Raw genomic sequence first — 69,398 nt, 5'->3', positions numbered from 1 at the left:
GCAGGGAACATTTGTGTTGGGTTGTTGATGAGAGTGGAAATGGATTAACAGAGCCGTTCTTCAAGGAGGCATCTTCAGGCCCCAGAACAGAGGTGTGCTGTGGGGAGGTGGGGCCATGGTCTGCGGCGGTGCGGGCCACAGGTGTTGGAGGTTGTTCTCGATTTGTGCGACAGCCCTCCCTCTACTGCCTGGCTCGTGGTCGAGGTTCCAACAGTGCAGCGGGCAGCAGGCGGGCACACCACAGCGGGTGGCAGGGGCCAGGGTGTGCGGGGCTCAAATGCTGGGGAGGGGCTGGGCATAGAGCCCGAGCAAGGAAGGGGTTAAGCAGGAGAGAGACCTGGGGCCCGGCCTCTAGGGCAGACATTCCCAGGGGCACTGGCAGAGGCCTGGGTCCAGGGCAACGGCTGGGCCCGTGTCACCCGCAGCGGGCATACCGCAGCTCCAGCTGGGCCCGGACGGGGCCAGGCCGGGAGCTGGACACCTGAGTTCTGGTCCTGCCTGGGCCTTCAGTCTCCCGTGTTGACCCTCCCTGGACCTGGGTATCTCATCCACTGAGCAGAGTGACATTTCCCGCCCCATTAGTAGTTCCGGGCTCCTGGGAGCTCAGGGACAGAGGACGTGGGAGCCTTGGGGGAGACTCCGGGTGCTGAGCTCCGGGCCCTTCTTAGATCCCTCATTGGCCCCAGGGGCCAACGTCCTTCCTCCCAGAGCTGAGGGAGTGAATGCAGAGGCCCTCTGTGGACCATGAAGTGTGGAACTCAGGAGGGATCATTGCTGAGCAGGGAAGTCGAGACAGTTTTCTCTGAACCCGCTCTCCAGTGGTGCTTGCATGGCAGGATTTATGGATCCTCGCTGTTCCTTGTTCAGTCACTCATACCCCCATCTACCCATCCAAAGCCACCAACCCCTGCTCCAGGGGCTGCAGCTGAAGCCTGGACAGCACGACCCAGCCTTGTGCTCCCCGCCCCAGCACAGGCCCTGTAAACAGTCATGTGCTCTTAGAGATGACCTGGGGTTCCCCCACTCCACTCTCCAAATGTGGCAGCCCAGGTCCAGAGAGAGGCGGGAGGGAACCCTACGGTGATCTGGCCACTTCCAGACCTCAGCCTCAGACTATTCCTCCCTGCTCCCCAGGCTGATCTCTGACCCTGCCCTGGGCCAGCCCGGGGGGTTCTTGGGCTTGGAGAGAGTCCAGTGGCTCAGGGGCCAGGCCACCTCCCAGGCTGGAAGCAACGCGGCCCCTGCCCCACAGGTCGAGCGCGGGCCCAGGCAGCCTAGGGGTGGGGGGCGAGGGAGGAGCTGCTCTCCAGCACGCGATATTATCTCTGGCCTTGGCTCAGCCCTCGGAGCAGGATGCAGCTTTCAACACCTCTCTCCCCTCGGATGGGCTCGGTGCTTTTCGAGTTTCTCACGGCATGGATCATGGGGCTGGGCCTGGGCAGAGGAGGCCCCCAACCAAGGCCGCCCCCACCCCAGAGGCAGGCAGTCCTCAGACAGTCACAGCCCCTGATGTAGGAGGAAGAAGGGCCGTGGCGCATGAGAGGGAGGGGCCCAGGAATGGTCCCCCTGAACGTCTCCCCCCACCACCCCCTCTGTTGTCCATAATCCAGGGGGCCTGTTGAAGGAATTTTCTGCCCGTGTGTTAGTGATTTATTTAGACTCAGCTCATCCTGCCCGCCAGGCATCCTGCCTGCCCAGCGGGTGACAGACCCCCTGCTCCTCACCTCGGTCCCTGGGGCCCTTTTCATCTCCAGCAAGGCAAGCCTGGCCCTGCTCCAGGCTGCTCCAGATTGCGGGGGCTCTGCTGGACATTGCAGGCTTTAAGGGACCCTAGAATCTCACTTCTTGGGGCCCAGCCAACCCCCTGATATTCTGCGGACCCTCCTCCTCAATCCTGCTGGGGCCCTCCTTCCCAACTGGGGAGGTGACGGGTGACCTCTAAGATCAAGAAGCAGTCTTCTGGATCCTTCAACCCAATCTCCCCACTGAAGAGACCGACAGCTAGAGACCAAGAGAGGGGACTGCTGGGAGGCAGTGGGGAGGCCCCAGCCCCGTATCTGACAAAGAGGCTTTCCAGATTATTGAGGAACCCCCCCCAACACCACACGCATGATCTCATCTAAACTTCACCTGAACTCTCCCACTATAAAAGAGTTAATGTCCCCATTTTAGACATGAAGAAGTGAGGCTGAGACTGGGAAAGTGACTCACACAAAGGCTGGAGGAGAGCATAAGCCGTGTCTGTCTCTCCCCATCTCTCTCTCTGCCTCATTCAGGCTGGGCTCCAGCTCCCAGGCCGGTTCACTGCTCCGTGTGACACGGACTCTGGCCCAGCTGCACGGCTCTCCCGCCCAGGGGAAGCTGGCTGTGCGCAGGAGATGCGCAGGCGTCTGTGTCGTGAGCGCGCACGCTGCACTTTGCGGAGTTGGGTGGGGACGCTGTCTCTGAGCCTCCTGAAAACACGAGAGCACCTGCTCATGAGCATTGTGGGTGGTGCCCGCCCTGTGCCCCTTGGCCTGTCGGCGCCTCCCCCAGTCCTGGTGAGTGGGAGAAGGGAGCCGGTCCTCCTCCCACATAGCCTGCAGCCGGAGAGCACGCCGAGATGCCGGCTCTGCGCCCTGAGACCCGGGCTCCCAAAGGGGGAGCAGGAAGAAGCCTGTGTTTCCAGCTCTTCTCAGCAACTTCCCCTCCCGTGTCTCCCCCGCAGCTGACCTCCCCAGGGCAGGCAAGGGAGAGGAACCATTGTACAGAAGAGGAAACTGAGACCCAGAGGTTGCAGGGACTCACTGGCTTGCACACGACCCTGGGCAAGTCACTTATCCTCTGTGGGCCCGGTTCTCCGTCTCGCCCTGAGGGGAGAGGAGCAGTTAGATAAGATGCCTCCGGGGCCCTCTCTTCCAGCACCCACAGCCCACCCGACCTCCTTCTCCCAGTGCCCAGTGTGAGGCCAGGTGCCTGGTGAGAGAGCCAGCCCACTGGGGTGCAGATGACACGGATGCGCAGCTGAGCTCCCACTGTGTGCCAGGTGCTGAATCAAGCCGTCTACACACCTTCTCTCCCTCCAGCCTCAAAGCTACTTGTGAGGTCTGTGTGAACACCTCCATGTGATAAAATGAGGCTCAGAGAGGTTAAGTGACTTATCTAAGGCCACACAGCTTTATGGAGACACCAGTGTCACCCTCCCTGCCTGCTTGCTTGGCAGGGCTCCCTGGCCAGGGTGGAAGGAGGGTCTGGACCAGGGCAATAGGCAGCCGCCTCTGTCCTCTGAGTGCAGAAATGGGGCTAGTGGAGGAGCTGATGGCAGCACTTAATTGGGGGCTTGGGGGTTGGGTCTGTGGCCACCTAATGCTGCCTGGTTTGGGGCTTTCCCTGACTGAGTCTACAAGCTTCTCCCCCTCTCCCACGGAAAATCTTTCCTGGTTCTGAACGAGCAGAGCCCCCTCTCAGGATGGCTGCCCTCATTTGCCCAGAGGTGACAAGGCCCCAGGCTCTCCAGCGCTGGGCGTGAGGGGAGGGCGGGTGGGCCAGGGAGAAGCCCTTCGCCACTGAACACCCTGTGCTCAGCCCTGTCCTCTGGAGAATTTTGTGCAGCCCCAGGCCCCAGGACACAGCGGCCTCCCAACCCTGGTCACCACTGTTCACTGGGAGAAGGAGCCCTGGAGACTAGTCTCTGCTCTGCAGCGCCCTCTCTGCAGCCTGGGAGTCTCCTCCCCAGCGTGAGCCTGAGGTGGCAGCCGGAGCAAACCCTCTGGGGAGCTTTGGGGCAGGCATATATGGGTCCGAATCTTGCCAGGGACAGGTGATAACAGATTAGGCTCTGGGTGTCACACAGTCTGACTCAAATCCCAGCGCTACAATTTACAAGCTGTGTGGCTGTGGGTGAATCGCTTCACCTCTCTGAGCCGTGGTTTTCTCATCTATGGAACAGGGGTAACAACAGGGCCAAAATCCTTGGAGCATTCCAAGGATTAAATGAATTAATATCACAAAGCACTTGGCCTGGCTAATGGCACATGTTATTGTTGTTGAGGTTATCACTGGCCCCTGTGGGCCGTGATTCCTCTTCATAGGCTGGGATTCCTGATTTAGGCCTCATGGTGTTGCTGGAATGAGCCTCTGTAGCAAGGTCCCTGCAGGGAACATGGTCCAATGTGTTGGCTCTCTCTTCCCCTTGATTTCCTACAGCTGGGAATTGGAGAGAGTAAGACCGCTGCTTACCCATGGTCTAAAGGGCCACAAGATGGCATGTGAAAGTGACAGGACGAAAAATGAGATCATAATAGGCCCAGAATCCAGGCATCTCTCTTCAGTTAAGGCCCAGAGAGGGACAGTGACTTACCCAAGGTCACAGCAGTTAGAGCTGCTTTAGGGTTGCAAAGTTGGTTTTTCTGACTCCAGCTCTTCCTCTGAGATATCCTCAAGGGCTGGGCAGAGAGAAGTGTTTAGAAATGTTTCTCGGATGAGGGGGGAATAGCCACCAGGTGGAGTCATGGGAGCCTTGGAATCTGGATCTGACCCAGCAGGCTGCAGCGTGCCCTGGGGGGAGTTTGAGCATTTGGGGGAAGCCCCCTGCCAAGCCTGTGAGCAGAGCCCACCCCTGGGAGATGGTGAAGGTGACAGGAAGGATCCGTCCTGTCAAGGAAGTGGCTATGCTGGCCAGAAGCCACCCCTTCCTGACCCCTTCCTGGGGAAGGAAGGGCTGGGGGTGGCTGCTGCCAGGGGCCATCAGGGTCAGGGGCCCCCCGGATCAGACATCACGAAGGCCAGGCCTAGGCCAGGTCTCCTGGCTGCGGGGCCCATGGGTGAGGTCAAACAACACTCCTCACTGAGTACCCCAGGCCAGCTCTACCCAGCCTGGCACCCAGCTTCTCTCCCCTTGGGTGGCCCAGAACTGCATACAACAGGCATTCAGGAGCCAATTATTTGCATGAAGGCAACTTCCTCTGGCCGGGCTTGGGAAGGGCAGGGAGGTGGCAGGGACTCCAGGCACCTGTCTGCCGTCCATCTGCTGGTCTGGGACGTAGATGAGGCAGAACGGGGGCCGCCTCCCTCTCCCTCCAACCATCTCTTGGTGGGGAGGGAGTTCCTCGAATATTAATCTGTCAAATGAGGGGGATAAAAGTCCCCTTCCCTTTACTGGGAGTAAAAGTCCCAGACTGGAAACACGGGCACGTGCCTGTTATTTCAGGTGTGGATAGGGAGGGGCGGCAGGCTGGCCCTTGGAAGCTGAGCTGTCCCCCGAAAATCTCAGCCACCAGCTCTCTGCCAGATGTCTGTCTCCTCTCCCCTCCAGGGCAGCTCAGGGAGCCAGTCTGAGGCCTTGGGGCAGCGAGAGATGCCAGTAGCCAGGGCAGGCAGCACAGGATTCCTGGAGGTGTGAAGGGCTCTCCCAGAGAGGAGGGAACCTTGGGGAAAGCTGGGGTCCTGCTCAAATTTTCCAGAACCTTTTCAGACCCTCCATGCCTGGGCTGGGTACTGGGATTCAGGGGAGGATCTGACCCAGCCCTCGCCCAGGAGGTGCCCCTAGTCTGGGGTCAGAGAGAGTCAGGGATGATCCCAGTGGGCCTGTCCCCTGTGGGACTCCTCTCGGGTCCCCAGAGCCAGACACAGGGCTTGTGAAGGGAACAAGTGACCAACTGAGGCAGTGCCCACTGACCCCCCTCCACACACACACATGTTTTTAAGGCCCCTCCAATTGCACCCTGAGGTGGGAGGCAGAGGCAGGAGTCCCCTCCCGCCTCGCCCACCCCAGCTATGCTCTGATTGGGGGCGAGGCAGAGGAAGAGGAAGAGGAAGGGGGAGCCTGGGAAGGGGAGACAGGGAAGGAGATGGAGCAGGGAAGGGCCGCAGTGCTGTTTTCTAGAGTGGGGCTGACCGCTCATAGGAGAAGGGCCCCTGTGAGAGGAGGAGGGGGAGCCCAAAGTGGTCCAGGCTGCGAGGGTCAGGGTTCGAAAGACAGATTCACCCAAATTTCTTTCCCAGGGTATCAAGAGAATGAGTGGTCCTGTCTCCGGGGATACCTGCCCCCAACCAGGATTCTTAGACCCAAAGAAAGGATGGATAACCAGGCCCTGGGGAAATGGAGCTGCTCACTCGGCAGAGCCAAGGCCCGGGAGTGGGGGAGATGGTCAGAGCACACCAGCCTGCTGGCCAGCCCTCCTCCCCTCCACACCCCTCCCTCCCTCCCTCTTCATTCTCCTGCTCGGTTGGTGGGTGGATTTACTCACAGAATGCTGTTAGGGGCCCAGAGGGCCACCTAGCATCTATTAAACCTTGGCCTGAATCAACTAGAACCTGAACTCAAAACTTGAACGTGGAGCCCAGATGGAGGACTTGGAGGGTGGGGTAGGCTGGCAGCCACCGACCCTCACAATGATTCTGAAACTTCTAAAATTTGTGCTCCCTTTTGGTAAACATACAATCTCATGCCATCTTTTAATATTATTTGAAATTCAAAATGAACTCAATCCTGTGACTAAACGTAGACGAGAGCAACGGTCCTGAGCTGTGTCCTCATTTTGATGGGCCTCCTGCCCTCCGGCCTGTAGAGAACCACTGCAGAAGATCAGCAGTGAAGGGGAGACCTCAGACCCGCAGAGCACAAGGGTTCCCGCGTCCCTTCTCCTCATGGGGGAGGGACTGCAGGAGGCCAGCCCCCCAGGCCACACCGGCCTTGGACAGGTCAGCCCTTTAGACTCCTTGGGCTGGGCAGTGCCTCTTCAACGCAAACTCTCCTCTGTGGAGTAAAACCCGCTCACTCACACTTCATTGTGAAATGGCAGCAAATGGAGACCCATCGTCACCCACATCTTGCTATTTTCTGTGGCTTTTTATTTTTTTGGAGCAAGAAGGGTGACTTGGAGGCTCAGAGTACTCTAGGGTTACACTCTTGGAGGCGAGGTGGACATCCTCTCAAGTCTGAGTCCCCATATATGGCGAGGAGGGACAGTCACCCGGGAGGGACCCCTGTTAAAATGCAGACTCCCAGACCCCACCCCACCCCACCGAATCAGAATCCCTGTGTTTTAACCAGGTCCTGACACAAAGTAGTGCGCATGTGTGTGCGTATGTGTGCTGTACAGGCGTCTTTCGGCCCAGCATCACCCCCACTAAGCACAACCCCTTGGGCTTTTGTGGGCACCTCGCACAGGCTGGCACACCTGCAGCCACAGTGACAACCAGAGGACCTGAGAGAAGACATTCACTGCGCAACTGCCACAATGTCACTGTTTGGAACCCGGTTTTGGCCTGTCTTCATTTCTTTTATAAACCAGGAGGAACTACAAAGGAAGAGGTAGTGACCCCTCAGGACCCCTGAGAGGCTGGGGGGGAGTTCTGAGGAGGGGCTGGGCCACTGCCTCCCAACACCGTCCTTGGAGCTCCGGGAAGGTTTGTTGACTGCGCCAGTGAAGGAAATAACGGGGCCAGCCTCCTCAGCAGCCCCTCCGGCAGCCCTTCCCTCTGACTGTGAGGGGTGGGGCCCCTGAGCCAGCTCCCATCACCTCAAGCTGGTGTGGCAGGAGCACGGCTGGGGGCCTGGCCCGGGGTCTCCTTTCCTCGGCCTCCCCTGGTCAGCTTCACTGTGGAGAGAAAAGGTGAGACCTCCGGCCCGCCCTGGCATTCCCCCGGGAGCCCAGTTATTTACTGGAAACAGTGAGGGATGAATTCTTGGCGGCTTCAGTCTGTGCAAATCAGAGACACAGCTGAGCTCAAGTCTGGTTTTGATCAATTCCAACCGAACAGACGGTTTGTTAAATCTCAGCTGAAGAGGCCTGCTTTCTGGAACCCCTCCCCAAAGCCCCCATCCCACCTCAGGGCTGGAAGGCCTCCTGGAGAGCAGAGTCCAACCCACCCATTCTACAGACAGGGAGCTGGAGGCCTGGAGAAACCTCTCCTGCCCCCTGTGCTAGCTGTGGGTCTGGGAGGGCCAAGCCAGGCGAGTGGGAGCCGTGGTTCTGGAGCTCTCGGAGCTGAACAGATCCAGTCCAGAGATGTTATCCTGGTGTTCAAGGCCCCCCCCCCCACTCCCCAGCTTTCCGGTACCTCTCCCCATTCCATCTGGATGCTTCCACTAGGTTTCACTGGATACGCCCTCTCCTTTGCGGTTGAGGATGGGGGGCAGGAGGAGACCCAGACAGAAGAGACTTCCGGGCCTCAGTGTCCTCATCTATCAAGTGGGTTAGCATGATGTGGGCACCCAATTCAGTGATGGGGCAAAGCCCTGCCCAGTCTGGTGCCCAGGAGGTGTGGTGTGCTGAACCGGAATCTGCCTCCCTGCAGCCTCGTCCTCAGGCACCTCCCAGCCTCACTTTCCTGAGGCCTGGGCTGCCAGCCCGGGGTCAGCGAAGGCAGTGGGCCTGGCCCAGCTGTCGGCCTTATCCTCTAGGCCCTTTGATCCGCCGCGTGCTCCAGTGGCCTGAGCCTGGGCTGGCAGCCCTGGGCAGTGACAGATGTGCCCACCTGGCGTCCTGCTGGGAGACACATGTCCACTCATCAGGTCCTGGAGCCTCTGCCTGGCATTCGAAGCCCCCAGCCTTGGCCCCTGTGGCTCCCTTCCTCACACCCAGCCCTTTTGTCACCTCAGCCCCTTTATCTCCCCAACCACCTACAGTCTTTGCTCCCACTGTCTCCTCCTCCTGCGGAGCCCTCCAAGCTGGAGTCAAGCTCACAGCTCCTGGTCTTATTGACAGTGGCTTTCATGTGTGGCCCCTCACCTTATCCCCCCCAAAACCATGTGTGAGGCAGACGCCATTGTGACAATCCCCACCTTACAGATGGAGCCGCTGAGGCTTGGTGAGGAAAAGTCATTGGCTGTCACTGATGAGCAGGAATTGGAGTCCCAATTTGTCTGCTCACGGGCTGAGGGGCACGGTCGAGAGGATTCTAGAGGCTCAGAAAGTCCTGGAGTAAGGGGGCTAAAAGGGGCCTGGGGAGGGGGTTGCATTTAGTCCAAACTTCAGAGGAATTCTCAACTAACACTCAGAATCTTAGAACAGGGAAATGCCCAGAAGGGACGCTTGGTGATCACTGAGCCGAACTCCCCAACAGCCTCCAGCCCCTGCTTGAACACCCCCAGGGACGGGGAGCTCCCTTTTTCCCATTTGTGGAAGCCCCACCCTTGTGGGACAGCTCTGGTTGAAAGAACATCTCTCCTCCTACAGGGCTGAGAGCCCTGCACCTCCTGGCAGCCCCTTAGAGTCTGGGGACAGCAGCCAAGGCCCCCTGGGTCATCTTCTTTCCAGGCAGGGAGCACAGGGTGGCGTGGTTGTGGGGCAGACATCTGGGGCTGGGCTGGGGAGGGGAGAGGCCCCCCTCAGGCCATGAGGGCTGGGTGGGAAGTCCAGCTCCACCCGCCACCGATGCGCAGCCCCCACTAAGTCCCCGCCCCTCTCCGAACCCTGATTCCCCATCTGGAAATGGGAGAGGGTAGCCGAGGGGCTGACAGGCTCCTGGCTCACTCCGTGCGGCCACCATGAGGGGCTGTGGGAACCGCAGGTGACCTCTGGCTGCCCTCATCTCCCTGGGGGTCGCTGTGCCAGTGGCTCCTTCCAAGCATTGATTAACAGCTGGGGCGCACCTGGCAGGCAGATGTCGGCCCCTCATCACCCCTGCTGGATCCTGCATGTGCGTGCACACGAGTGTGCATCCGTGTGCATGTGTGCAGATATATGTGCGTCTGTGCGGATGTGTGTGCCTGCACACCCACATGTGAGGGTGCCCTGGGGAGTTGGAGAAGCACCAAATGGGGGTCCGGGGATGGGGCTGGCTCTGCCGGGGCTCACGGTGGGACCCTGAGGCGTCCCTGCCCAGTCTGCGCCCGGGCCCTCACGGCCCTGAGCAGTGCACTTCAGAGCAGGGCCTCGGCAAGGCCCTGGGTCTGCAGGTGTGCCCGAATGCGCCCTGTCTCCTGGTGTGGGGTCAGCCAGCAGAGAGCCGGTCCTCCACAAAGAGGCCGACTCGTGGGGGACGGGCGTGTCTACGGAGGATGCGAGAGGGAAGGGCACTTGCTGAGAGCAAAGGGAGCCTGGCATCAGGGCTGGGCAGAGGGGTGCAGCCTGGTACTGGCCCTTGGCCCACACTCCATCTCCTAGGGTCTGGTTCGGGGTGCAGGGCGAGGGGCACCGGCTCCCCCAGGAGTCAGCACAGGTCTCAGTGACCCTGGGAGGTCGAGGTTGAAGTCTCCATTTCAGAGAGGAAGAGTCCAGGAACGAGGGAGCCCAGCCAAGGTCCCTCTAGTGGGGCTGACTCCTAAATCAACTCTTGCCCCATGTCGGAGTGGGGGGATGGCAGGGTGGGGATGGGGCGGGAGGGGCACGGGCAGGGCCCTGCTGCCCTGCAAACCACCATCCCCCCCACTCCAGGCTGGGCTTGCCCTTCCTAACAGCTCAGGCTGGGAGGAGGTCAGGCCGAGGGGATCTGGGAACGATTTGATAATTAGGCGAGAGGCCTTGACAAGCATCCTCTGTGGGGTCCATTAGGAGGCCTTGGGGAGACCTGCAGTGAGGCTGGCTACCTGCCAACCCTCACCTTCACTGGTCCCCCATTGCCCTCCTGCCCACCCTCCGCCAGCCCTCAATAGTCCCTTCTACCGGGCTCCTGCTGTCCCTTCCCTCCTATCCCCCCTGAACCCAGTGCACTAACAGCTCTGATTGAACAAGGGGGGCCTTCATTCTTCTTCAGCCTCAGTTGCCTTGGGTGGACTCCTCCACAGCCGTGTCAGCCCGGCCCTCCCACCGACCAGAGAGGGCAGCACTTTGTCCAGGGCCACACAGTGAGGCCACAAAGAGCCAGAGCTGGGCTCAGGCAGCTCCCTCCGCAGCACCACTGCAGTGGGGCTCAGGGCCCCTCCTTCTCAGCCTGGCTCCATCTCACAGCCAGTCCTTGCATCACAGAGCTGGGCCCCCGGTGAGGTGAGGGGCTCTTGGGGCGCAGACTGCTCTGCCTCTTGCTGAGAGAGGCTGGGGGCCCAGAGAAACTCAGGCTACAGAAAAAAATGCTGGGGGGCGGGGGGCCGGCCCGGTGGCGCAGCGGTTAAGTGCGTGTGTTCCACTGTGGCGGCCCCGGGTTCGCAGGCTTGGATCCCGGGCGCACATCGTCGCACCGCTTGTTAAGCCATGCTGTGGCTGAGTCCCATATAAAGTAGAGGAAGATGGGCATGGATGTTAGCCCAGGGCCAGTCTTCCTCAGCAAAAAGAGGAGGATTGGCACGGATGTTAGTTCAGGGCCAATCTTCCTCAAGAAAAAAGGAGAGGATTGGCATCGGATGTTAGCTCAGGGCTAGTCTTGCTCACAAAAAAAAAAAAAGCTGGGGACCCACAGTCAGGACAGGAGGAACCATGAGGAACAGGCAGATGTTGGGAACAGGCAGTTATTGCCCTCCACTCTGGAAGGGAAAAAGATTCAGATGGGGGCAGACATCACCTCCACCCTCCAGGAGCTCTAGAATCCCAAATTGGGCCAGGGACCTAATTGGCCTCATCTTCCTAAGGATGGAAAAGAGAAGCATGGTGTGGGCTCCGATCCTCCCCTCCCAGCCTCCAGGGAGGCCTCTCCTCGTGGCACCCTGCCCGGGGCTGGTGATGGCACAGGGCCTTCAGCAGGGGATGATCCTCAGGGCCACCAGGCGAGCTGGAGCTGTTGAATTATTGATGACCGCCAGCGGTGTGCTGAGTCCTTCACCAACCTTTCACAAGCACGTGCTTATATAACCACCCCGTGTGTCCCAGCAAGATTAATCATAAGTGTCCTGTCTGTACACTGAGGCTCAGAGAGGTCTAGAGACTTGCCTGGTAAATGATTTAGTAGGTGGCACAACCAGACGGTCAGCAGGCACCCTGACCCCTAAATCATGATTTCCCACCTCCCTTGCCCCATGCTGCCTCCCACCGTCTGGTGTGACCTGTGCCCAGTGATCACCGATCTGGAAATGAGGCATGATGTGGGCAGGCGCCTGAGGACGAGCGATGGGGTGGGGGATTGGATCCAGCCTGGGAAGGATGGGCAGACTCTGAAGATGGTCATGGAAGGAAGGGCATGCCTGGCAGAGCAGTTGGCCTGAACAAAGGTGGCTTCCGAGTCTGAGGCATGCGTGGACAGCAGTGGGGTGGTGCAGGGCAGGGGTTGTGAGGCAGGGCGGTGGGATAGGTCTGCCTGGCCCACCGCCAAGGCCTTGGACGCAGGCTGAGGAGTGGGTTTTACTCAGAGAACAGGGGCTCCTTGTGGGAAGAGTGCCTCGTTCGTGCCGCTGTCCCGGCGCGGCTCAGAGCCCCCCAGGATGGGTGCCCCCTGAATCCCCAAGGTTTGTCAGACCAGGGCCACTTCTCCTCCAGGGGGGCCTGGGAAGCCACGAGGCCTTCTCTGAAAAGCCCCCCAGGCCACTTTTGTGTGGTTCAAGCATTTGATGGTCCCTGTGCTGGCGACTCACCTGTGGGGCTGGGTGGGTGGGGGGCAGTTGGCGTCGATGGGGATCTTCCCTCTCTCTGCCTGCCTCTGCTCCTGTGCCAGCTCCAAAATAGTCCCAGATGCCTCGGGCACAACCAAGAGCTTTCAGTGGTCTGGCGGGGAGGGAGGGGACCCGGAGAGGAGGCCCCTAGCTGTGAGGTTGGGCCCTCCATGCCCTCCAGGGGCTGGGCCGGGGTCTCACCCAGATCTTTGGGCAGCAGGACTGAATGTTCCCAACCCTTCATCTGGTAGCCAGATCCTCCGGCCCCATGGAGTCCTCCCCTTTTTCCTGAACCCTCTTCCCAGCCCAGGGCAAACATGACCCCCGGGTGTTGTGGGCCCGCATTCGGAGCCCTGGGCTGAGTGGCCAGCATCCCGAGCCAAGAACCACAGGCTGGGGGGGAGGGGGAGGGCGGGGCCCTGGGAAGCGCTCACCCACGGAGGTGATGTGGAGTCGGTCCGTGCCCCCCTCGTCGGGGTGTCAGAGTGATTTATGGGCAGTTGCTGAGAGGATAGGCTGGGGAAAAATAAGCAGTCTCAGGGCCCCGTGCCTCCCCACTCCTCACCAGCCGCCCTCCTGCCGCAGACTCAGGAGAAAGGGCCTCACTGCCGTGTGACCCCGGGCAGGCCCCTTCTGTCTCTGGGCCTTTGAAATGGGTCTGAAAACCAGCCTCAAGTTGCAGGATTGCCAGAAAGGTCACGCAAGATGTGGGATGTCAAGCACTGGGCACATCACGTAGCGCCCTTGCTCCCAAGCCTGGGGTGGCTCCCATGCTCCCTGAGCCTGACCCTCTGTGTCTGACTTCATCTTTGACCTCCTCCCCCTGGCTCACTCCACCGCCTGGAACAATCCCCACCAGGACCACACGGCTCGCTCCTCACTCCTGCCCTCGCTGTAAGGTCTTCCCGGACAACTGAATAAAATAGACTCCCTCCTCCCCACCCTCCCTCTCCACTCCAGCACCCCCTGCCCCTCCAGGCCGCTGTATTAACTTTCTCCCTAACATTTGCCACCACCTGATAGAAACAAAAACCCGAGTTTCATTTGTTTGTTTGTGGTCGTTCTCCCAGCTAGAGTGTCCTCTCCACGAGGGCAGAGGTTTGGCTCCTTTACATTGGGGTCCCTAGACCAGCACCTGGGACGCAGTAGCCAGCCAGGAATGTGGGTGGGGAGGAGGGGGAGGGAGGACTTTAGAAAAGGGAAGGAAGTGGCAGCAAGCTGGCTCTGGAATGAGGGTTTGGCACTTGTCAGATGGCAGGGAAGGCACTGGAGTCTGGGGCACAACCAAATGCCTGGACACAGGTGTGAACATGAAATAAGAACATGGACGCTGGAAAGCGGGGAGGCCGGGTGGCTGGGGAAGAGGTGAGAGCAGGCTGGAGGAGGTACTGGCGGGCTGGGGAGGTGAGAGCAGGCTGGGGGGGAGGTGAGGGCAGGCTAAGGGAGGAGGTAAGGGCAGGCTGGAGGAGGTACAGGCAGGCTGGGGAGGTGAGGGTAGGCTGGGGAGGAGGTGAGGGCAGGCTGGAGGAGGTACAGGCAGGCTGAGGAGGTGAGGGCAGGCTGGGAGATGAGGGCAGGCTGGAGAAGGTACAGGCAGGCTGGGGAGGAGGTGAGGGCAGGCTGGAGGAGGTACAGGCAGGCTGAGGAGGTGAGGGTAGGCTGGGGAGGAGGTGAGGGCAGGCTGGAGGAGGTACAGGCAGGCTGAGGAGGTGAGGGCAGGCTGGAGGAGGTACAGGCAGGCTGGGAGATGAGGGCAGGCTGGAGAAGGTACAGGCAGGCTGGGGAGGAGGTGAGGGCAGGCTGGAGGAGGTACAGGCAGGCTGGGGAGGTGAGGGTAGGCTGGGGAGGAGGTGAGGGCAGGCTGGAGGAGGTACAGGCAGGCTGAGGAGGTGAGGGCAGGCTGGAGGAGGTACAGGCAGGCTGGGAGATGAGGGCAGGCTGGAGAAGGTACAGGCAGGCTGGGGAGGAGGTGCGGGCAGGCTGGAGAAGGTACAGACAGGCCAGGGAGGTGAGAGCAGGCTGAAGAGGAGGTGAGGACAGGCAGGGGAGGAGGTGAGGGCAGGCTGGAGGAGGTAGAAGCAGGCTGGGCCGGACAATGGCGAGCTGCGCATGGCAGACAGGATTGAAAAATAACAATGTATTCCCCACATAATTTTTTAAAGATTAGGGGTAGTTTAAGAGAAAGGATGCAATAGAGGTTTTGACTAAAACCCCTTAGACAGAGTAGGAAGTAAATTTGGCCACCACGTAGTAACCTGTGTAATGACTGTGACTAGGATGAAGTTTAGCTTGGAACTTCCTGCTAACCACAGCAATAAAGGAAATAATGATGAGTTAAATACTTTGCATTGTCTGACCTAAGAAACCACACCAGTTCGGGGGAGACTAAGTTCTAAGAGCAATTTATCATGTGGTTGAGCTGAGAGGGAAGAGGGGAAGGAGCCGAAGGGGCCCAGGAGACAGGTGCCCTCATTTACCCGCCACATTTTACCCTCGGCGAAGGACCCTGTGTGTCACTCACATTTCAGCAATATTTGGGAAAACCAGGGCTCAGAGATATGAAGTCACTGGCCGAGGTCACCCAGCTAGTAAAGGGGGCTGCTGGGATTCAAACTAAGGACCATTGGACTTGGAAGGCTGAGGGGAGGGGTACCGGGTGGGCACTCAGGCTGCGGGCAGGGAGGAGGAGGGCGTGGTGATGGACAGTGGTCTGGAGCAGGAGGAGGGCGTCTACACAGGAGGCTGCTGGGGGAGGCTGTCCTGCTCTGGCGCAGCGGCAGCAGGGCAGCAGCTCCCAGGGCCTCTGGAGGCACTGTACAGCGGGGGCTGGAGGACTCCGGGCTGCAGACACTCTGAAGTCTCTAAATTCGGGGAGGAGAGAAGATTGGAAAAGGGGGATCATGACAAACACTTTTCTGGAACCAGGACCTGGGGCCCCAACTTCTTCCTGGGAAAAGCCGATTGTGGCCCCCTGGAAGGTGCCTGTTCTCCCCTGGGATGGAGGGTGTGTATAACGGCCATCCACAGATTTGGACTCCCCTCCTCTCCGAAGCCCCCAGGGCTCCCCACTGCCCTCGGGATCCAGCCTGGTGTTGGACCAGCTCAACACAGAGCAGCACACTCAGACCTGAGCACAGACCTCAGCTTCTGCCTTCTTGCTGTGTTACCCTCTGCAAGTTACTATGTCTCTGTGGACGCTTTGGCTCCTCCGTCCGAATGACAGGGGTGCCAACAGTGTCTGCTGGGAGGTAAAGAAGATGGCGTGTGTGAAGGGTTGGTGCGTGCCTGGCACGGGGCAAGTGCACCAAAAGCATTAACAGGGGTCACTTTTAACTACAGTGTGTTCCTTCTCAACCCGCCATCCCCACGCCCAGCAGGAGCGGCATCATGGCGGGCGGTGGCTGACCTATCAGGGCTTCCCCGTCTGCTCCTCTCCTGTCAGACTGGACCACTTATGTGTCTGGAACTGATCCATTCATTGTCCAAAGCTCCCCTGAGGGCCTCTCTGGACAGGTCCTGGATTGAGTTTCAGGGACACAGGTGACCCAGACCCCCACCCACTCTGTGTTTGGCCTCCTGAGACAGAAAAGCCCAGGGGCTATCAGGGCCTGGGGGAGGCCCTGACCCAGTCAGGGGATCAAGGACTGTTTCCGGGGGGAGGTGAGACTCCGGTTAACTCTTAAAGAACATCCATCCAACCAACCATCCGTCCATCCATGGGTACATTTTTCCATGTATCAATTCATTCATCCACCCCCTCCCCCTCCAGCTGTTTATCCATGCGTTATGAATCTAATAGCTCAGCCACACACACCTTAAGTGAGTTGGAGAACCTCAACACAAACTCTCCAGCCCAGCAGTTTATCTTTGAGACCAGAAAAGAAGACAGAAGTCACATGGTCCAGCTCTCTGCCTCAGGAAGTGACCACTGAGATCCCAGAGGAGGGGAGCCCCTCCAGGAGTCTTCCCCGCCCTCTCCCTAGCTCGGCCCCTCCCACTGGTGGACTGTCTGGATGACCACAGACTAGGTAAGAAGTTGGAAGAGAGTTGGACCCTATGGGGAGTCATTAGGGGGTCAGGCCTGGCTGTGTATGCCAGAGTGGGGTCAGCTGGGAAGGGTAGGATGAACCTGGTTACATGGGGAGGGGGTCTGTATTTCTCCTGGGAAGGCCTGACTCCAGACAGAAGCAGCTGTGGGGGGAACCCCAGGCAGGGAAGCCGCAGCCTGAGTGGAGCAGGGGCTCCCAGCCCCTCAGATCCCTCGGGGAGGCAGAACCTCCTCGCAGACAGAGCAGGAAGGACCGACTGGAACTCCAGGAATACTGGGGAAAAGAAAGGGGCTCCATGGCGAGGAGGGCATCCCCTGTCCCCAGCACCCTGCACAGAGCAGGTAGAAGAGAAGGTGTGCTGGGGAGAGGGCTGGCACCTGCAGGGCTCCTGCAGTGTGCAGCCGCGTGAGGTATGCCTGGCCGTGGCCGTGCAAAAGAAGAGGAAGCAGAGAGGTTGAGGATGTTGGGCAACACCGAGGATTCCCGCCTGATCTGCCGGCCCCAGTGAGCTCAGGAGGCTTGTGGGGAGCTGGCTCCCCAGCTCAGGGAGGAGACAGCTCACCTGCTCCCAGCCAGCCCAGCGAGGGGTGACTAGAACCTCAGCGGATGCAGCTGGAGCTTGTTTCCCCAGCCTCCCTCTCCCAGTCTACAAACTGGCCCATGGGAGGGGCGGGTAGGTGACACCCTGGCTGTGCAGGGACCCGGGCACGTGCGGGGGTCGTCCTTCCTGGGGGTGGGGGCAGCAAGCGAGCAGAACTGGAGCCCTGGACTGAAGGCCACCGCTACCTTGACCCCGGGGCCACTGAACTCAGGGGGCTGCCTCTGCCCTACTCTCCTACCCATGGGGAGACGGTCCCAGGGGCAGGGATTGCTTGGGGCCCACGTGAGGTGGGGGTGGTGGGGCACCCAGGGCCTGATCCCCGGAGATGATCTAAGCCCGCCAGACTCAGTCTAGAAGACGCAGCTCCGGATCCCTGCAGCCAGAGCTGCGTGCTGTCCTTTTCGTCTCAGTGTTCACCCAGCCTCCCTGGGCCAGGCCGGGCAGGAGTATTGAAACGGACCAGTGGGGGAGGCAGACGTCGACACAGGCAGGACCACACAGGGTGACTAGTGCTGTCCCAGAGGGAGCCTTGGGCCTGTGGGAACCAAACTGGGGCCCTCTCTGCCTGGAGAGGCCACGAACCCCCAGAGCAGAGGGTGCTGCAGGAGCTAAGACATTTCCAGGCTACCTGGGGACCCGCAGGAGGGATGGCGTGAGCACAGGCCTGGAGATGTGCAAGGAGATGGCATGAGGAGAAGCGTGGGGCTCAGGAAGGTGGCGGGGGAGGAGTGGAGGGGATGTGTGTGTATAGGGGTGTGCGTGTGCAGGGGTGTGTGCGTGTGTAAGTGGGTGGATGGGTGTCGAGAGGAGCAGGCTGGGAGAGGGGGCTGGAGAGGGGGGTTGGAGGCCAGATCACAGGGGCCCTCCATGCCAGGCTGAGGAGCTAGGATTTATCCTGCAGGCAATGGGGAGCCATGGAGGGTGTTAAACAGGAGACTGAAGAGGTAGGGTGTGTGTGCTGGAGCAGGGGTTCTCAATCTCTAGTGCTGGAACCACCCAGAGGTTAAACACCCATTGCTGGGCCCCACCCCTGAGTGTGTGATTCTGTAGAGCGGGGCCGGGGCCTGAGAATCTGCATTCCTAACACATGGGGTGGGGAAGGATGGGGCTTCCCATTCACAGACCCAGGAACCCAGAGGGGCTCAGGACTGGGGGGTGACGAGGGGAGGGTAAGTCTGAGGCTCCCAGAGGACCCACGGGAACCCAGATCTGAGCGGCACACTGCAGCCAGGCTTGAGGCCCGGCGGTGGGCGGGGTGGGGGAGGGGGGTCGGCTGTAGAGGAAAGGGGAGGAGCCGGGGGTACAGCACGCCCTGGCCTGTGGGAATGGACGCCTCCCTCATAGGCTTTGCAGCGATGGCTCCCCAGACTTGGGACCAGGACTCTGCAGTCAGATCTGGGCCTGAGTCCAACACCCACTGCTCTCTGTGACCCTGGGCTAGTCACACCCTCCCAGCCCAGGTGGGGCATGACTGTCTAAAACGGCAATAATAGTACCCACCTTACAGAGCCGGTATGAGATACGAGGTGGTAGAGGATGTGAAAGCTCTGTGTTAACTCTATGCCCCCCGTGTGTGCATGAGTTACTATTATTACAATTATTACTGCTACTACTTCAGGGAGGGGGACCTCAGCAGGAAGACGTGACGCCTTCACCCAGAGGAACAATGAATGGTGGCATTTCAGGCACCATAACAGGTTTGTGTAAAAATGTATTTGGGATGGGGGCCCCAGGACATGGCGGGGGCGGGGCTCATGGCCCTCTGTGATGTGGCTCCTGGCACAGGGCCTGGGAAGGGCCACCGGGCCAGGATGTGAGCCTTGCTCCCTTCCACACAGACTAAATATTTGGGCTTCTCCTTCCCGGGCCTGGCGGGACCCAGGACCCCTCTGGTGTGGCCGCTCTGGCTTCTGGGGCTGTGGGAGAGGGGGAGGACCTGGCCTCGGGGGCACAGCAGGCGGGTGGCTGAGATGGATCGCAGCAGGCCCTGCTCAGCCCAGGCCCCCCACCCGCCAGCCCCTCAAAGGCCAAAGCATGGCCGGGGAATCTGTCTCTGCTACAGTGGGACCCGGCACAGCCCTGGCCCTCTGGGCCTCAGTTTCCCCATCTGTAGAGTGGGGGTGGGGGAAGGAGGCTGACTTCCAAGGCCCCTTCTGGCTCTCTAGTGACCACGGCCTCTCTGAACCTCCCCCATGGGAGGAGCCCCCTTCCCCTGAACAGCCTTCAGCGAGCAGCAGTGAAGGGAACCTGCAAATGGGACAATGCCCCCTGAGCAGGGAGGTGGGAGGACCCAGTGACAACACAGATGGAGGTCCCTTACGGAGGATGAAGACCTCGGAGGGACTCAACCAGGGTGGTGTTTTGGGGAGAGGGTCAGGCTTACAAGAAAGCATCTCCTAATGCCACTCGTATTCTCCCTCCTTCCCAGAAGAATAAAAAGCGCCTGCTCTGTGCCCAGCATTGTGGCAGGGGCTGAGCAGGAGGCCAGCCTCGCGTTCCCCAGGGAGGGTGAGCCCATGGACATGGCTGACGGGACCAGCTCCAAGGATGGAGTCGAGTCTGAAGAGCCCCGGGGTCAAGTCCCAGCAGCATGATCTTCACGGTGAATATTTACGAGGCCTCCACTCAGCCACAGGCTGTCCCGGGCCCTTGACCTCACCGACTTCTCTCAACATCCCCCAGAGAAGGAGATTGAGCCCATTTTACTGGTGAAGAAACTGAGGCACTCAAGGTGACACAGGTCCCCCAGGCATGAAATGGCAGGGCCAAGCCTTGGCCTGGCTTCAGAGTCACCTCCAGGTAAGCTGTTTCTCTGGTAATAATGAGAGAACCGACTCCCAGGGTGGTGTGGAAGATTCGGCTGTCAGGACATGTGCCCAGGCGAGAGGGGTAGGGCAAGCCCTTAGCACAGGCCAGCGAGCCACTGGGAGTGGGAGCCTTCGGCTTGGCTGTCCCATCTCAGTTTTTCATCTGTGAACTGGGTTCACCTGGAGGAGGATGGGAGTCTGGCTGCCTGTCTGGGTGCCCAGCAGTCACCAGGTGGGCAGCATCCTCCAAAATGCACACGTTTCCCCATGCTGGGCAGGCAACACCCGCCTGGAGCCTGGTCCCAAAGAGCAGCCTCGGACCTTGGGGGGCCTCCTGCGCCTCTGATGGGGCCCTCTCCCATCAGGCCTTGTGCTCCAGTTCCATCTCTGGGTTGGGTTCTGGGGAGACAGTGGGAACAAGGTGGCGTCCCCAGGAGCCCCAGGACCGCCTGAGGTATGGGTAGGGGCACCATGTGGAGCTGGGGCTGGGGGACTTGATGGTGGGAAAAGCCCTCCCAGAGGCCCGCAGCTTCCTGGGGAGAGGATGAGGGTGCCCACATGCTCAGGAGGCCACAGGGTTTCAGGGCTTCATCAAGGAGCTGGGAAACCCTCCCTCTCCCCGGACTCTGTGCCAGCTGTCCAAGAAGCAGTGAGTGAGGGCAGAGCTGGGCTTCCTCCTGTGTGGCTCTCCCCGCGCCTCCTGTGGGACCCCCCAGAGCTGGGCGTTTCTTTAAACCCCAAGGCCCCTGATAGTGTGTCTCCTGAAGGAGGAGACCCTGCCCTCGCCATCTCTGGGCTATGCTGTCCCCTCTGCCTGGATGTCCTCCAGTCCACTGGGCACTGCTCCTCATCCCTCCAGATCCAGCTGCAGGGCCAAGGGGCCTCCTCTGGGTGGGCCACTCTGACTCCCTCCCCAGCCCCTGGCCCCAGGCTCTCAGCCCACTTTGATCCCCCAACGTCTGGGGACTCAGAGGGCTGGAACAATGTTGGTCTCAGCTCTGATTCCCCAGGACCAGCACGGCCTGGCTCAGTACAGTGCTCAGTGGAGGTTTGTTGACTGACTATGTGGCTGAATTCTGATTTAATAACATTGGCTACCCATGAACTCTTGCTATCTGCCGAGTACTTGATGTCCATTATCTGGTTTGAGCCTCACAACAATCCAAAGAGGTGTGTTGTTGTTCGTGCTGCTTTACAGATGAACAAACTGAGAGTCAGAAAGTTTAAGTAGCTTATCCTAGGTCACACAGCCAGCAAGGGCAGAGCCAGGAGTCAGAGTCAGGCCTGGCTGACAGCAAAGCCGTGCTCCTAACCACAGCAGTGCTCCAGCCCCTTCTGTGGTAGAGTCCTCCCTCCATGCTGCTCCCTCACCCCTGGCAGGTGTGTCATCCCAGAGCTGGGGCTGGCTTTCCTGTGTCCCCAGGGCGGTCATGGAGCCCAAGCTCAGGGAAGCTTTGGGGAAGGAAGGACAGAGTGCATAGAAGGCCACTGGCTAAGCTCTGGCTGGAGCAGCCGGCCTGGCGTGGCGCTCAATGCTTCACCCTGAAAGCTCAGGACAAACCTGTGTTCGCCCCCATTTTACAGCTGAGCACACGGGGTCTTGGGAGCGGAAACTTGTCCAGGATCTCTCAGGTTGTAAGGGGGGGCAGCAGACACAAAACCTTGGCTGTTTGATTCTGATAGGCCAGGCCCCTCCCTGCCAAGAGACGCAGCCCCCTACATAGTCTGTGCATTTCAGGTGTGTTCTGGGGAGAGACAGGGAGGGGGTGGGTGTCTCTGGGGTGTGGGAGTGGATGTGTGTCGGGCTGGGAGGTAAGCTGTGTGTGTGCAAGAGGTGGCGGTGTCTGTTTCCTTTGCTCCAGAAAAGGACTTTAGACCCAGACAAGGAGTGTCAAGAGCGGTCTTCCTTGCCCCATTCCTGAGGATCCAGATCCCCATCACTGCGGGTGACAACGGGGTCTCTTTTGCAGGGAGAGGAGCCCTCAGGGGCAGCAAGAGGGAAGGACAGTAACTGCCGGGAGGGGAACAGCCCCCTAAACTGACGCCCGAGGGGCAGGGGCTGCTAGTGGATGTCACTTGGGGAACCGTGGATAAGACCATCACAGACCCACAGGGGAACCATCCGGATGAGCAGCCTGTCCCCAGGAGGTGGCCTCGGATCAGAGGGTGCCCAGGCTGCCTGTCCTTTCACCCAGAGACGTCCAGGGAAATGTGAAGTAGCCCAGGGTCTGTAGCAGGATGGCTTTCTGCCTGCCAGCTCCACCCTCCCTGGGGTCAGATGTGGCTGGAAGTGAGGGCAGCTCTTGGGGGAGGAGAAGTAGGGGGCAGGAAGGACGATAAACACTGGAAACCCACACTCCCGCTTGAGGTGGAGGAAAGCAATGGCATACAGCTTTGGATTCTTCCGATTCTAGACATGCTAGACTCTTAGCATCCTCCAGTCCTGGAGTCCTGAACTCTGGAGGTCCAGAATCTAAAAAAAGCTGAATCAGAATCTTAAGTTAGGGCCGGCCCCGTGGCTTAGCGGTTAAGTGCGAACGCTCCGCTACTGGCGGCCGGGGTTCAGATCCCAGGCGCGCACTGATGCACTGCTTGTCCCGCCATGCTGAGGCCGCATCCCACATACAGCAACTAGAAGGATGTGCAACTATGACATACAACTATCTACTGGGGCTTTGGGGGAAAAAAAGGAGGAGGATTGGCAATAGATGTTAGCTCAGAGCCGGTCTTCCTCAGCAAAAAAAAAAAAAAAAAAAGAGGAGGATTAGCATGGATGTTAGCTCAAGGCTGATCTTCCTCACACACACACAAAAAAAGAATCTTGAGTTAGAAGGCGCCTTCAAGGGCATGACACCTAACGGGCTGCCGTCCCAGCACCTCCCAGACAGCCTCCCGCCCCACAGCCCCCTGAGGAGTTTTATGAATGCGAAGATGGTGGAGACAAAAAATAAACACTTAGGTTTTAACCACAGCCGTGCCCCAGTCTGGGAGCTCTGGGCCGGACCTCTCATAAGCCCTGCCCTCACCTGCCAGCCCCGAGGCCAGGGCTCGCCCTCCTGCCGCCTGGATGGGGGTGTCTGGGATGGTTGTGTGATCGGCCACCTTCTCCCCCCTCGCCCTGTCCCAGCCCTTCAGCCCCTGCTGGAGCCCAGCAGGTGAGGCCGTGGGGACCACGGGGCCCATGAGGAGAATGTCTTTAGCAGCCGTAGGCTGGGGAGCCAAGCGGATATTGATTTGTTCTACGGGAGCAAAGGGACCCGTTAAACGTGGGCTGTTAAATTGCTCTGCCTGAAGCCAGCCATCTCTGCAGGCGGGCTGGTGGCCTGGCGGACAGGAGGTGGTTGGACTAGCCAGTGGCTAGCGCCCTGGTGGGGGTGGCCTTAGACACCCTGGCTCTGGTGTACCAGCCCAGGGCCCGAGGCAGCCTGGCTTGCACCTGTGCTGCTCTGGTGCCCACAGGCCCCTGAGCTCCAGCCACACTCATCTTCTTGGCATCCTCTGAGCAAACCCTGCCTGCACGCCTTTGCTCATGCAGACTCCTCCCCTTCACCTCTTTCTCCATCTCTTGAAATCCTCCTCAGCTTTCCAGATCGTGTGTAAATGGCACCTCCTCCACGAAGTCTTCCAGATTTCCTCTCCCTATCCCTAACCCCCTGAGAGAAATGGGCTTTCCTCCCTAAAGCCCCAAAGCCCCCAGGCTCTGCCTGTCTTCTCACTCCAGTCATCTCTGCTACACTAACCAGGAGTTGTGGGCCCACTGAAGGGGGGCACGTGTGCTTCACCCCCTCACCCCCACACACAGGTGGTGCCTGGGAGTCCAGGCCCCCAGGTGACGGGAACTCCTCAGCTGGGGAGGACAGGGCAGGAGAGTATTGGCTGAGCTACGGCCTGATGGCCATGGGGTTGGGGCCACCTGACACCTGGCCTGGACTGCAGTCCCCGGTCCCTGTGACAGATGTCAAGAACTGATCAGTCTTGAAATGTCCCCTCTCCCTGCTGTGTGATGCCCTGTTCGGCCACTCCAATGGCTCAGAGTCAACTATGCACTCAGCCAGAGGCCACCTCCACCCCTGGGATGCCCGTCATGGACTTGGAGCCAGGCAGTGTGCGGCTTGAATCCCCTCTCTGCCACTCGTGGCTCTGTAACCTTGGGCCAGTCGCTTCTCTCTCTGGGCTTCAGTCTCCTCATCAATAAAACAGAAATGCTGGGCCCTATCCCTCAGAATGGTTGTGAGAATTAACTGCTGCAGAGGCCCAGCGAGGGCCAGTGGCTACCTGGAGTCACACAACAAGAGGGTAGAAAAGATGCCGGGGTTCCTGCCTCCCAGCCCCGAAATCCCCCTACCCCACCCAGCCTCTGTTAGGTCTGGGGTCCCAGGCTGGGGCCTGCATCCTGCTGGAGGCCTGGTCTGTATAACCTGGCAGCTGGTCTCCGTGGCCTGAGGAACAACAGACCATCGGCCTGCTTCGTCCGGGCTGGGCCCCCCTTGGTTGTTCCTCTGGCCTGACCCGGCCTCCCCGGGGGGCCTTATCTGTCCCTCCCCTCCTTTCCCACCAAACTAATCTCTCCCTCTTTTCAAGAGTTCCTGTTTCCTCTCTGCCGCCTTCTTGTCTCTCTCCCCAGGCCTGTCTCTCCCGTGTCTCCGGCCCGCCTCCCACACTTTGTTCGGAAGCCTCCTCAAAGTGGCTGGCACTCTCATCCCTGGGGAGTTGCCATCTCTCAGGGCTTTCTGAGGATCACAGAGCCCGGTCTGGGACGGCTGCCCCCTTAGGAAAGGGGGAGATGGAACCCAGCTGGGTCAGGATCCTGCTGGTGACAAGCACGCCGACACCCACACATCAGTACCTGGGTGTTTGAACATCTTGGCATTGGCTGGTGGCCCAGGGGCCTCTAATGGCTTCCGAGGCAATGGGTTGAGGATTTTTACTCCAAAAGTCCAAGGTACCAGGATTTTTTTTTCTTTGGTGAGATAGATCAGCCCTGAGCTAACATCCATGCCAAATCCTCCTCCTTTTGCTGAGGAAGACTGGCCCTGGGCTAACATCCGTGCCGATCTTGCTCCAATTTATGTGGGACACGGCCTCAGCACGGCCAGAGAAGGGGTGCGTCAGTGCGCGCCCAGATCCAAACCCAGGCCGCCAGCAGCAGAGTGCACGCACTTAACCGCCACGCCATGGGACCGGCCGCGGGTACCAGGATTTTATGGTTCTAAATCTCTGAACACACTGAGGTCCTGAGACTCTAGAGTGTGGGGTTCCAGGATTCACACTGGGGGAGCCCCCCACCCCCCTCACCTGAGCAGGGGCTCAGCCTGTCTGCCTGCTGGGAACCCCCACCCAGCCGGGAGAGGCAGTCCGGGGACCAGTTCTCCAGGCCCCTTGGTTGCCCAGCCCCCAACCAGCCAGAAAGGTGCGGGGCTTCGCTGCAGACCTGGGCTCTGGCCCACAGCAGGTATGTAAGGCCCACCGCGTCAGGGCCCACCGAGGTCTCCTGTCTTCTGCCTTCCATGCTGCTCTCCCCGGGCCTAGCTGCAGTGAGGCCGCGTGAGAAGGGAGCAGGGTTTGGTGTTAGACACCTGGGCTCCTGGCCCCACTCTGCTGTGGACTTACCGTGAGATCTGGGACAGGTCGCCCCTCTCGGAGCCTCACTCTCCTCTCCCGTCAGAGGGAGGTGACAATATCCCCCTGGGGCCTGCTGGGGTCACGCGGGACAGTGTGTGGAAGTGCACACAGTAGGTGCACAGTAAAGGGTAGCACTTATATTATTAGGACCACCCTTTCTGAGAGCCATTCTGGGTCTTTGGTCTAGTGTCCCCATCTGCTTGTCCTGGCTGCTTTAAAGGTTCCACGGGCTGTAGGGAGCCCGAGGAGGGAGAGCTCCCTTCCACCCAGGGCACTAGGGAAGGCTCTGTGGAGACGGCTGTGAAGGCTGAGGGGGAACAACGGGGAAAATGAGATTCCAGGCCTGCGGAAGAACAGCAGATGCCCAGAGGCAGGCCTAGCAGTCAGGCTTCAGTATCCACGAGTGGAGGAGTGGTCTGCTTGTGACGGGAGAGGAGGGAAGCCCAGGGAGTTGCAGGAGATGTGTCTGGAAGAGCCACCGGGGACCTGGGTGAGGGGCCTTGTATGCCAGGCCAGGAAGCTGGCGGTGGGTTGTGTGGGCCATGGGAGCCAATGAAGGCTGTGCAGCAGCGACAGCCCTGGGCCTGGGAGAGAGCACACTCCAGGGGCTTGTTCAATGGAGGCTGAGTTTTCTGCAGAGATGCTAGCAGGAGCGACGCCCTGGGAACCCCTCAACCCCACCACCAGCCTTCAGCCCCTTATCGACTCTGTGACCACAGGAAAGGCCCTTCCCATCTTGGAATTTCCTCATCTGCTAAACAGATTGAGAGACCAGAAGACTTATCTTGAGGTTCCTTCCAGCCTGTGATTCTGTGACTCTGGCCACTGTGCTGGTAAGCTTTCAGGCAGGGACTTGGAGGATAGCCACACAGCCCTCCCTCTTCCCACCCGGTGATGGGTCCAGCCTCTAGAGGTACGTCCACGCCATCCCACCCCCAGGTGCCTGCTTCACGTCACCAAATCCCACCAAATCGAGGCTCTGCCCCAGTGTCCCCAGCTGGCTCTGGGCAAGGGAGTGCCCTCCCTCAGCGTTTGCGTCTCCTCTCACATACACAGAAATTCAGGTTACAACGTTCTCTTGCATCCTGGGTCTGGTGTGGTCACCCCACAACCAGAGCAAGATACAGGTGATTAATATTAATAACTGCTTCCACTTTGGGGGACTAAAAGGGGGCCAGAGGCCGAGGATACCCCTTCACTTCTTCCTGAGTGCCGCCCACACGCCAGGAAAGGATGCTGAGGCTCAGAGAGGGACAGTGCTGTGCACACTGAGAGCCTGCCCCCTCGAGACCCTGTCTACACGTGGCAATAGCTGGGACTCCCGGCTTTCTCCCATCCCCTGGCTGTTCCTTCTCAGCCTCTGCCTCTCTTCCTCTTCGTCTCCCTGTGGAGGTCAGGCCTTGGTCCCCTTTGCTTTTCTGTCCCACTCCTTAGTGACAATGCCTAAACGTGCATCGCAGCCCCGGCCTCTCCCCTGAACTCCAGACTCGACTCTCTGCCCATCTGCTCAGTATTTCCACTTGGGGCGAACTGAGATCACAATCCCCATGTGTCCCATCTGAACCCCAGCCCTCTCCCCGCCCCATCTCAGGGCTTCCAGGCGCTCGGCCAAGTCCCTTGCAGTCTTTTCTGCTCCTCCTTGCCCTCACCCCCACCTCCATAAAGAGGACAAACCCTGATGGCTCCACCTTCAAACCCAACAGGAACCCAACCCCTTCTCACCACGCCCACTGCAGCCTGCCTGCTCCGGGCACAAGGCTGGCGGCCTTTCCCAACCACCAACCTTATTCTCCACTGTGCCCATTTTACAAATGGGGAAACTGAGGCTTAGGGAGGGGAAATGCCTGCCCCATAGTCACACAGAAAACCCACCAGGGCTGGTGGAGCCTGGGTCTACTACCTCCTCCCTGAGGTCTGCGTACCCAGCTCAGGGGCAGGTTTTCTCTGGAAGCCAGCTTAGCGGGTCTGACGACACCACTGTGCTATGCACGCCTGCCTGTGTGTCCCTGAGGAACGAAGAATCTGCCAGCTGGGTTTATGTTTCAAGACGTCTGTCCTCGCCCTTGACCAAGAGATCATACAGGGAGATGGGGCCAGAGCCGGGTGGGGGTTGGGGGGAGACATCAATCGGAAGCCGCCATCCTGGAAACCCGAGAGTTGGCCCGCCTCCCCCCCCCCTCCGGGATCTCCCAGAAACTGCAGGGCGGGCCAGGGTTCGCTCAGCATTTATTTCACACAGCTGGTTTTAAAAAGCTTGTTTAAAATATAGATCATTATATATATATATATTTATATATATAAAATACATAAAGAGGACTTGAGGCAAGCCACCCCAAACACAAAGCTGTTTTATAAATATTTCTGTAGCTCCCACATCCCAGAGGAAGAAAAAAACAAAACAAAAAAACATTTACAACCCAAGCTAGTGGTTCCATGTGGCGGGCCCAGCAGGCCCGGACCCTGGGGTGGGCCGGGGGTCTTGAGGGCTGGGCCTGCAGAACATTCTGAGGAGGGCAGGCGGACCGCCCTTCCCGGGAGGCCGGCGTCTCTGGCTGTGAAAGGTCAAGTCCACACCAGTCTTGCCAAACCCATGTCCCCGGCTCCTTAGACCAGGCTGGAAGCAGCAAATGGGCACTCCAGGGGCTCAGGCTGCCAGGTTATTTTTAATCTTGTCGGTGTTCTTTGATGTCCCGGCCCTCACTCCAGGGCGGCCAGGCCTCTGTTCCTGGTGGCTTCCAAGCGGAGGCAAAGCACAGGCCACCTCCCATGCCTGGCATCTGGAATTCACAAGCAAAAACCCATGGGCGTCTCCAAGCCCCGGGCCGGCCTCCGAGGGTCCCCAGGAGCCCATCTGAGCCCCCGGGCAGGCCTCACTTGCACACGTAGCGCTCCACAGTGCGCTCACACCGGCGACAGGTGACGTAGCAGCACCAGTGGTACTTGCAGTGGCACCGCTCGACCACGCGGTCCGTGTAGGGGTTGTAGCCGCGTCCACAGCACATGAGGTCGCAGCTGTCACTGCCGTGGGACGTCTTATTGCACTGCCTGCAGGGGAGGGGAGGTCAGTGAGCGCTGGGTCACCCCAGCCCCACACCCAGCCAGACAGCCCCCCACCCCCACGGCTGCACTCAGCCCCTTGGGAGGTGTTGGGGTCTTTGCAGAATTCTAAATACCCCTCTCCCCCGAGGGCACTTCACTCAGCCCCGTATTTCTAACACGCATTTGTCAAAATGATGGGGTGTTTTGTTTTCTTGAAGATGTCTTTTTTCTGTTTCTTCTACTTCTAAATACTCAAAAGAGCCTCAAACCACTCTAAAAGTCCTATCTTCATATTCACTCTCACCCACAAATGTGAGATCGTTTTTACTTTTAGAATCCAAGGATGAATCCTGGAACAGACAAACGGCATTGCCTGTGAGACAGAGTGGGTGTCTGGCACTCTGTGTGATGAGAGGGAGGGTCTGTCACCCATCTGTCCCCACGGGCCAGGCACCTCCCTCCAGTATTTTATCTTATTGGAGGCAGTGTCCTCGGGGCAGTGAAATTATTACACCCATTTTATAGGTGGTAACAGGCTCAGAGAAGGGCAGAGGTCTCCTCGAGATCTCAGGGGAGTCTTTGGATGAGCAGGGCTTAAGCTCGGAGTCCTGAAACCAAGTCCAGTGCGAGCTCTCCCTCCCTAAAGGGCAGAGAACCCAGGGGCTGCCCGGGGCTGCATTGCTTCCTGAATCCCGCCCCGTGGGGAAGAAGACATGGCAGGTCCCTCTAAGACCCACATATCCTTCTTTCGCCATCGGTTCCTCTGTCCGGAGGAGAAACATCTGTGAGGCCGGCAGTCCCTCCACCCAGGCTCAGGCTGGACAGGGATGTTATGAGGGGACGCAGCTCGGTCCCCACAGCCACATGGGCCAAGGAATCCCAGAATGTCCGAGATGGGCAAGCCCTAGAGATGACCAAATTCAACTCTCATATTTCCTGATGGGGACACTAAGGCACAGAATGGGGAGGGGACTTGCACAAGGTCACATGGGGTAAGAACTCCTGTGAGAATTCAGGAAGGATTCCTGGAGGAGGAGGGGTCACCTAGGCCATTTCATGGAAGATGAACATGAATCTAAGATGGAGAGGAGAGCAAAGAATGTTGGGGGCAAAGAGAACAAACAGCCTGACCTGACCTAATCGAAGAGGAGTGGGAGAACAGATGGAAGGGTAGGGCTGGAGGCAAGGAGGCCAGGGAGGAGGCTGGGCAGCCACTGAGTAAGAGAGGCCAAGGGCTGAGCTGGGAAGGGGCCATGGGGTGAGAAGGAGGAGAGTGCCTGGAGGCAGAGTCGGGAGGTAACAGTGACCTGCATGTGAAGGCTGCAAGCAGTTCTGGGCAGGAGGCAGGAGGGAACAGCAGGAAGGACACAGCACAGAGCCAGACAGAGCTGGGTTCAAAGCCCCGCTCTGCTGCTTACTGGCTGTGTGACTGAAGGCAAGTCACTTAACCTTTCTGGGCTTTGTTTAGTCACTCAATGCCATTAGTCCCCCTCAGCCTTCTCCTGAAGGTCTCTGGAGACTCCTCTAGGAAAGGGTGGTAGGAAGGAAGCCGAGTTCCATTTTTCTTTCTGGATCCCTGACATGCAATGTCTGAAGACCTGGTCTCCAACCTCAGAGGCAGACAAGGCCTGTGATGGTGCCTGTGGGGGGAGGTGGGAGGGTGGGGCCTGGAGAAAGGGCCAGGGCCCAGGGGAGGGCTGCTGGCTCCCAGGGCACGGGGGCACAGGCTGTCGGAGGGCAGGTTTCAGGGGTGCAGGGGCCTCTGGATGAAACACGACAGAGGGTTGGGGTTTGGAATACTGACTGCTGATGAGGCCTCAGTCCTCAGGCTGGATGTGAGGAGGGCATCTTCCCCAGCTGGGGGTCAGCCTCTAGACAGGGACCACCAGTCAACAAAGCCATTTACATCCAACCCCCTGCACCCCCAATCCCCTAACCTAGGAAAGCTCACATGTCCCCTCCTCCAGGAAGCCTTCCTTGATGTCCAGGCTGGGTCAGGGCCCCTCTGGGTCCCCCTACCCCTGGGCTTGCCTCTCTCACAATCTGAGTACCTGACATCTCTCCCCATCCCAGGCACCTGCCAGCGCTCACGGAATGGGTGCGAGAAGTGACTGTGGTTGTAAGCTACTGAGACATGGGGGCTGTTCGTTACTGCAGAAAAAGCTGACCAGTACAGATGTCCGCAAAGGCATCCCCAGAGGATGGCTGAGAGTTGAGCATGGCAGGACACCTGGTGGCGGAGTGTTCTGAGAAAGCAAGGAGGCGGATGGTGCCACGGGATGGGCCTCCTCATCCACAGTGTGGGGGCAAGTCCTGGGGGCAGAGTGGGGGCAGCTGGGGAGCAGAGGCCTGGCAGCCTCTGGGGGGATGGCGGGGGGATGGGGAGACTGCCATTAATGAGCCCTTCCCGTGGACTGACTGCTCTGCACAGAGGAGGTCTCGGCGAGCATAGAGACGGCTCGGCTCCCTAGCCCTCTCAGGTGTGTGGTATCGTCCCCATCGTCCCCACTGCATGGAGGATGGGATGAGCCTCAGAGAAGTGAAGGGATCTGCTCAGGGTCCCCAGGAAGCTGCAGCATCGGCGGGGAACTGTCCTTCCCCGACACACACACAGCCCCACATGGATCCAGGGAGACCCTCTCCTTGCTCTGGGGTCCTCGGTGGGCTTCCCCCCGCCCCTCTGGGTTCTAGAATCCTCCTCCCCTCAGCCCATCCTCAGCACGCCCATCCTGGCTGCCTCAGCCCAGACTCTCGCTCCTTCCCGTCTCCCTGGCCTGAGCTGGTTCCATCTTCACTCTGCCTGACCCCCTCAATCTGGCCTCCAGATGGGAGCCTGGGCCTCCTCACAGAGCCTGCTGCCCTGGCCTGCGAGGATGGGGCCCCCCAAATCAGTCCCCCTCTCCTGGAGACAGGAACGTGGGTTGTGGAGGAAGCGAATGCTGGCCAGGCACCAACTATGTGCCAGACACGTTCTCAGACACCCTCGCTCTGGGTTCAATATTCTTTTAACCCCACAGAAGACTAGTTTTGTGGAATGCTATTAGGGGCTCCCTAATAAAAGAGTTCCACAGCCAAACACCTCTGGGAAACACCGGCTTAGACAGACCCTTTACTGCGGGATTCCTCCCAGCCTTAATATGTTCTCGTGCCTTGCGAATCACCAAAGTGAATTTCCCAAACGTATCTGATTGCAGAACTGTTTCTAATATAGCATTGCATGACTGGCTCCTTCCAGAACCACCTCTGGGAAATGCTGCTCCCCTGCATCCTCACCAGCCCTGCTCGGCACACAGTAGGTCTACACTCACCACTGGCTCCCTCACTCTCTCCTGTCCTGATGAGGTGATGCAGCCAAGGGTAGGGACCCCAACCCTGGCTCTGAAACTGGGGACCAGGGGGAGAGAGCTGGGGCCCCCGTGAGTGCCTGCATGTTGGGGGACATGGGAGCACCGTCCCCCCACAGAATGCAGGCAGACCTTGCCCTCTTGCTGCCCCTCTGGGAAGCAGCTGCCCTGGTTCTGCCTCCACTCTGTGCAGACCTCCTGTGTGGCCAGGGGCTGGCTGCTGCCCCCACCACCCCTGGTGCCTCAGTTCCTCATCTGTCCAACAGGCAGGCTGTGACATTTATCCATCTCTTATTCACCTGACAAACATTTACCGAGGACCTAGTGTATGCCGGGCAGCCTCTTCCCTCGCCCCCGTCTCCCAGTATAGTCGTTGTCTCTTCCTGTCTATCTCCCCCACTAGGGAGAAGGTGGGGCATGGGCCTCCCACCAGCCTTCATCCCAGAGGGGACCCTTTCTGGGCAAGGTGGGCAACAGCCACTCCCAGAAGCTCTGCAGGGGCCCCTTGGGTCCTGGCACCTCCACTGGGCCTTCCTGGGGACACCACCCTGGACTGGGCAGGGACACCATCCCCAAATGCCAACCGAGGCCCCCCTGTGCGCCTGGCCCTGAGCTGGAGTGGGCACGTACGACGCAGCTGACCCCTTCCTGCCGGGGGGTGTAAGGACGCCCTTACCTGTCCTGTGTCCCGTGGGAGCCCACCTTCTCGTTCTTCATGCAGAAGTCGGGGGAGCTCTGCAGGTAGACGAGCTCCGAGTCCTTCACAGGCCGGATGTCCAGGTCCTTGGGCACCAGGTGCTTGCGGGTGCCCATGGGGCGGTGCACGACTTTGGTGGCCGACAGGTAGCGGGTCTTGAGGTCAGCGGCCACATCCCGAAGCTCCTGCAGCCCCTTCCAGCAGGTGCGGATGGAGCAGGAGCCAGAGACCCCGTGGCACTTACACTTCATTTCCAGAGAGGCGCGCAGAGCCTGTGGACAGGGGAGGGCGTCGGGCTGGGCGGCCAGGGCCCGCTCCTCAGCCTGCCCGGGACCCTGCCCCACCCTCCTCGGGCCAGGTGCTCTCAGGGGATCATCGCCTGCTCAGGGCCTCAAGGGACGGGGTTTTTTGCTCTAAAGCTGGGGGGTGTTTTAGCTCCTCCTCCAACCTGGGGGGCAGCTGGGAGGGGCAGAAAGACCAGCATGTGCAGGGACAAAGGATACCATTTACACACCTACTGTATACCAAGTGCTCTAACACACAACGTGGCTTAATCATCGGGACAGCCCTACACGGGAGGCATCTTTACTTTCCCCACTGCAGAAAGAGGAAAGGAAGGCCCAGAGAGGTAAGTCTCATGCCCAAGGTTGCACAGCTAGAAAATCCTGGAGCTGGGATTTGAACCCAGGTCTGAGGGTGATTCCAAAAGCCATGACTTTTAATTGTTCCACGCCTTTTCTCTCACACAAACCAGGGCTCCCTAAATGCTTGCTGGAAAAAAAAGAAGAGAAGGAAGGGAGGGAGGGAGGAAGGGGCAGGGGGTCAGCACACTGAGGCGCGGTCCCTGGCCTGGCTGGCCTTTCCCTCCACTGCTTGGTGACCCTGAGCAAGCCACTTCACCGCTCAGCGCCTCTGTCCTCCCCTGTGCAGAGTGGGCAGTGACGGCCACCTTGCAGAGTCGTCGTAAGGATCCAATGAGATGACATATGTGACAGTGTTTTGTGAACTGTAAAAGTTAAATCAATATTGGTTTTGAAAAATCAGTCTACGTAACAATTATGGCAGAGGGGGGAAGTCTGGGCTCTGGGATTGGGGAGACTAGCCCTGGCTTCAGAAGTCATTCTGTCCCACCATCTTCCCGGGGCCTCAGTTTCCCCATGTGTACCGAGGAGCCTTTCAGTTCTGCATTTTACCCCCCACTTCTCTGCACACAGGACTCAGATCCCTCTGCCCAGGCCGGCCCTCCTGCTGCCCCGTGCAGACAGCTACAGGGGTGGATGGGTCTCCTGGGCCTGCCCCCTGCATCAAAAAGATGGGGAAACTGAGGCACAGAGAGGGCAGGGACTTGCCCCAAATCCCTCAGTGATCAGTGAGGGAGCTGGGCAAGGGCTCAGGGCTTCCCCCCACCCCCCCAATGCCAGGAATTAGGGAATGAGGGAGTCCCTTTGGGCCTAAAATCCGGAATTGGCTCCACAAAGCCTGTGGAGAGCACAGGAACGAAGCGAACCCTCCTGCAGGGCACGTTCAACCTCCCAAGGGCCTCGAGGTACTTCTGAGTCATCCAGGAAAGTAAAGTATGCTTGTTCCTCAGCTCAGACGGCAGGGAGGGGCCCAGAGCTCACTGACGCCCTCAGTGTGTCAGCCCTAAACACATGGTGTCTGCAATGATGGCTTTTAACCTGCACAGGCCTGCGGCTTACGGGAGGGGAGGACGCCTTCTTGCAGACTGCCCCAGGGAGGGCGGGTCCACGGCATCTGGGCTCTAGGAACAGCCTGATGTGCCCCTGAGGCTGAGGACCCTGTGTGGACTGCATTGCGGGAGGGGATGGCTGTGCCCCTGGCGGCATGAGGCTCAGGCCTGGCCGTGGGGGGAGTGGGGCTGGGTTCTTGGGCTGGGGCCAGGTGAAGGGCTCCCGCTGCATTTCCAGGGGTGAGGGGCAGGCTAGCAGGGCCGGGGGGCAGGAGTCCTGGGTCCCTGGCCAGGCTCTGCTACAGACCCACAGGGTGAACTGGCCTCAGTTTCCTCAACTGTGCAAAGATGGCCTGGACATCCTAGAATCCTTACACAAGGGAGCCCAGTGAGAGGAAGGCGAGGACCTGGAGTCCCATAGAGTCGGGCTCCATCACACGGTGTGTCCTAGGTCAAGCTACTTAGTTTTTTCTGCCTCACTTGGTGGCTCTGCACAGCGGGCCTAATGGGCTGCAGAGAGGAGGTCGTGAGATGCCATTGCACCCCACGCTCTGCCCCTCCAGGACCCCGTTCCCCGTCTGCAGGGAGGGGTAACAGCACCTCCTCCCAGGGCTGTTCTGTGGACCACAGGAGAGCAAACTAACCAAGCACCTGCCACAGTGTCTGGCACACAGATTGGTATAAAGTTGGGTTTTTTTAATTTTTGAAAAATAAAACAGTCCATTCATTCACCTGCACGTTCACTCACCATACCTCCTATGGAATGAGATGAGGAATTAATGAAACGTTGATAATCTCAGAGGCTGAGGGGAAACTGTTTTGGGAGGGGGGGTGGGTTTTGGAGCTGGGAGGGGGTCCCTGTTAGAGCGAGGGAGCCGGCTCCTTAGGCCAGGGCTTTCTGTGTCCCACAGCCCCCTCCACATCTCCTCCCACATCAGCCTCAGCGCAGAGCCCCACAGGAAGGGCCCGAGGAAAATGGCCGATGGGGACTACAGCGAACCAACTCACCCCATTTTATAGACAGGAACAACTGAGGCCAGAGAGGAAGTGACTTGCCCAATGTCACACAGCAAGTTTAGCGCCAGAGCCAAGGCGGGAACTCAGAGCTCCTGACTCCTAGCTCAGTGCTCCTGCTGCTCTGCCAGCTTTCTCCAACCCAAATCCCGGTGGACCCCCTGGAGGAGCAGGAGCCAGGCAAGCCCCAAGTGGCTGGAGAGGGAAGAGCTGGGGGAGGAAGCGTCAGTGTGGGTGGATGGGGCCCATCCCCCCGCCACCCTCTCCACTGGGGCACACCGGGTGGCCCTTTTCCGCCTATTGGCACAAGCACAACCATCTGGGGTGGGTGGTTACCTGTCTCCCCACTTCACTGTTGTGTAGACGCATCAGTTTATTGGCTTGGGATCCTGTTTTTTTCACCTTCATAGGAGCATCGGAAAACTTGGCCCCCATGAGGAGCCCGTAGCTGAGGTTGTCCGCACATCCTCCCCAGCGGTTCCCGGGCCCGGGTGGCTCACCTGGCACGGGGCCGCAGGAGCAGCCGGGCAGGTCGCCGGAGGTGCAGGCCCGGGCGATGGCGTGGCTGATGGCAGCCGCCGACAGCGCATACACGAAGGCGGACTCCCGGGTCCCTGCGGGGCGGGGAGGCGCAGGGTCAGGGGAGGGATAGGACCCCACCCAGGCCTGAGGGCCTCCTCCTGGCCCCTACCCACCTGTGGGGTCAGGCAGACGGGGCTGCAACCAGGAGGGTACACGTGGAGGATAGCACTAGGGCCGTGAATCTGTCACCCTCATCCTCCCACAAATACTTGTGACTTGCACACACGCACACTCATGCCTGCACAGCCCCGCACACCCTCACTCATACACTCATGATTCTGTCCTTCCACCTGTCTGCCCTGCACTCAGTGTGAGGGGCTGCTTTAGAGAACTGAAGGCCCAGTGCCTGAGCTCTTCCAAGAGCTCATGACCTGATGGCAAGACGAGTGTGCAGAGAGCCTGCTGTGGGCTGAAATGTGTCCCCCAAAAAGACATGGTCAAGTCCTGACTTGGGACCTGTGAATGTGACCCTATTTAGAAATACGGTCTTGGCAGTTGTAACTGAGCTAAGATGAGGCCACACTGGACCAGGGTGGGCCCTAATCCAATGACTGGCGTCCTCATAGGAAGAGGGAATTCCAGCTACGGAGACTCGCGGAGGGAGGAGGCCACGTGATGGGGCCAGAGACTGAAGGGATGCTACGAGCCAGGGAAGGCGAGGACCACCCACAGCCACTGGACGCTCAGAGGGAGCAAGGAAGAGGCCTCCCCCAGAGCCCTCAAGGGAGCAGGCTCGGCTGACGCCTCAATTTCTGACCGCTAGCCCCCAGAACTGCGAGACGACCCATTTCTGTTGTTTGAAGCCCCCGGTTTGTGATACTTTGTAACAGCAACCCCAGTAACCTCCCGCAGAGCCCAATGCACCTCAGCTGTGCGGTGCCTTGCCCCCGGGGCCAAGCAAGTCACCTCCGCTTCTCAAGCCTCAGTTTCTTAACTGCAGAATGGGGATGACAACACCTACCTCGAAGGCTTGCTCTGTGGAGTTCAAATAATTCGGGAAGGAAGGAAGGTTTGCCAAACGTTGCACAAACATTAGCTGTTACCGTGTGGGGGAGAGATTCAATCTATTGGGCCATTTCTGCCTATCAAAAGTCTCCCTATTGTACATGGGACCCCCAAATCACCCCAGAAGCCACCTCCTCCAGGAAGTCACCCCCACAGACGTTCTCCTGTCTCTACATCACTCGGTGCCTCTCTCAGCAACTTCAGTTGGCAGGTCTACAATTACCTGCGGCACACCTGTCTGCCCCAAGGGTGGACTCCCCTCCCAAGAGCCTCTCTGACAGCACTCATTCCTTCATTCCTGCATTAGGGTATGCGTGCATTTGTACTGTCATTCAGGCTTCCCTGCCCCGGTATATTCACTCACTAAACGTTTATTCATGCATCAGTTCACGCCTGAATGCCCACATCTATGATTAATTCATCCACCCATCCATCCACGCCTGTATCCTTCTGTGTTTCCATCCATCATCCATCTATTCACTCATCCACCCACCACATACCCATCCATCCATCCATGCACCGGTGAATTCACCCACCTATCTAAACACACATGTATTTATGTGTGAATCCGTCCATCCCACCCGCACGCACTCCGCGGGCCCGGGCAGCCCCCGCCGGCCCCCTACCTCTCTCCAGGTCAAGCAGGTAGTTGGGGGCAAGCTCGATGGAGGAGCAGTTCCAGCGCATGTCCGAGAAGGCCCTGCGGCAGGCCTTCATGACCTCGCGGGCGGCGTGCACGACGGTGTGCATGAGCTCCAGGTTGCTGCGGCATAGCTGCACCTGCGCGGACACCAGGCCCTCCAGCTGCTTGCAGTGCTGCGTCTGGTTCAGCGCCAGGGCCGCCGGCGTCCTGGACAGCGCCCTGCACGCCACCCCACGGCAACAACCGAGGGAGGAAAGACCGGCCGTGAGGGGCCGCGTCCCCCTGCCCCAGCCTCTCCTCAGCGGGCTCTGGGAGCCTTTGCTGGAAGGGGCCAGGAAACCAGCAGGCAAAGAACTGTCCCAGCAGAGCAATGTCCCCCTCCCACCCCGGTGTGACCTTGGGCACATCACGGTCCCTCTCTGGGCCCCCGGCCCTCATTCGTAACAGGATCACAACCTCCATCCTACCTAAGCTTTATTATAATTATACTAACAATAAATAGTTTTACAGTTCACAAAGCTCTCATATCCATCGCTTGATTTAGTTCTCACACAGCTGTGAATTATTACTCTTTACTCAACATTCATTCAGCACCGAGCACCTATATGTGCCAGACACTGTGCTAAGTGCTAGGTTATTCTAATCATTAGCACAACCATACATACGATTAATTGAGCACTCACTACACGCACGTGAGTGAGGAGCTTCCCATCATGGCTTCGTTTGATTATTAAACTCGTTCATTAGGCTGTAATGTCCCACATACACGCAAGGGACTGCCATGAAAGGATTAAGGAGCCACTCAATTTTGTGATAAATCTGACTTAGTCATTAACTTGCTGTGTGACCTGAGATAAATCACTGTCCCTGTCTGGGCCTCAGTGTCTGTACTCGGAAACTGTGTTTCCCAGAATGGGTCCCAGTGAGACACTTTGAAAAAAGGGATCCGTGGTCAAGCCCATTTGGGGAACATGATGTACCATGTGCCCCCCTTGGAGAGTAACAATGCACACTTACATTTTAAAGGCCCTGAGAAGTCCTGCAGCAAAGCGACAGGTTTGGTTTTGTTTAACTCTGGAGACTGCTGAGCACAAAGCCCTTTGTTCTGGAGCACTGACCTCATCGGTGCTTTGGGAAATGCTGGCCTAGGGAGTCTCTATGACACCTGGAGATGTCATAGGACCTAAAAGCTTCCCAGATCCTGGCTCTGGGAACTGGGATGCCAAGACTCCAGGACCAGGGGTCCATCCTGGATCTGCCTTTCTCCCAGGCCTTCTCCAGGTACAGACGGCTTCAGGCAGTACCTCCTCTCAGCGCAGGCAAGCTCGAGAGACCCCACAGCCTTCAAGGGTTCCACAGAGACCTGCCCCTGCCCCTGAGCCAGCTGGCCCTCAGCAGAGAGCAGAGAGCTTGGGGGGACGGGGGCAGGAGAGGCCATTCTGCAGCCACAAGTGCCGCGTGCCCTGCCTGCCATGCCCACAGTAGTCCCCACCCAGGTCAGGGCTAAGACTGGGTGAGGCCGAGATCTGGGGGGAGGCAGCCCGTTGCCAAGGGAACAGCACGACTCCCGGCTGGCTGTCACTCCCCTTGTGACCTTGAGCAAGTCACTAACCTCTCCTCTCCCAGCGACCCCCCAGCATCTCCTGAGGGACTAACTCAGACAGGGTGGTCCCTGCTTCGCCCGGGCTGACACGTGTGGTCGGTGCTCCGTGATGGAAGCCACCACGATTACCGCTGGGGCTGTCTTTCCCACCTGCGGGCAGCCTCCCGCACCCACTCGGTCATGGCCAAGCTGCCACCTGACATTCAAGGCCCCTCAAAACCCAAGGGTTTTTCTCCATGCCTTCTCCAGCCTTTTATCCTTTCCTCCCCGTGTTCTAACATCTGGCCACATCAGGCTCCTAGCTTCTCTGACTGCCCTCCCACCATGCCTTTGCCCAGGCTTTTCCTGATGCCAGGAATGCCCTTCCCCTGCTCCGTACCTAAACGAGTAAATGAACTTGATCTATTTGCGGAAGGAAGATGTCTAAGCACCAGCTCTCCCCCAGACTCATTTGGTAATGAACATGACACAGATGCTCAACATTAACGGCTGCATAAACCTATCAACAGTCACAGGGCAATGACCCAGATGTTCCAGCTCACGGGCTGGCCCAGGGAAGGGCACAGGTTTCAGGCACCAGCTATGTGACCTGGGTAAGTCACCCAACCTCTCTGGGCCTCATAGTCCTCATTTGTTATAATTAATGATCATTTCTACTTCAAAAGGTGATGGCAAGGCTTAAATAAGATAATGTATGTAAAGTATTTGGAACATTCATGACTGGGATCCTCCTGCTTATTGCTGGGTGAATCTTGGACCAGAGGGAATCAGAAGATCTGGGTTCTAGCCCAAGCTTTGCCCTCTGTGTGCTGTGCAATCTTGGGCAAACTGCTGCCCCTCTCTGAGCATCAACTACAAAACGAGGACCCCAGAGGCCTGCAAGGGCTGAATGAGATGCTACATGCTGCATCAAGTCCTAAGAGGTTAGTTGACTTCCTGCTGTCTCTCACTCACTGCCATGCCCCACCCATCCTACAACTCCACAGTAGGGAAATCTTCCCAGAGGCCTGGGAAGCAGACCCGGCGGCACGTGGGCATGGCCTGGTAGCCGCGGTTTGGGTGACGCAACCCAGCCTGCCTGAGATAGACTGTGGGTGTCCCCGGCAGTCTCCCCTCATTGTGACCCCTGGCCCAGCCCCACCCCCAAACCGCGAGCAGGGGAACGTTTAGTGTCTCTGATGCTGGCGTCCAGCATGGGGCAGGCCGCAGAGCAGACCTCAGGCATGGTTTCTTGACCTAACCTGAACCATCCGGTCCACCCTGGCCTTCTGACCACCGAGGCCCGCCTACGCCAGGACCCCTTCTGGGGAGCCCATTGTCTGAATTCCTGCAGTCCGTGCGGGGTGAGCTGTGACCACACAGAGGCAGGGGCCGTCCCCTGGGTTGTCAGCCCCTCCACCCATCTCCCCCCAGTAAACACCGTCCACACATGGGCTCCCACGAGGGCCCTGCACCCCCTTTGACAGAGCCGTTGACAGAGGGCATTGCACGCCTCATCCCCTCCTCACACCCCCAGAGGGACGGCCTGGGCGAGGTGACCATCCCTCTCTGTACAGAGGAGGACACTGAGGCGCTCCAGGGCCCGGGAGCTCCGCCTCTCCTGACCCGTCCTCCCCCAGACCTAGGTCGGCTCTCTGCTGGGCTGGGGGCCGTGCACACCCAGCCTGTCCCAAGCCCGCTCTGCCCTTCACCTCACCCAACTTCCCTCCTTCCCTCGGAGCCAGTTTCTGTTTCTCAGTGGGAGGATTACAGGAGACACACGAGACACCCCCGTGTGGTCCCAGGCACACGGCGGGCAGCGAGGCAGGGTGACCGCGTCCAGGCCCCTTCCCTGGGCTCCTGCTCAAGCCCAGAAGTGTGGTAACGTGGCAGAGCCATTCCTGGGGAGCTCAGTTTGGGCAATTCCTGACTGCCGGGTGCTGTGACTCCCAGGAGGGGTGCTCTGTGCTCCTGGTGCCTGGGGTCTCACTGCTGGGGACCCCGGGCCACTCTGGACTCAGTCCATCCATCTCTGGAGTCACCAAGCATCGGCTAATTCCAGCTGCTGGTGAAAGAAGGCGCTCTGGGGGAACCCCGGTGAGGATACCCCAAGATGAGACTCCGACTGCCTAGGTGGGTGGAGGACAAACAGGAAGCATCTGGAGGCCCCTGGAGGGACAGGAGCGGCCTGTGTGGGGTGGAGGAGGCCCCGGCGCCGTGTGCTGGGGAGGCCGGCGCTCGGGAGGGAGCGCGCAGGCCGGGAGGTGAGGAGGCGGGAGGCCGCGGTTCCACTCCTGAGGAGGGCCGTGCGGTCATCTGGTAATTAGTGGTAATGACCGTTTCTAAGTAAGTCCCCCCCGGGAGGTAATCAAGGATTAGGGCGGGAGGCAGGGGAGTCACCCGTCTGGACATCTCGTGGGCCTGCCTCCCTGCAGCAGACCCCTAATTGAAAACATTTTGGTTTATCTGGGGGTGAGGGCACGGGGGAGAGGGTGGATGAGAGGACAGGAGGGGACAGAGAGTTCACAGGCGAGGCCTGTGCCAAGGGCTCTGCTGAGGGTGCTGAGGTCTCCCCGACTCAGGAGCTGGGGGCTCTTCTGGGACCGGCTGGAGGGCAGAGACCTGGGTTCCAGTTCCAGCTCGGCCACTCACCCGAGATGCGACCTCGGGCAAGTCACTGCCCCTCGCCAGCCTCAGTTTCCCCATCCCATCGTGCAAGTGGGGACAATGGGGCACAGATTAGGGCAGGACCCACCTAGACTTGAACACAGCTGGATCCCAGGCGAGGACTCTTTCCCTTCCATTTTAGAGATGAGGAAACTGAGGCTCAGAGAGGCAAAAGCAATTGATCTGCCCGCAGCCTGGATTGGGCCAATGACGGGGCAGAGCTCAGGCTGGGACCCAGGTCCCCCAGCTCAGGTATGCTGCTACTTCCACCGGCTCTGCAGCAGCCGTGTCCCTTCTGGAGTCTCCTGGGACTCTTCCTTGGGAGGCCTGGCCCCTGAGTGGGCAGCAGGCCTGGGGCAGCCCAGAGAGGCTGGGGCCGCCTTTATGGGTGCTCCCGCACCTAAGGCAGCCAGAGAACGGGGTGAATGGCCCAGCTGGGTCCCTGACACTCTCTGGTCTGACAGTCGCCCAGCACCTGGCCTGGGTGGGAAGTGAGGAAGAGGAGGGGTCCCCCGGGTTATTTCTGGTCAGGGGCTTCCACGGGCAGCCGGCTCTGACTCCCTCTCTCTGACCCCCATGCCACCAGGAAGCTCAGGCTGCATCCTGGGTCCCCAACAGGTGGGCACTATGGGTCACTCAGCCACATCTGGTTTCAGTTCCACGTCAAATGCCCCCTTCATCTTCAGCTCACTTTCCAAGGCCCAGGGCAGCAGCCCCCGCGTCACTCCTACCCAGCGACAACCCCAGGACAGCCGAGCCTCCTGGATGCGTCCCCAGCCTCCCACCTGCACTGTACACTGACGGCCCTGTTGCCAACTGTCCCGTGGCTCCCTGCGACCAACAGGCCACAGTGCCAGACAGCTGACTCCAGATCCTGCCTCTGCTGCCTACTAGCTGTGACACTGTTAGTCAGAGATCCCCCGTGCCTCCACTTCCTCTTCTGGTTAATGGGGGCGATAGCAGAACCCCCCTCACAGGGTGATTCGGAGATTTAAATGAAACAATGCACATAAAGCACTTAGAACAGTGCCTGACCTGTAGCATATGCATATACAGACATACACATATTTACATACACACACACACACACACCCCGTTGTTCTTAAGCTCCACTCCCTCTCCTGCTTCCCCCACTATCTTCAGCTCCAGCAAGAGTTTAACCACTATCATGAAGTTTGGCTTCATGGAGCCCGTCTGCCTGGGCTCTGATCCCACAGCCGCCATTAACTAGTTGTGCGACCTTGGGCCAGCTACTTAACCTCTCTGTACCTTAGTTTCCTCATTTGCAAAATGGTAGTGATAAGAATATCACCTCCCTCCTAGGAGTATTATCAAAACTAAGTGACTACAGCTCTTGGAACAGTGTCTGGGATCTACCAGGAGGCTCCTGTATCCCCGGGTTCTGTTTTCCCCTCTAGGCTTTCGGCCCTGCTGTTCCTCCCGCCTACGACGCCTGCCTGCATTTCCTTCTTGGCCTTCAAAATCCTACCTATCCTTCAGAGCCCAGCCCAACGTCACCTCCCCTAGGCGGGACAAACTGCTCCTCCTCTGGGCTCCCACGCTCCCTCTCCTAGGACACAGCCCAAAGTCCACTTTGTATTCTTTACACGTCTGTCTCTCCCGAGAGGCTAGGAGCGCCTTTAAGGCAGACCCCGAGCTGCACCTGCTTCTTGGGCAGCCTGGGCCATGCAGTGGGGACAGCATGGACTCTGGGCTTAGCTAGCTGTCTGTTCTAGGCCCAACTGGGCCACATGCCAGCGCAGGGGCTTGTGCAAGTCACACACTTCTCAGAGCCTCAGTGTTCCCCGTGTGGCACGCGAATGTCAGCAGTGTCCCCCCAGGGCTCTAGGAGCAAGCCCACTTCTCGGCTCTGATGCTGCTGGTGCTCTTAGCAAATCCTCTCCCTCTCTGGTCATTGGTTTCCTTATCCGCACAATGGTGGTGGTGGGCAAGGAGGGTGTGGACTCCCTGATCAGAGGTTCCCACCAGCTGGGACAGGGCCAGGACCAGCGGTGGAAGGAAGGTGGTTGGTTTCTCACAAAACTCATCAGGAGCAGCCGAGAAGAGCTGGAGCCCCAGGGCCGAGAGGCTGCTGAGCCCGGGCTTCCCCTTACAAAGAAGAAAGGCGAGAAGACGGGGCTCCTTCTTGAATCGCCAATTAATCGATAACTCAGCCCCACAAGGGGCAGGGCCGGTGACCTCCAGACTGTTTGCTGCTGGCCAAGCCACTATCGCCCTGTCTTCCAGCTAATCCAGGGACCTAACTCACAGCTCCCCCCCAGCCCCCACAATCTGCCTCACCCCCCCCACCCCCGGCTTATCTGCAAGGCTCCCCGCCTCCTGCCCCCCACCCCAGAGGTGTCCTGTCCTGGACTTTGCCACCTCTCAGGGAGCCCCTGCACCAAAAGTGCCCTCCCCCCACCGCTTCTACCCCTCAAACTCCCAGAGACTCCCCAGGCCCAGCCTAGGGGCACCCCTCCTGAAAAGCGTCCACAGGGCCCCAAATATGTGCCCCCCACCAGGTGGTCTCCCCTCCTCTGGGCCCTCACGGCACCGCCCTGGCCTCTCCTAGGGCACTTGGAGTTATTTACGGCCTGGGCTTATCTCCTCCAGCCCAGAGGGCAGCTCCTCCAGGAAGGGGCTGGGTTTTACTCCTCTCTCCCCGGCCGCCCGCACCGCCCACAGCCCTGCACCGAGCAGGCACTCCCTTCTGCTGCGTGGAAGGGCGCCTCTCTCTCCCACTACCCTCCGTGAATAACTTGTGTCTAAAGGAAGGCCCTTCACATGTGCACAGCATCTGACAGTTTAGGAGGCTCTTGCATGAGCCGCTTCTCATCTGATCTCAGCGAGGGAGAGATCCCTTACCCTCCTTTGACAGAGGAGGACACTGAGGGTCCCAGAGGCTAAGCGACAATTCCCCACGGTCACCCAGGTGGAGGAGTCAGGACTGTTCGAGGACCTCCAACTAGAGTCAGGAGACGGACAAGGAAACAAAATACAGAGCGGGCCCCGTGTGCAGGGCACAGACCCTCTAGATTGGGTCCCTTGACCACGTTGTCTTCTCCATCTGCCCCTGCGGACGTCTTGCGCAACCCTCAGCTGCACAGGACAGAGCAGTTCCGTCGCCCTCCACGCCCTGTCTCGCTCCTGCCTCGCAACTCCCCAGGAGGTAAAGACAGTATTTTACAGAGGAGGAGGAGGAGGCTTAAGAAGAGTGACTTGCCCACGACCCCCCCCGAGCCAACTTCTGCTCCCGGGGCTTGGGCGCGATCGCCGGATTCAGGGGGCCCCTTAATCCGCGCGCACGGGGCCCGTCTTGGTGGACGACGGGTCCCTACTTACAGCCATTTGATGCCGTAGCAGACGCCGGTCTGGAGAGCCAGGGCGAAGAGCAGCGCCTCGCAGAGCTGCGGCCGCGGCCTCATGGTCGCGCGGCGGCGCGGGGTCGCAAGGTGGAGAAGCCGCCGGAGTCCCGCCGCGCGTCCTGTGCGCACGCCGCCTGCGGTCGGGAGAGCGGGCGCTGGTGAGGGCGGCGCGGGCGGGGGCCGCGAGGGGGGCGTTGTATTCAAATTACAAAGGAGGGTCGGGGCCCTTCCGCCCCGCACGGCCCGGGACGCGGCGGCGTCTGGCTCGAATTAGGCGCCGCCGAGCGCGCCCGAGGGCGTGTCCACTGAGCGCGGTCCGGCCCGGCCTCGCCTTTGCGCCCGCGGGAAGCGAACGGGGCGCCAGGACCAGAGACACCCGGCGGAGAGGGGCAGAGAGACAGAGAGAGGGACAGAGATGCCAAAGACCGGCTCAAAGACACTGAGGCAGAGGGGGAAGCCGGGAAGGACCCTCAGACCTCGGAGGGACGGAGAGGAGCGGACGCGGGGGTCCAGGGCGGAGGAGGAGCAGGTTCGGGCCAGGATCTGGGGTATTATCTCCGCAATATTAATTATTAATTACTGTAGCCCTTGGCAGCTCTTCTTCCCCACTAGGCCTCAGTTTACCCCCTCTGTAAACTGGGGACACAACTGTGATGCGGACACAATTCACCTTTCATAAAGACGTTCACCTAACACGATGGCATTTGCTCCTCCAGCGCCCCTGTGCCATAGGCACTGTCACTGCCCCCATCTCACAGATGAGAAAACTGAGGCCCAGAGATGTGAAATGCGGTTGTTCAGCCAGTGAGCGGCGGGTCCACGCCCGTGTTCTCCCACATCTACCGGGGGTCCGGAGACAGAGAAGATAAGGAAATGGGGGCTTGCTCTGGGCATCGGTTTCACCGTCTGTGAAGGGGAGGATGAGAAATGGGATGGCAAAGGTCTTTGTACAGTGAGGGCTGCTGAGGGTCCCGAGTCTCCATTCCCTCTCCAGCCGTCTCCCTTTGGAGCGTCCCGTGGTGCCCAGGCCAGAGCGCAGGCAAGGCATCCTGGCCTTGGCTAAACAGGGAAGCTCACGGTGCCGGCGCGATGCCGCCTCCGGCCGCCAGGCGGCGTCCTGGGGCCGCGGAGCAGCAGTTACCCCGCCCGCCCGCAGGCAGCAGAGCCGCTTTCTCTGGCTTTTTTTTTTCTTCTTCTTTTTTCCCTCTTCCTTCTCACCTCATTAACTCCCTTCCCAGCTTCTCCCAAATTCACCAACACCTGGCGTTCGCCCGGAGACACACAGGCCCAGACCCTCTCCCTTGGGGAGGAGGAGACAAAGGGATTCCTTTCTAAAAGATTTGGGGAGCCAAAAAAAAAAGAGGCGTCCGCCTTAGTGGGGGAGCTTGAGCGGGAAGGGGGCGTTCCCCTCTGGCTGTGTGAACTTGGGCAAGCCGTCCACCACCTCCAACCTCGGTTTCTCCTTCCATAGAAACGAGGGGCTGAACTTGACCGCCCCTCTCCTGAGCTCTTCCCAGCCTCCCCGCGGTCTGCCGTCTCTAAGCGCCCCGTCCTAGGTTTCCGCGATTACGCGTACCTGTGTAGTGTGTGCGTGCACGGGTGTGCCTTAAGCGCGCGCGCGCGCGCACACACACACACACACACTTGAAACCCCACTGTTTTCTGAAGCCTTCCAGCATAACCCAGAGGAAGGCAGGGAGAAAATCCTGAATTACATTTTTTCTCTCCTTCGAAGAGTCTCCCGTCCTTCGAAGAGTCCCCGCTAAGCGCCTAACAGAGGCGCTGGCTACAAACTTGCCGAGTCAAGGCTAGGGGTCCCGGCGGGGTTCTCAGTGTAACTGAGCCCCCTCCTCCCCCCCAGCCTGTATCCAAACCCTTTGTCTTACTGGCCCTGAAAGCTTACCACACTCTCGGGAACGAAAAAAATATCGGCTGGAAATGAGGGAGGGGAGAGCATCAAAACGCCAGTCACTGTCTCTCTTCGCTCCCACTCCCTCCCGAAGTGTGGGCTCCCCCCCAAGACGCCCGGAATTCCTGGGTGGGGAGGGGAAGGGGCTGTACGAGGAGGGAGGAGAGCGCGGACTCACAACAGGGGATCCGTGTCCAGCCCAACCCGTCCAGAGAGAGGAGGGGCCGTCCGGCTCACACAGCGCACGGGGACCCAGGCCTCCAGCCACTCCCGGCTCTTTCCGAGCTGCCCCGGTGGTCCCGGGCTTCTCCCTCCGCTGCCGCCCCAGCACGTCCCAGGAGGAGGCAGCGCTGGCCTGGGCCTCTGGGTCCTGACGGATTATTCCTGTCCCGTGTAAGAGCGTCCAGGACAGCCGCGGGGGCCGCTGGGTCACTCTCAGCCTGCGCCCCGCGGGTCAGGGCGCACTCGCCTCCCGGAGCCCCCGGCCCGCCAGGGGGCGCTAAGCAGGGGGTCGAGGTGGGATCCGCAGCTGCCTCCCGCGCCGTGGGACTTTGGGCACGTCCCCTCGTCTTCCTCGGACCCAGTGTCCCCGTATGGGAATGGGATGAGGGGTAGAATAAGTGCCCTCTCAGTTCCGGTCGTTCTATAAGACATCCACTTGCCGTGCTCAGCCAGGAACTGCCCGACCCCTTGCTTCAGGCCCAGCGCGGAGCCTCCCTTGGGTCCAGGCTCGTAGTGGGCCCACGTCAAAGCGCAGTGTCTTTGGAGAGATTAGCGGCCCCTTCCTCCCCGCTGGGGATAAGGTCCAAGCTACCCCGTTTGCAGCGGGCGAGAAAAGGGGCCACCCGGGCTGTGCACCGCGAGCGCAGGAGCTGCAGCCCCGCTCCAACAGGTGGTTATAAGGCTTGAGCTCTGGAAGTCCCTGGAAACCCCGCTGCTAGGGCGACCGCCCCTCTGAGCCAAGCCGGCGGGGACGTGCCGAGCCTCCTCTACTCGGATGAGCCCGCGCTGGGCCGGGAGCAGGCACGGCTCGCGGGGACAGAGTGCCCACGACACGCGTTTAAGGTCGGCGCGGGCACGGCCTGAAGCCTCCCGCTGTGCAGCTCGCAGAGCCACCCTGCGAGCGGGTGACGCCGAGCGACCGCTTCAAGGTTACCTGCGACGCGGAGAGAGGCCAGGCCCGCAAGCCGGCTTGGACCCCAGCTGCGAGTCCTGAGAGATGGGTCTGCTCGGCTGCGGACGACGCGCCGGGCAGCCAGGTCACCCGCGAGACGGGTTATTTGCAAGTGGGAAGGGTGGGGTGGGGGACCTCCGGGCACCTCCCACTACCCCTCTGGAGCCGGACCTGAGCGCCTAAGGACCGTGAGGGTCATGGAGGCGGGAGCGCCGGGAGGTGGGAGGTGTGGGCTCTTGCGCGAGCTCAGCCAGATGTTCGGGGCGGTTCCAGATGTGCCTCCGGGCTGGGGACCGGACTCTCCTCCTCCCCACCCCCAGCCTGGAGCTCAGGTCTGTAAACAAACCCTCGGTTCACCCCCTTTCCCCGCTGCTCTGGGAGCCGGTCTCCAAGCGAGGCGTCCGCCCCCACCCCTCAATTCGGTAGGAGCCGCGGTAGTTCCCTGCCTTTTGCCACCCTCTCCGGCCGCGCCACACACACCCTCTGCCGCAAGATCCAAGTCCCCCACCCCCGGGATGGCTCGGGCATGACCTCATCTGCGGGCCGACTGGGAGGGAGGGGGTCGAATCGGGGGGTGGGGGGGTGGTGGCGAACGGGGCCAGGAAGGCTTGCGGCGGGCCGCAGGAACCCCACAGCCACCTCCATCACTTATCTGCGTAAAGCGGCGCCCCCAGCTCCCCGCGGCTGCGCTCCGTAAGGGAGATTCCTCGGAGTGCCGCGGAGCAGAGGTATGGAGGAGGGCTTGGTTTGCTTATCCAGAGTGGGTGCCCAACGGGGTCGCGCCGTCTCCTTCGGACTGGGCGCCCCCCGCCCTAGCAGGTCCCGGCTGAGCGCCCGCCCGCGGCCACTGCTCACCTCCTGGAGCGCTCGCCGGGCGCGCCCTGAGTGCCCTGCTGCCCGGCGGGCCGGAGAGCGGCGAGCGCGGCCCCCAGCGGACCCGAGCGCCCTCCGGGCTGGGCAGGCAGCGGCAGCGCCCTCTTCGCGAAGCGGCCGGAGAAGGACGCCGGGATCCGGAGGAGCGGCGGCCGGCTCGGGTCCCGCAGGGACTGTGGCGCGGACTCAGGCTGCTCTGGGCCTGCCTCGCCCGCTCTCCGGAGCTCTCCTCCTCGCCCGGCACGGTCTCTGGCGCGGGCCGCCCAAACTGCTTTATAAGGCGCGGGCAGCCGCTTTGATCCGCCCACGTCAGCGCGCCGAAACCCCACCGGGTGGCTCCAGCCGCGCGCCGGGGGCGGGGGCGGGGTCCCCGCAGATTCCACGGACCCGCGGCGCCAGCGGCGCAGAGGACTTCGCACCCTGTTGAGTTACAAAGGGGGGACTTACTAACGACAGCTGGCGTTTACTAAGCGTGCCTGCTGCGGGCCTACTGCATGCCTGCGGCGCGTGGGCCCAGGTAGGGCCGGTTTCTAAACCTTGCAGCAAGCCGGGCAAGGAACCCCAACCGTCTGGTTTGACAGAGGATGAAGCCAAGGCTCAGAGGGAAGTCCCACTTAGGTGTCAGTCTGAGCCCGGGCGAGCATCACTAGGTGCCATCTTGCAGCTCGGTTACTATGGGCATCCGGGGTCCCAAGAACTGTGTTGGCGTCCTAGTCTGTCCTTTGTGGGGTCATCTCTCCAGGCCTCTGGTTCTAGTTCTGGAAAAGGGATCAACCATCCTGAGATTTCTGCGGAGAAGGGAGGCGCGAGGGCTCTGTGCTGCAAAGCGCACTGTAAACCTTAGGCACCGAGAAGATGGGTGTCCCAGCCTCTAGGTTGGCTGTTGGGGAGCCTTCCGAGCGCCTTGCCCTCCGTCCTCAGGGGACCACCAACAGAGGACAGAGTTTCAGAAGGGAAAGGGGACTAGAGAAGTACTTCCTGCGGTGTAGACCTGGCCTAGGGCTGGGGCTGTGTTTCTGGGGTGACTTCCCTGGGACTGGTGGGGTGAGTGTGTCCATCCCCTCCCACCATGTCCTTCCTGGCTGACCGTACACCTCCTCCTCCATCTTCCTGCTGAGTCAGGGGCTGAGGTTTCCATGGCTTCTGTCTCCCCCCACCCCAGGGGCCTCAATCCCAAGGGTAATCTAGTTCATTAGTAGAAGGGGAAACATAGACTTAGTGAAAAGGGGCTTGTCTCAGGTCCCAAAAAAGCCCTGGTACTCTTTTCCCCATTCTTTACACCCATAGGCTGCCCCGACCTGGCTACAGGTACCTCCAAATACAACACCCACATCTGGGCCACAGCCATACAAGCACCCCTGCAGATGTACAGCCAGTCCCCCCAGCACACAGGACTGGGACATATCACCCCACAAACGGTCACAACACTCTCAGGAGACACTTGGACACACCCTATGCCCACACATTCAGTAGCACAGACGAGTGAAATGGCCATGCACATCTTCAAGATGAGGCCAGACACACGACTGTCCCCTACCAGTTCCTACACAAACACGCACGTGCGTCCATGCACACAGTGGGAATGCACACCCGACTTCTGAGCATGCAACACCAACTACACATACACTCCTGCTCACAGTCACAGGAATGTCCTTGTGAACTCGTGCCTGGAGCATTAGGGTCAATAAAAGCTTTGGGAAAGTAGTGGGGCTTTGGGTGGGGCATCTAGGAAGGTAGAGAGGACCAGGCTGCTCCACCTAAGAGGCTGGGGACAAAGGCCTCCAGAGTTGAGTGTCTTCAGCTCTCCCACCCCGAGGCGCTCTGGCCACCACCATCAGAGCCGTTCAAGGTGGCCTCTGTCCAGTTGGGATGCACCCTCCTCTGGTCTAGCTCTCTTCTCACTTGAGAAGCTAAATCATTGGTTGCCTCCCAGTATTTGCATAAGCAGTCCTTCAGCCACAGTTCTCCTGGCTCCCAGCTAGAGGAGAAATGGAAAGCAATTTGAAGTCACGTAGACTTGGGTTCCAATGTGGATTTTGCCCAATTTTATTTTTAGCTGTGTGATCTTGAGCCAGTTGCCTAAATTCCCTGAGCCTTAGTTTCCTGATCCATAAAATGGCAGTAATACCATCCCATCGAATCCTCTGTATTCTCCACGATGGGGATCAGCATCTCCATTTCACAGATGTGGAAGCCAAGGCTCAAAAGGGAGGGGCTGGCACCTGTGGGAGCTGATATTTGAACCCGGATCTTTCTGGCTCAGAGTGCACTGTAGCTGGTGGCCCCCACTGAAACAGATGGGAGGAGGGTGGTGACTTTCCATTGTCTCGAGAGGAGTTGAGGGAAGCCAGGAGAATATCCAGGGCTCCTGACATCCAGCACTGGCCCCTCCGGGCCCCTCCCAGCTCCTCAGCTCTGTCTTGTGAATCAAGACTCCGGGGTCAGCGAGGCCTGGAACCCCTGCCTGGGGCAGGGAGGAGGGCTGTGAGGAAGTGGTGGCGAAACCTCCGATTGAGAGTCAAGAGAGATCTGGGGCCAGGGCCTGGCCTTCCCTGTGCCCTGGTCCCATTTGTATAAGGTCGAGCACTTGACCACCTCAGATGTTCTGGAATTCTCTGAGACACTTGTGAGAAGAATTTTATTTTCATCTTTAGAACCAACTGACCTTCCCCTTCCCTTTTCTTCCTCCCTCCTTCTCTTCTTCTTCCTCCTCAAGGGCCACTGTGTGTCCAGCCTGTGCTGGCCACCTGGGCTGCAAGTTCCCCTTCAGAGGGAGGAGGCTGTGATCCGGGCAGAGTCGGCACACTCTCGGCTGCTGCTGCTGTGGACGTTAATGTATTTTCCTTCTCCTCAGTGACCCTGGTGATTCTGGTTATCTGATCGCCCTGACGTGCTGGGGGCTTCCTGTCAGCCGGCTTCTCAGCCCTTGTCTGAGAGCCATGGTCAGGGGCACACACCTTTCCACTCCCCACCCTCTGCACACAGCCACCCAGGGGGCACCCAGGCTGAAAGGACATGGGGGTGGGGGGAGCCCCAGTTCCGTTCCCCATGCTGACCTCTACTGACCCCTCCGCCCACCTCAGCTTCCCTCCCTTGGGGCCAAGGCCTTGGTGGAAATGGGTGGGGGTGAGTTGGCTGTTTCCAGGAGCCCTGGATGGTGGGACAGGTGACTGGTTATAGTCCTTGGCCCCATCAGTAGTTTGCTGTGTGATAGCAGATAATTGTTGTGCTCTCTCTGAGCCCCAGTCATCCCATCTGTAAGTGAGGGGCTGGACTAGATAACCTCCAAGGGCTTTTTCAGCTCCAGAACCCAAGTCTGGGTCTCCTTGACTCTCACCTGTGTCATAGGATGAACCGTGAACATGATGGACACGGTGAGACCAGAGGGTGCTGTTCCCAGCACCAGGGTGCCTTTTAGAAAGGCCTTCCTGGGAAGGCAGGTCGACAGGGGGTCTGGACAGAGTAGCCCAGCCCAGCTGTCCTCTGACCCAGGGGTTGGCATGCCCTATGAGGCCAGACGTTCCAGGCAAGGGGGGAGGGGGATCAAACAGCAGCAGGCGTGTCATCAGAGCACCTGGGCCAGGCTCTCAGATTCTCCTCCTTCACTCACCCACTGTGTGACCCTGGGCAAGGCACTCAGCCTTTGTGATCCTTGGTTTCATCATTGCAAAATGAGAAAACCACAAAACCGCTCCCTCCCAAGGCTGCTGGGAGATAAGATTGCAGGAAAGAAGTAATGTTGGTTGACCAAGCACCTACCGTGTGCCGGGCAGTGTCTGTAGGAGAGACGGACCTTGCTCTGCAGAGGAGCACACGGAGCCCGGCCCTGTCTGGTAACTGACGCAGGATCTTCTAGGCAGTGAGTGGGGGAGCCTGGCTGCAAACCCAGGGCTGTGCCCACCTGAGCCTCTGTCCACTGCCCTGGGCGGTGGGGTTACGTCCTCCTCCCCCTCAGTTATCTCGGGGGAGGGATTGTCATTTTACGAGGCTCAGGGAGCAGGCTTGGGAGGGCCAGGTCAGTCCAGAGCTTTTTTTCCTGGGTGCACGTAACAAAACGCCTGTCATGTCTACTGAGGGCGTCACTTCTAAAAGGCCACTTTCAACTCTCCATTGTTTGATTGTGGTGGTGGCTGCTCAGGAGACAATGTTTGTGTTTCTCAGGCCTCTTTCAACTCCAAAAGAGAAACCCAACTCCAACTAGCTTAAACATAAGACAAACCATTGGCTCCTGCAGCTGGAGGAGAAAGTGAGAGGGCCGGTGACCTGAAGGAGAGCTGCATTCACCAGAGCATGGGGCTGGTGCTGGCCCTGGTGCCCCCCTGAATGTGCTGTCTGAAACTTATTTCTGCTTCTTGCTGCTCTGTTTGAGGATGTGGGCCTCATTCCTTCCCCCTGGTAGGTAACCACCAACAGCCCCAGTCAGACATTCTGGCCAATGAGAGCTCCTGTCTCCGCATCCAGGGGAAGGCAGCTGATTGGCCTGCTTGAGTGACATGCCCTCCCTTTGATTGACAGCTGTTATTGCCATGGAGAGGGGGCCCTGGGAATGGCCAGAGGGGAGAAATAGGAAGCAGTGGGCCCCTAGGGCACTTGTGTCCAGGTTGGCAGTTTCTTCCACAGTTGGGTTCTGCTTCTCTGATATGAGTACATGTCAGTGTTTCCGCACCTGGGTCTCACCCTGCACACACATGGGGCCAGAGACCCGCTACACCTAGTGCCCCTACGGCACACAGAGAGACACTGAGGCTGAGAGACGAGGACACGGGTGTGTGGTGCATGGACAAGGGAAATCAGGCCTCTTGACACCCAGCCTGTAAGCCATGCAGTCAGTTGTCACTGGACCTGAACTCTTTCTGGGAGGGCCACTGAGGTAGCTCCCTAATGGCATCAATTCCTCTCATCCCAGGACACACACCCCGCTGTGGAACGTGACTCCATCCAGAGGTGCAGCCTCTTTCCCCACCATTGATCTGGCTGGCCTCATGACTCCCTCGGACTGATGCATGAGACAGAATTCTGCATTCTGGAGCCCAGGCCTCAGGCGCCTTGCAGCTTCTGCTCTCAGCCTCTTGAAGCCCAGCCCAGCAGCACGTCAGAAGCCCAGGCTGGACTACAGAATGGTAAGAGGCCAGTGCAGAGAGATGCTCAGCTGGCCCAGCAGAACCCAGGCCCGGCTGACCCACTAGTCAGTTGCAGCCGCATAAGCGAGCTCAGCGGGACCAGCAGAACCTCCCCATGAGCCCACAGAATCAGGAGAAGCATTCATGTTGTGTTCAGCCAATAAATTTTGACATGGTTTGTTACGCAGCAAGAGATACCGGAAGCAGCCAGGCTTAAATAGTGAAAAAGCTAAAAATATGCATTTGTCTAAGGTCATTTCAAAATCTCAAAGTCAGGCCCCTCACCATCTCAGGTCCCTGACGTTCCCACCCCTCTGGGAGCCCATGCGGTCGGTGATGGGCTCTGTCTTGCCCACGCTGCATCCCTGCTACTCCGTCAGGGCCAGAGAACATTGGTTGCTTCAAAGTTGCCAAATGAATGAGTGAATGTCCTCACTCAGCCTCTGCTTGCATACCCCCTGGGAAGGGAGCTCACTCCCTCCAGGACAGCCTCTTCCATTATGAGATGGCTCTGCCTAGGAGAAGGTGCTCCTCCATCTAGAGCAGAGACTTATGATTCCCCCAGTGGCCCTGGCTCTCTTCCTGGGGTCTTCTATATGACAAAGTAGCACAACCTCCCTTAATAGCAAGTATTTCCATGTACATGGAACCTCAGCCACAACCATAACCTTAAGGTAAGTGTTTCCACCAGGCCTAAAACAAGCATGGGCTCTGGGATCACACAAGGTGGGGTTTCAACCTGAACCCCCCCATCGTATGGCCTTGGAAAAGACACTGCCTGTCTCTGAGCCTCAGTCTTCTCATCTGGAAAATAGGAGTGGTGAAATTGACTGCCTAGGGTTGCTGTGGGGCTGACAGAGATGATGTACGTAAAAAGCGCTGCGCGTCACCAGTCCTTGATAAAGGTTAGTTCCTTTCCTGCCAGGTACATAAACAGTTCCAGATGGAGAGCTCATTTGCACTTAGCATTCACGTCTGTATAAATAATGTGCAGGTGGGGGAGGACTTGTCAGGTGGCCGGGGATGGGGGAGAGCATTCCCAGCGGCGGGAACAGCTCAAGCAAAGACGAGAGGGAGAAGTTTGGTTTCAGGGAAGGGTAAGTGAGGGGCTCAGTGCTGCTGGCATCAGGGTGACAGGAGGGAAATGACTGGGGGAGAACAGGCCCATGCCGGGGAGGGCCCTGAATGCTAGGCTTGGGCTTTGCCAGGGGGCATGGAGGAGGTCTGAAGTGGGAGGGTGAGGTCAGGTGTGGGATTCAAGTCTGGGCCGATCTGGGGGTGGGCTGGGAGGGGAGTTGAGAGAGAGTTCCTGGGGGCCAGAGAGGGGAAAGTTGGGGCGGGAGCAGGAGTATCTTAGGCCCATCGTGGGAGGGAGAGCCTGGCTACTCAGTGTGGGCACACCCATCGTGGGAAACCAGACCCTTGACCCTCTGGCCTGGTACCTCTCCTCTGCATCTCCAGGGCCAGGCCCTGTTGGGAAGAGCACCTTTTCAGTCTAGGAACAGGCTGTGAAGGAGGCCAGAGGAGAAGACCTGGGCCAGATCTGCAGCCCAAGGGATGCAGGGTGGGTCAGAGCGGGGACTAACCTTACCCATTTATCTGGTGAGGATTCAGAGACGTCTCTTTTAAGGTCTGGTTGCTCATTTTATGAACCATCCTGGTCCCAGAGCTGAGCTTTACAGTTTTCTAGTCCCCACTCCTTTGAGACTGACAGCTGCCTGGGGAGGGAGGAGGCTGGGCAGAGATGATTAGCCTTATTTTTAAGATGAGAAAACCTAGGCCCAGAGAGGTGAAGGGACTTGCCCAAGACCACACAGCAAATGTATGGCAAAGCTGGGCTGGATCCCAGACCTCCTGCCTCCTGCTCGTGTCCTAGCCTCTTTCCACAGCACTGAGGGGCCAGGTAAGACGTTCTCACTGAGCTGCTCTGGGTGAAGAGTGAGGGGGGCCAGAGGGAGGTTGATGGCCATCAGCAGACAACACTTAACCCAAACTGACAATTTAATTGTGAAAATGTGGACGAGGTACAGTTATGTGTAAGGAAATCCAGACGGTCTGAGCCCCTGGGGAGCCTCGGCCAGCACCCCAGTTGCCAGGGAAACGGAGGGGGTTGGGATGATGTCACTAGACTCTGAGGCTGAGGGATGGGGGATGGGCTACCCAGCCACCTCTTTGGGACCAGATGGGGCTGTGGGCCTGGCCACAGGCTGTCGTGCTCACAGTTAACTCCTTCCCCTACAGATGGGGCAAAAGGGAGCTCCAGAGCGGGGTGGTGACTTCCCCAAAGTCACACAGGGAGTCCGTGACTCAGCTCCCCTTGTTCAGGTGACCATGTCTATTCATCCAGCAGGCTGCCCATGCCTTGAGCACCAGGCCTGGTCAGAGTCATCTGTGAGTCCCTGTGCCCAGCGCAGGGCCTTGCACAGAGCAGAGCTCTTGGTCCCTTCACGAGATGATGGGTGTAGGCCACTTCAGGAGGTGACGCTCGCTGAGTTCATAGTAGCCTTAGGTGAGGAGGAGCCCTGAGCAGTCATCTAGAGCAGCTCTCTCTAGTCCAGGGGACACTGAGCTCGGAAAGGGCAAGTCACCAGGCCAAGGTCACCAGTAGGTTGGGGCAGTGCTGGGCTGACCCTGAGTCCAGGACTGCCAGAGGTCAAGTCCCCTGTCATGCCCCACAGGTATGACACCTTATACAATCCTTACCCAGCAAGCAGTGGTCCCTCTTACTGCTACCCCCCTCAGCCCTGGGCCAGGGATCCGGGCCTTGGGAAGACCCATTGTCTGGAGCGTTTTCTCAGAATCCCCGGCTCCTGACCTGAACATCAGCCGTCCCAAGGCATCGATAGCAATTATGATAACCACCCTCAGCACGGCCGTCCTCTGTGCCGGACTCTAGACCATTGCTCTGCTCAGCTTCTCAGACCTTCACCACTCTGTGGGCTGGGAGTACTGTTCTCACTTTGCAGTCCAGAAAACAGAAGCTCTGGGGGTCACTTGCCCACCTGTTCGTAGCCAGAAAGTGAAAAGACGGAGCTTGAACCCCAGGCCACTCTGCATCCAAAAACCGTGACTGCCTTCTTCCCTGGCTTGGAGACCATCCCTCGGTGGCCTGAGCCCCTAGGGGAGGGGTGGCTGAGGTTTTGCCTGCCCAGCCCCCTCCCACTTCAGACGGTAAAAGCACTCCTCCCCTTCCACCCCCAACTTCCTGAGGTTGTGGTGGGGCCGCCAGTCACAGAGCCCCAGGCCCTGCTAGAAGGCCTGGCCTTTCGGAGAATTCCATCTTCCTAGCCACACAATATGACCCAAGTGGACCAAAGAGAGCTGTTTCCCTCAGATTGCATAAATGGATGCTGGGGGAAAGCAGTGAGCTCCCCTCGGAATGCAAGCTGTAGGTGTGACCCCTGGAGCCTCCAGCAGCTGTATTCCTGCTGGATGAGGAAGACGGGAGAAGGAGGAAGGAAGGGAAGAAACAGGCAGGGGCATGGGGGAGGTCATTTGACTCCCTGAGCATGCCCTTGTCACTCCCGGTTATGTGGGCCAGTGAATCCAGGTTCCTTAGGCCCATTGAAATTGGGTCTCTATCTAGTCTCTTGCGATTGGAGCCGTCCTGGCCATTACCTCTGCAATGTGCCCAGTCCTGTGCTCTTGTTACAGGAGGTTCAAGGTTAATAAAGGTTCTTGTCCTCCAGGAACTAACCATCTGGACAGAGAAGAAAGGGGCGGATCCAGTTCTGGGTTCTATCCCTGCTCTGTCTCATATGCTGTGGGATCTTTCCCTTCTCTGGGTTATAATTTCCCCATCTTTAACATGGAGAGGTGGGGTGGATGTTCCACGTTCTGCAAGATCCCCTCCAGATCAACACAACTACTTTTTTTTAAGAAAAAAAATTGGGAGACAATTCACATACCATACATTCACCCTTTGAAATTGTACAGTTCGGTGGTTTTTAGTATATTCACAAAGTTGGGCAACCATCACCACTTTCTAACTTCAGAACATTTCCATCACCCCAAAAAGAAATCCCATAGCTACCACTCCCCATTCCTCCCATCGCCCCAGCCTCTAGCAACTGCTAATTTCCTTTTTGTCTCTATGGATTTTCCTATTCTGGACATTTCATTTTCATTTTCAAGTTCACCCGTGTGGTAGCGCGTGTCAGTACTTCTTCATTTCTTCTTATAACTGGATAATATTCCATTGTATGGATATAACAAATTTTGTTTATCCATTCCTCAGTTGATGGACATTTGGGTTGTTTCCACTTTTTGGCTGTTCTAAGTAATGCTGCTATGAACATTCGTGTACAAGCTTTATACGAAATATATTCTTCCGATTCTCTTGCATATATTCCCAGGAATAGAATTGCTGGATCATATGGTAACTCTATATGACTTTTGGGGAATTGCCAAACTGTTTTCCACAGTGGCTGCACCATTTTCCTTTTCTACCAGCTATGTATGAAGATTCCAGTTTCTCCACATCCTCGCCAGCACTTGTTATTTTCTGTGTTTTTTGTTTTGGCCATCCTAGTGGGTGTGAAGTGGTATTTCCTTGTAGTTGTGATTTGCTTTTCCCCAGTGACTAATGATGTTGAGCATCTTTTCACGTGTTTATTGGACATTTATAATCTCCTTTGGAGAAATGTTTATTCAAATCCGTTGTCCATTTAAAAAATTGGGTTGTCTGTTCTTTTATCGTTAATTGTAGGAGTTCGTTTTATATTCTGGAAACTCGGTTCCTACATCCTTACCAGACACATTGTTTGCAAATATTTTCTCCCATGATGTGGGTTGTCCTTTCACTGTCTTGACAGTGTCCTTGGAAGCACAAAGTTTTAAATTTTTATGAAGTCTAATTTCTTTACTTTTTTGTTTGGTGGCTTATGCTTTTGGTGTCATATCTAAGAAACCATTGTCTTATCTGTCTTACATTAAGGTCACGAAGATTTACACCTATGTTTTCTTCTAAGAGTTTTCTAGTTTTAGCCCTTACATTTAGGTCTTTGATCTACTCTGAGTTAATCTTTGTATATGGTGTGAAGTAGGGGTCCAACTTCACTCTCTCATATGTGGATATCCAGTGGTCCCAGCATCATTGATTAAAAAGACTATTCTTTCTCCATTGAATTGTTTTGGCTCTTTTGTCAAAAATCAACTGACTGTAAATGTATGGGTTTATTTACACAATACCTTTTAAGTGACATCCAGGAAGAAAGTTACAGTAGGGTCTGCATGGTCACAACTATGTGACAGGGAGTGTGGCAGAGGCAGAACAAATGAGAAATTTGGAGCCCCGCAGACCTGTGTTTCAATTCAGATCCCCTAGAACCCTAGGCAAGCTATTTTATTTTGTCTTTTAAGAAACAGCACAATATATTACACTGAACACATTCTCATTGTAAAACATAGCAACACCTGGATGTCCCTGAGCTTCAGTTTCCTCCTCTGTCATGTCTGAGCCCCAGAGCTGATGTAAGGCCCAGACGAGAGGGAGCGAGCGGAGCGGTGCTCCAGCTGGGGTCAGGGCCATGAGCAACGGCCCGGAGGGGAGAAGTGCAGGGTGTGATGCGGGGGGACAGTGAGAAGTCTGTGTCGAAAGGCCGCTTCTCTTGTCCTTCAGTTGGTGAAAAAACAAAAGATTCTGGGGCCTGCATCACAGCACAGCTCAGAAGATGCCTCCCCCGCCCCCCTCAGGAGCCCCATGGCAGAGAGGCCCCTCCGTGACAGCCAGCCACGCCTCCCGGCCACAGGGCTGGCAGCGAGCAGGCTGCACGTGTCGGGATGCCGCTGGCTCCCCTCGTCCGGGTGTGGTGGGGGGTGTGGTGGGGCTGTGCTGAGATGGCAAGGTGGCTGGGGTCCAGCAGGGGGGCCTTTGTTTCTTGCTTGTGGTTAAGTGAGCAAAACACGCAGCAGGTGAGGGAGAAGCAAGTGCAACAGGAAAGGCAGAGGAATCTTCCATTTGGTAAGCACCTACTGGGTTCCGGGAGGTCCTTTGTGAACTTCGTCTCAGCTCACAGCTACCCAGAGAAACATCCCCATTTCATAGAACCCGAAACTGGCTCAGGGAAGAGGATACATCTGCCCGAGATCACACAGCCAGCAGGTGACGGAGCTAGGATTTGAACCCCAGAGAAAAGAGAGAAAAAGAAGAGGGCAAGTTCGAGGGAGCACAGCAGAGGGAGAGAGTCACACAGAGAGGAAAATAAAGAGCACGAGTGGAAAGAGCGGGAGGCTGTGGCCGAGGCCTGGGGTGGGTCCTCGGGGAGTAGCCGAGGGTGGGAATGGCCGGAAACAGGCTCGCCGAACCTGGAGCCAAGAACCATGCTTGGCCTGAGAGCTGGTGGAAAGCTTTCATCTCAAGACATTGACGAGGGGGAAGCTGGCACGGGGGGAACAGGGTCTGCGCGGTAGGAGGGCAGCGGGGCTGAATGGCCAGGGGCTGCCAAGCGAGGCTCTTCACACATCGTCCTTTCAAATAACCACTGTGGTCACTCAGGCTGGCAGGCCCTTGCTCCTGGACGTGCAGAGCAGCAGGCTTGGAGGCTGGGAGGGAGGGAGTGATGACTAGGCCTTCCTGGAACACCGGTTGTTCTTAGGACAAACCCCTTAATGTGGTCTGTAAGTAGGGCAGGTGTATAGTTTATTGTCCCAACTGGGACACTGGAGAGTGAGCGGGGACCACAGGCATAAAAGAATATGTATGGCCCCCAGACTCTAAGGCCCTGCATGGCTGGGCCTGGCCTGTTTCTGCTGCAGCTGCCCTCCAGTTCTCTGGCATTCGTCCACCCTGGCCTTCCTCGGCAGACACGTAGGGCCTTGGCATTGTCTGGAACACCCCCGTGCCACACCATCACCAACACATCTCCATACCTCTTCTTTGTTCCCACTTGCCCTCAGAACTCAGCTCAAGCCACACCAGTGTCCTTGGTAAGCCATTCAACACATCATGTGCTTTTCCTCCATGGCACCAATCACAATCACAATAATGAAAGAAGTTCTCAATTGTGTGTTTGATTGTTTTAAAGTCTATCTCCCTTCCTGTGGGTGGGGCTGGGTCTGACTTGCCCACTGTTGTATCCTGAACACCCAGCCAATGGCTCCAAGGCATAAATGAATAAATCTCCCAGGGCCCCCTATATGGGCACATAGTGGTGGGCCATTCTTGTGTTTTTTGGTTCTTTTCTATACAAGGAAAGGAAAGGAAGGAGCTAGTCCTAAAGAAAATAACCTCCTGGGCACAATATGCACTTCTGATTTCTTCCACAGGCTCTGAGCTCCTGCAGGGAAAGACTGCATCCCCTTCTCTTCTCCTCCTCAGTCTCTAGACTCGCTTTGGCCCTGAAGGAGGGGCTCAAGTTAGACTCACTGATGAGTGATTGCAATGTGAACATCATCATAGTGGATCGCAGAGAGTCTGAACTGGAAGGAACCCTAGAGATCATGAGATAACATGTAAATGCTGAGTCCAGGCCCTGGGGTATTGTAGGCACAAAAAATATTAATGTTCCTTCTTTTAGAGGTCATCTTGTCTAATCAACCACCTTTTTTTCAGTTTTTTTTTAAAGTGTACCATTCAGTGGATTTTAGTATATTCACAAAGTTGTGCAACCATCACTACCATCACTAATTCCAGAACATTTTCATTGCCCCAAAAAGAAACCCCATACCCAACAGCAGTCATGCCTCCTCTTCCCCTCCCCTCAGCCCCTGGCAACCACCAGCCATCTTATTTTAAAAGTCAGGGAAACTGAGGCCCAGAGAGGGCAGTTCTGTATCTAATGTCACTTTGTCAGCCAGTGGCAGACCCAGAACGAGAGCCCAGGCCTCCTGACACCCAGTCTGCTTGGTTAGGGAGCAAGTCTGAGCTCTCTCTGGCACCCTTGGATGTTCTCTGGTGCCTAACACAAAAGAGCTGTTTAGCAAAGCCCTGCTAAATGAGTCCACCAGGTAAAATGAGACTGTACCCTCTGCAACTGTGCCCTTAACCGTTCAGAGCCCACCTGTGCCCAAAATGGAGCTGAGGGCTTTTGAGGCACAGGAGACACACCTAGAAATCATCTCCAACTTGTACCCTGCTTCTAATAATAGCCAGTGTCCTGTCATAGCCAGAGCTGCCCTTCCCCTAAGAGACCAATGCCCTCCTCTCTCCTCCTGCAGCACCCCCCAAAGACCCCCTTCTCAGGGAGGCCTGCTCTGACCACCCTACTTAAAAGTGCAAACAGGCCCGGCCCTGCCCTGCTGCCTCTCTCTGTCCTCCCTCCCAGTGGACTTCTCCATAGCTCTCACCATCATCCATCGGGCACACTGTATCCTTCGCTTCTTTATCTTGTTACTGTCTGTCTTCTCCGACTGGAATGTCTGCTCCCCAAGGGCAGGGATTTTTGTCTGTTTTGCTCACTGTGGTCCCCCAGCTCCTAGAACAGGGCCTGTTACACAGAAGGTGTTTCATAAATATTGGTTGAATGAATGCGTGACTAAACGGATGGTTAGTTATTATTGCATTTTATTCTTATCAGCAGTAGTCAGGGCAGGGGTTATTATGCTTGCTTCATAGATATGTCTTAGGCCACTCAGGCTGCTATAACAAAATACCTTAGATTGGGTGGCTTAAACAACAGACATTTATTTCTCATGGTGCTGGAGGCTGGGAAGTCCAAGATCAAGGTGCTGGCAGGTGGGTTCTTGGTGAGGGCCCTCTTCCCAGCTTGCAGATGGCTGCCATCTCAGTGTGCTCACGTGAGCTCTTTGTGCTCTAGCAGAGAGAGACAGAGAGAGAGAGCTCTAGTCTTTCTCCCTCTTCTTATAAAGACACTAATCCCATCACGGGGGCCCAATCCTCACAACCTCATCTAAACCTAATCACCTCCCAAAGGCCCCACTCCCAAATACCATCACACTGGGGGGTAGGGCTTCAACATATGAATTGTGGGGGAACACAAACATCCAGTCCATAACAGATGGCAAGCTGAGGTCCAGAGAGGTCATCTGGGAACCAGAAGCAGGCCATTATTGCCCCCCACCCATTGGTCCTGTCAGGGGAGCCTGCAGTGGGTTGAGGTGGGCATGAGGAAGCAGGGGCCAGACTTCCTGGGTTTGCCATTGTTTTTAGGACCCCAGGAAGCAGAGTCAGCCTATGAACCCAGCCTCTACTCCTTCCTGCAATAATTTAGCAGCTTTCACATTCCATGCCTTAGCCAAAATGGAAAAAGAAAGAAAGGAAAAAAGGCAGTGCTATTTTTTAAAATGGCCTTAGTTCTGTGAGCTCCAACATGGAAACTGCTGTCCATGATGTCATGGGCCCTGAGGCCCCCTGGGCAAAGTAACTGACACTTCATTCAGTGAGCGGGGCCCAGGGTCCATACACTCCTCTTGCCAGAGCTCCGTGAGCCCGCGGGCAGGCAGCAGCTCCATCCACAAGCCTGGGCCAGACCCTGAGCCAGGATGGAGCCAGGCACTGGGCAGGCAGGGGGCACCCTTAGGTAAGAGGCCAGTAGAGCACCTCACTCTGTGTCGTCCGGAGGTCTTTGAGGTCTCTCGTGGGATGGATGGCAGCCCTGAGACACAGAGGGCCAGCATTCTCTGAACTGTGTCTTTCCATGGGTGAGCAGAGCACAGAGTGGTGTGGTGCCCTGCCCACGGTCACACAGCTAGGGAGTGATGGCCTTGGGGAGCTTGGGCCCTGCCCTCTGATTCTAAATTCTATGTCCACTTAAGAGGAGAGGGCATGGTCTTTGCCCAAGAGAAGCCAAAAGACTGAGACAGGCTGTGGGAAAATCACTTTGGTCAAGTCCAAGTCTTCACTTTACAGGAAGAAACTGAGAGGGCAGGGATCGGCCCAAGGTCACACAGTTGAGCCACAGACCAGGCAGGGCTGGACGCAGGCTCGGGACTCCTGGCCGGGAGTATTTCCTACTGTATCCTGCACTTAAACAGTTCCGTTTGGGCGGAAGCTCTGCTGTTCCGGAAGAGACGCCAGGCCTTTCCAGAATCCGGTCTAAGGCTGTCTTCCAGGATCTGCTGTCAAGGCTTATTCCTCAGGGACCAGCTGTTGGCAAACAGAGGTGAGGTATTGATTATCGCTGGGGCTGGGGGAGCGTGGCTGAGGCTGGGGGGAGAGAAGGGACGGGGAAGGGCAGTGGAAGTTTCTCTGAGAAACAAACCAAAGGTATATTTATTTTTGCTTTTGCTTATCCGTATTTTCTAATTTTTCCGCAGTTATATAATTCATTTTTCATGTTTGAAAGTGATAAACTATTTAATTGGGAGTGGTCTGGAAGTCAAGGTCGTCTCAGTCCTGACTGGCTGTGTGAACTTGGGCATGTCCCCACCTCTCTCTGGGCCTTTGTTAGAAATGCCAGTAAAGAGGTTGCCCCAGGAGAAGTAAGTGACTCAAAAGGCTCCCTGGCTCGGGACACAGCTCTCCAGCCTGGTCATCAGAGATGTTAACCCATCCAAAGAAAGAATGCAGTAACCAAAGAGTGAGGCTTCCAGAGAAAAGCCAAGGTCCAGAGAAGCCCACTTTGGCCGTGTGCGCCTCCAACACTGTCCAGAAGGTAAGAATTGTGTGAGGGACAATTCCCATCCCAGTCCCCACAGACAGCCTCTCTGCTCAGAGTGGAGATGGCTCATCAGGTTTCACCAAGGTCTGCATGAACAGCCCTCTGCACGAGCCCTCCTCGCCCCTTTGCTCGGATTCTAGGCCCATCAGGCAACAGCTTCCTGGACACCCAGCTCCCAGGAAGGAAGGAGACTCGGGAAGGGACAAGAGCACTCCTGTCCTCGAAAGGGAGATTGCCTGGTGTCGGTTATAACAGTGTTGGGTGGAGGCATGGATCTTGAGTGACATAGGTAGGGCCAGCCTGTCTGACCTTTCTAGGTGTCTTGAGAAAAGTCAACATCAGGACCAACCAGATGAGGGCCAAACTCCAGGCTGGTCGCTCACCAGGACCTGCCACCCAGTGAAAGGGTCAACTGATTTTAATATGTGTATAGTGTTTAGAACAGTGCCTGGAATAAAACAAGGAGCCAATAAAAATTGCTAAGTGAAAGTTAGCTGTGGCCTCTCTGGACAGCAGGGTGGCTAGGTGGGTCAGAAAGGGAGGAGCATCTTGAACCCGGTCTCCAGGAGACTCAGCTCACACTGTCTCTGCCACCTATGGGCACCGAGAGGGCACCTCTCTGACTGTTCTGAAATGTGACGTCACTTTCTGGAGATCAGCTCCCCTGCATCAGACTGGGACCCCACAATGTCAGGGCTGGAAGGTCCTCAGTGTCTGCCTTGTTTGCCTCTCCTCCAAGGCAGACATGGGGAAACTGAGGCCCAAAGAGGGAAAGGGACCCCCTCCTATCCGCCATCTCGAGTTTGCATAGCTAGGAGATGGTGGATGGGCTGGAGCTGGGCCCAGGCCTTCTCTCAGCCTCCTCTGCTCTCCAGGGGTCCCCAGAGGCCGCTCTGGAGACTGTGCTCCCCCCTTTTGTGGCCACACCTCACCTGGTCTTCGTTTGCTCCATCCTCCATGGCTGTGTCTGGGATAGTTCTCGCCAAGCAGGGTCAGCCCCCTGGGAGCAGGCAGCTAACGAGCTTCAGATGTCCAGGCCAACTGCCTTGCGGCAGGCGGATGCTCAGACGCTCGTGCTGATTGCGGCCGCCTGGCCGGGGTGGCGGTGCAGAGGACACCTCCTCTTCCCTTCACTGGTTATGTAACTCCCGACTTGGACGCAGCGGGTGCCAGTGTCTCCCCCCAGAAACCCCAGCCAGGCCAGCTATTGCAAGGAGATCTGGAAAAGGGTAGGGAGGCTGGAGGACAAAAGCATTGTGATCATTTGGGAACTTATTTCTTCTTTCAATCCTTTTCTGGGTCCAGAGCTGGTCTTTCCACGGAGGTAGCAGCAGGGACGGGGAAGAGGGGAAGACAAGCTGCTTGTTGACGGTCAGCTGTGTACACGTTCTGGGCTGGACGCAAATGTCATCTTCTCCAACCTTCACAGGAAACTACAAGGTTGGGACTGTCATCATCCACCTTACAGAGAAGGAAAAGGCGGCTCAGAGAGGTGAGGCAACTTGTCCAAGGTCACACAGCCCCTGAGTGGCCAAACTAGGGTACTGGCCCACCTCTGTAAGAGCCCTCACTCTTCCCTACAGCAAACTGGGATGTTTCCAGAAGACCGAGATGCTGTATTGTGGTCTCAAAGCTGCATGAATGGTGAGGGCCAGTGGGCTGCACTGGGGTTTCAGACACTGAGGTTGGCCTTGCAGCTGACTCACTCCTCGAGCCCGACAAGGCAGCAGATTGCTCATTTACAAAATGGGGATCATCATTTCAGATTCAGGTGAGGTAACAGTAATTGCCATCATCCCATCCTCAGCCATGCCTGGAGCATATTCTGGGAGCCAGACCCTCTGCTGGGGGCTTTCCGTCGGTTAGCCATTAAGAGCTTGGATTCTAGAGCTCTGCCACTTACTAGCTGTGTGACCCTGGGCAAGTCACTTTACATCTCTGTGCCTTCATGTCCTCATCTGTGAAATGAGGATAATACTAGTTCCGATCTCATGGTGTTGTGAAATTAAATTAGTTAACACCGGTAAAGGGCTTAGAAGGATGCCTGGCACAGGGTACACACCCAGCATGTGTGTTAGCTGATACTGGGCTCAACCTTGTGAGACGGGTGTTGTCATTTTCCCTGAAGCACAGATTTGGAAACTGAGATAACACAGTACAGTGATTCTCAAACTTAGTGTGCATCAGACCACCTGGAGAGTTCATTAAAATGTGGAGGGCTGGGTCCACTCACGGAGTTTCTGGTCCAGTAAGTCTGGGTTGGGGCCTGAGAATTTGCACTTCTAGCAAGTTCCCAGGTGAGGCTGATGCTGCTGGTCTGGCGACCACACTTTGAGAACCAGTGTTCTCGTAGACTTGAGTGTGGGCCCTGCTATGCCAGGGCCAGCTAGGACCAGTGATAGCAGAAGCTCAGTAAATAATTTGGCTTGTGAGTAGGTGAGTGCGCACAGAGAGCAGAAAGGGGTTGGACCAGGAGTCCCAGGGTTCTAGTCCTGAATTTGCTCCCAACTCCCCGTGGGACTTGACCAAATCATTTTTCCCTTGCAGCCTTCGTTTTCTCCTCCGGAAAACAGGGGTGACGATAACCCTTCCTGACAGGGCTCTGTGGGGATGATCAGGGCCTGGCTCCACTCTGACGCCCCCAGCAAGAATGACGAGGGTGGTCTTGGTGGAAGGTGCCAGGCGCTGGGTGCTCATAGGATCTGTCACTGCTGACTCTCTCCTCTCCCAGCACCGAGGGCTGTAGCTCATCCCCTTCACTTCTTTCTGGAACCTGAGTTGGGAAGATGAAGGCCACACTGTCCCTCACGCCCCACAACACTCGCAAAGGGCAGCATGCTTGCCGTGGCCACAGGCTGCATACAGGGGCCTGGGTTCCAGCCGCTCACCTCCCACTGTGCGCCCAGTGGTTTTCTATTTCAGTTGCTGTAAAAATATCACCTTTGATCTCAGCTTGTGGCTCTTAAAAAAAGAAGAAACCACCAACAGGCTGGGTTTTCATTCTCCCCGGCCCCTCCCCCCTCTCACCTCTGGCTCCCTGCTCTCTCCGCCTCCTTCCCATTCTGTCCCCTCTCATCCTCTCCTCCTTGGAGCACCAGCACCGTCGCTGGACAGAGCGCCTTAGGAATCAGCTTATTGCTCTGTGTGCTTCCCGCACTGCCTGCCACAGGGCTGTGGGCTGAAGGAACAGGATAAATGAGGGTGTTTGTGATGGAGACTGCCCTCTCCCCTCCTCCCTCTCTCCCTGCCCCGTCCCTTCTGCTCTGAGGACCGAGAAATCTCCAGGATGCGCTGCTTGGCCAGGTCCAGGCCGCTTCTCCGGCCGCTGTCAGGCGCATGGTCTCCATCACAGCCGTGCATCTGTGAAGTCTTGAGTCTTCCCCAGAGTAGGGTGTGAACAGCTAGTGGGGCCTAAATATTTATATCACACCATCTACTCAGAGAGCCCAGCTGGCAGCCCAGATTTGCCTGGAAGAGTGGCCTTCAGGCCTGATGGGTCTAATAGCCCACATCCTGGCTCAGCAGGCACAAAGACAACTGCCCCCTCCACACACACACCCTTGCCCCTTTCCTCTCTGCCAACTCCAGGGAGATGCTCCCACAGGTCACCTGCCCCTGGCCGTCCCCCATGCTCTGGCCTCTATCTGGCCTTCCCAAGACACTCTTGGGCCTACTTACTCCACACTGAGGCCTCTGAGCCAGAAGCCCTTTTGGTTGGAAAGTCGCCTTCTCACCTCCTGGGACCCTCTTGCCCTGCCACCCCTCTGTCCAGTGAAGTCATCTCCAAGGGCCCCAGCTGTGGCAGAGGGGCCAGAGAATGCCCCGCAGAAGTTTCCTGGCTGACAGGCATTTTGTGCCAATGGAGAGGGCAAACACGCCTCGAACCTCTGACTCACAGCAGGCTTTGCGCTGTTGTGATGTTTTTCTTTGGTTTTAGCTTCTAGAAAAGAGACAAAATACTAGTCATTCAACAAACACTTCACAGGCCATCTGCTCCTGGCCCTGTGCTGGCACGGCCACTGCCCTTCCTCAGGGCAGCCCTGCTGGTGGAGACACAGACCTGTGTAAGGGTCAGGTGACCAGGGTGACAGGGAGCACAGGGGCTGAGGGCACCAGGGGAGGTCTGCCTTGAGGAGGAGGTGCTGGAGCAGAAAGGGCCAGGCTGGGAGTTTACAGGAAGCTGGGAGCATCCTTGATAGAATGGGCAGCTTTGATGGAGCCACCGCCTGGGGTGTTCAAGATGGAGTGAGGAGGGCCTGTTGAGAGGTGAGTAGGGGAGAAGTCAGGTCTCAGAGGGCTGAGAGGCGCAGGCAAAGAGCTCCGCTATTATTCCCCAGGCTGCCGGGAGCCCCTACAGGGTCTGAAGCCAGTGTGGACTGGCCAGGAAGGAGGCCCTTCTGGGAGCGTGGAGGGCCTGGGCAGAGGAGGTGAGGTCCTGGGTGTGTGTCTGGGCCACAGCCTCATTCAGCAGCAACCACAGCCTCCGGGGGCCCAGACTGAGGTCCTGCAGACCAGCCCACAGCCCTGGGCTGGGCAGAGGGCACAGCCAGTGTGGCCGCCACTGGGCAGGGGATTTGGGAGGCAGGCCTGACTCATCAGTGTCCCCAGGGCCCA

The 69,398-nt window shown here is 58.0% G+C and overlaps 1 protein-coding gene across 4 annotated transcripts; it reads right to left on the bottom strand.

The window, feature by feature from the left end:
• Positions 1-27,728: 27,728 nt before the first annotated feature.
• On the bottom strand, positions 27,729-49,325 carry WNT11 (Wnt family member 11). 4 transcript variants are annotated; one of them, XM_058545577.1, is made up of 6 exons: positions 49,088-49,325; positions 45,127-45,283; positions 37,519-37,754; positions 35,642-35,919; positions 32,581-32,873; positions 27,729-28,566 (listed from the first exon to the last, which is right to left on the bottom strand). In XM_058545577.1, the coding sequence occupies exons 2-6, from the start codon at positions 45,207-45,209 to the stop codon at positions 28,392-28,394; spliced, it is 1,065 nt and encodes a 354-aa protein (XP_058401560.1). In that variant the 5' UTR covers positions 45,210-45,283; positions 49,088-49,325; the 3' UTR covers positions 27,729-28,391. The 4 variants fall into 4 exon arrangements, with proteins under 4 accessions (XP_058401560.1, XP_058401562.1, XP_058401561.1 ...); XM_058545579.1 differs by lacking the exon at positions 49,088-49,325 and adding an exon at positions 48,215-48,548; XM_058545578.1 differs by lacking the exon at positions 49,088-49,325 and adding an exon at positions 47,237-48,166.
• Between the last annotated feature and the right edge of the window lie 20,073 nt (positions 49,326-69,398).

The sequence above is a fragment of the Diceros bicornis genome, chromosome 7 (assembly GCF_020826845.1).
Source record: "Diceros bicornis minor isolate mBicDic1 chromosome 7, mDicBic1.mat.cur, whole genome shotgun sequence".
NCBI classification, from domain to species: Eukaryota; Metazoa; Chordata; class Mammalia; order Perissodactyla; family Rhinocerotidae; genus Diceros; species Diceros bicornis.
Note: the sequence above shows the minus strand (reverse complement) of the source record. Positions and strands in the feature narration are given on the sequence as shown.

Bases quoted from the DNA above. Each gene is read 5' to 3' on its own strand.
- WNT11 (XM_058545576.1), bottom strand. The intron at 32,874-35,641 runs GTAACCACCCAC...CCCTGTCCACAG, and splicing joins ACAGTGAAGTGGGGAGACAG to GCTCTGCGCGCCTCTCTGGA. The intron at 28,567-32,580 runs GTAAGGGCGTCC...CCTCCCCTGCAG, and splicing joins TCCCACGGGACACAGGACAG to GCAGTGCAATAAGACGTCCC.